At 42.2% G+C, this 72,089-nt stretch overlaps 2 protein-coding genes across 5 annotated transcripts in view; one reads left to right on the top strand and one right to left on the bottom strand.

The window, feature by feature from the left end:
• Positions 1-3,964, bottom strand: part of zeb1b (zinc finger E-box binding homeobox 1b) — a 47,565-nt gene extending 43,601 nt beyond the window's left edge. Inside the window, exon 1 of the mRNA XM_034234579.1 lies at positions 3,842-3,964. Coding sequence (XP_034090470.1) covers positions 3,842-3,899 — 58 coding nt within the window. The 5' untranslated portion in view covers positions 3,900-3,964. The remainder of the gene's footprint in view (positions 1-3,841) is intronic.
• Positions 3,965-18,077: 14,113 nt separating this feature from the next.
• Positions 18,078-65,526, top strand: znf438 (zinc finger protein 438). Of its 4 annotated transcripts, XM_034234540.1 has the most exons (5): positions 18,078-18,357; positions 36,759-36,849; positions 47,855-47,951; positions 60,970-62,739; positions 62,882-65,526. In XM_034234540.1, the coding sequence occupies exons 4-5, from the start codon at positions 60,998-61,000 to the stop codon at positions 63,477-63,479; spliced, it is 2,340 nt and encodes a 779-aa protein (XP_034090431.1). In that variant the 5' UTR covers positions 18,078-18,357; positions 36,759-36,849; positions 47,855-47,951; positions 60,970-60,997; the 3' UTR covers positions 63,480-65,526. The 4 variants fall into 4 exon arrangements, with proteins under 4 accessions (XP_034090431.1, XP_034090448.1, XP_034090441.1 ...); XM_034234557.1 differs by lacking the exon at positions 47,855-47,951; XM_034234550.1 differs by lacking the exon at positions 36,759-36,849 and having other exon boundaries at positions 18,227-18,357.
• Positions 65,527-72,089: the final 6,563 nt, after the last annotated feature.

Below are 72,089 nucleotides of genomic sequence, written 5' to 3'. Positions count from 1 at the left end.
GGGGTGAAGCTTAGAAACGTTCCCCTTCCGATGATGAATACAAAAACAAGCATGTGAAAAGTTTTTACCTGTTTGTGGTCTAGAATTAGCTTACTTCAGCTGATTTGAAAAACATTAATCTAGCTCTCCCGCAGGAGATCCAATATCTGTATGTCATGCTTTCCATCTGCCAGCAACAATCCCTCAGTTGTCACCTGTTGTAAAATTCTTTAGTCACCTCGGACACTTCTCACCAACTCTCTCCATCCCCCCTCTCGGCTCCACAGGGAACATGGGAGCCCACAGTTTAAGGGGTCAGGGAGGAATGGACAGAGAGAAGGGAGAAAAACCTGCAGCTCCGACAACCCCCCCTTCTCATCCTCCAACCCCTCCTCCTCCTCCTCTCTTCCCTTTTCATTGAACAGAGTTTAACACAAACACAATTGGACATGCTGGAAGCCTCACAATGGCACAGGGGGGGAAAGTGAAGTCATACTCTAGGCACGCATGGGTGCCTAGGTCAGGGGGCAATCAACAGCACCCCTGGCTACTGTGTCTTAACCCCCCGAAATAAAGGACAAGCTCTGGAAGGAGGAGTGAGAGGGGAGAGAGAGAGATAGAAAGAGAGTGCGGAGGCGGGGAGATTTTCTTCTTACTTGGCACTTTTAAATGAAGCTGCCGAGGAAGTTGGTGAAAAGCAGGGAGATAAATGAAAAATGTCCTCCTCTGCTCAACTCTTCACACAACAGGGGTGGACCTCTTAAATGTAAACAGATGTCTTTTAAACAACCGAAGTGGCATGCGGAGCTACAGAGCCAATCCGCACCTCCTCCGAAGCTTCACCACAGCCCCACTTGTTTCGTCTAACAAACTGTAGAGTATAGCTGAAGCATGTTTTATTGTCCTCCCACTAACTTACAGCATGTGCTTGTATTCAATAGCTTCTAGACAGGGTGAGGGAGTCCAGGGCACTAAGTATAGTTTAAGTATAGTTTTACCAGGCCAATAAACATGCTCCTCAACATTACATGAGTTGCCGAGTGCCAAGCCCACAAACTCATTTACTTCATTTGATGGATGATTCATCAAGGTGCCAGTGTGTGTTCAGAAATAGAAAAAGAGAGTGGGGGAAGACACGGAGACAGGTTAGGGGATGATACAAATGGCCCGTGTGATATAGCTAAATAAATAGAAATCCTAGCTACTTGTCCACTGTTCTTAAAACATCAGCTCGTGAACAAGGGTACAAAGCTGTCCCAGCACAGCACTGTTTATTTTTTGCAAAGAATGCTAACACCGGGTGCATTCCTCTATTCCCAAATTGCTGTGTTAAATTACCGTTGCAGGGAACGGCTGCTTTTCCTTAGGGGAGCTGAGTGGGGAGAAGCGACAAAGGAAGCTGTAGTATCCCGCCGATTGCAAACACCTGTCGTCCTGCAGGCTGTTAACACCTCTCTGTTTACAGCGGGGAATGGGGCTCACCTTGATCTCAGATCGCCCTGCTCGCCGGGGACCTGGCAGAGACACCGACTATAACAAGCCGGGCACAACTTTAGGACTTGCTTCATTAAAATAGCCCAAGCAATGGCTACAGAAACTTTTTTTTTATTATGAAAAAGTAGCCATTAGGCTGTAATTTGCTCCTTCAGAGAGCATTTAACAAACTTGCTATAACAAACTTATAAAATGACAACCAAATCAAGTGTATGACAACATGCAAAACAGGTCTTAAATAGTTACGTTTTCTGAGATGACAATTTACATGACAGATCACTCTCTTGTCAGGAGGTGGTAGGAAGTAAGGACTTAAAAGCAGACCTGCATGGCTCTTTGATACAAATGCAAATGAGGCAATGTAACAGGGAAACACATCTGTTGAGTTAAGGATGTGACTTTAAATATCAAAAGAGATGTGTCTTTATTTAAAATAACCCTGTTAAGGTAAAAGGGAAAAGCAACAAATGACAGAGATCCTGAAGTCTCTCCAGAGCAAATAACACAAGGCAGAGGAATATCCACACCTAGACAGCAGGACCGTTATTTAAGGTGTGTCCACACTTTGCACATATTAAACTGAACAAACGCTCCAGGGAGGGAATGCATAGCTGAACACACCCCATAAAAAACAAGATGACAGTAGAAAACATCGATAGTACCTATAAAAAGCCACTCTGCACACTAGGTATTAAGAGAAAATTCACAAAACAGCAATAACGCACATCGTTTGGTCGCTTTTCCTCCCCAAACGAATGCTTTTGACACAAAAAATAAACGGCTTTACGGTTATCCTGAATCTAATGATACAGGGTTGATTTGACAAAATAACGCTATGTCCTGTGTTACCCCAGTTCCTTTGAGCTACACTGGGTGGCACAACACATGACTTGTTGATAGACAACACATGTTGTGAAACCTGCGACAAAAAAGGCTTGCTTTCTCAATAAAATAGTTATAAAAAGCTAATTCCGTGGTAAAATATCGCTCTACGGATTCAAAAGAGCCCACGTAAATACATGGAAAGATGCAGCAGGAAAACAGACAACAACTCGAAAAAGTCCTTTAGTTTTCCCTTTAACAAAAATAAACGCAACTAGCAAACACATGTGTGATAAAACTAGGAGATAAATCTATTAAAAGAAACGGTATCCTTGAAGAGAGTCACGTTAGTTACTTTGTAACAATATAAACTATTTTCTCACGACAATAACCTGGGTGAAAACCGTTGGTCATCGCATACCGAAACACACATTATCCACTCGAATTGTTAGTAGGCTATACAGGCGCATTAAAATAAGAGAAAATGCTAACATATTACGTTAAAAAAACGAATTAGTGTAAAGGTTCGCTCGCGTCCCTGGTCGAACAAGAATCAGGATTCCCAGCGCGCGACAGGAGAGGATCCGCTCTCCTTATATGGGCTGCGCTCGCCCTGCTCACACAAACAGCGCGTGAGATATTCCTCTTTCTCCGGAACCTCGGTTACCCTCACCATGTTTCTACTGATCTTTCTGTCGTTAGTTTACTATCGAAGACCAGTGTGAAAGCATTTAACTTTAACGACATGAGCAGCACATAACTACAACAGCGAAGAAAAGAGACCTGCCCAAAGCGCGTTTCAACACAACAACACGTATTTCTTCACTTTTCTCTATTAAAACGTTGATATAATGCCGTCGGTAATATAGACTTAATTTGAAGCACATTGCAGACAGGATCAAATCCGTCGAATTGCGTTTTGTCAGCCCTTCTATTGCAGCAACAGTGTTCTATCGCTACCTGCTATGAGTGAGCAAAAGAAAGAAAGAACAAACTAAACAGTTGTGCTCCCTCTGTTTCAGCAAAATGAACCATATTAACATGGTTTTCAATAAAATCACCGCTAAATATGATGGTTTTTTTAACCAAAACTGTTCAAGATAACCCGTCTGTCGATCTCCGCAATAACAATCAGGTAGCCTGTTTCACACAGAAACAGGTCCGAGTTTCATGGTTGGCTCAAAAACTCGACAAAATGCAACAAATTCAATAAAAGCAGAGTCTGTAAAGAGGGTTAAAGTGTATTAAAATTAATAAAGAAGTATAAAGTGCAGACAAAAGCGGGTCCACTATTAACAGGGTGAGGTGCGTATAACGGTCTCCAGTGCAGCGGACCGCTAGGCGGAGGGAGAGACGCGACCCAGGTATAACGGTACACCACATAGGGCTGTAATACAGCGCTCACTTGCTACTTCCCAGCACTTTCAGTTACTAAAAACCGGACTTCTGGGGTCCCAAACTTTTCGCTGAAATTACTGGGAGACAGAACAGCCTCTGCACCGTCTCCCCGAAAGACAAGACCCGCGTTGGAAGTAGTTTAACTCACCGTTGTTCCTCCTCGGGTTCGCCTGCTTTCTGCGCTTACACCTGGGGCCATCCGCCATGATCCTTTCGTTGTGTCTAAATGCTGCCGGAGAGTCACCTCCTCTCTCACCCCCTCTCCCCCTCCTCCTTCTCCCTCCCCTTCACCTCCCCTTCTCCGCACCTGGTTTACGACACTAAGCTTTACGACATCACCTTCCCGCACCTCCCCGCACCTCCCCGACCCACGCTGCCAGTACCATTCATTGTAACCTACTGGAAGTGAGAGAGATGGCTGCATGCGCACCCTACCTGCAGCCTTTTAACATGTAATGTTTTAAAACACGATACAGAGATACAAGACTATGTCTTTTATAGGCTGTTAAAGGTACAGAAGGTAGAAATAGGTAATTTTGGATAGGGGTTGTAGAGAAGTTTGCATTGCTTACAACATTGAAATAAACCAAGTTACATAACTTTTTCACTTGTGTTTGTATGTTTTGCCAACAAAAAAGTGTTTTGACATTTTTTAAATATTGTGATGTATTTGTCAATTTAAGATAAGATAAGATAAGATGGACCTTTATTAATCCCCGTGGGGAAATTCAGGAGTTTAAGCAGCAAGAGAGCGAAAATCAGGACGGTATAGATTCACACAAGATTAATACAATTAAAGATAACATTACAATTAAAATGATATACAGGTAATTAAATGTCAAAACCAAAACAAAACAAACTAAACACACCCAAACACATGTCAAAGTAATTGATTGAAGAACAATTTAAAATACAATCAGTGTGCATCATGTGTTTAATAAGCAACTTTAGTTAAGTCATTTCGTGAATCAACTTTGATCTGACCTGTTGTGTGTGTGTGTGTGTGTGTGTGTGTGTGTGTGTGTGTGTGTGTGTGTGTGTGTGTGTGTGTGTGTGTGTGTGTGTGTGTGTGTGTGTGTGTGTGTGTGTGTGTGTGTGTGTGTGTGGTAGAAATGCAGCAGACAGAGCGTGTGTTTGTGCATGTGACAGGAAGAGGTCATGAGACTGTCATCAGTGATTCGATCCTCTACCTAAAGAAAAACCCTGCTGTTCTCCTGAGGGGAGCCCACTTCAGCAGACACACCTCCACACACACAAACACACACACACTACTGATCACAGTAGGCTCTGGGTAACTGGAAAGGAAAAAATAACTCACAATCACATGTTTGAGGTGAATTCTTCTGGAAAGTTATAGTGAAGGGAAGATGAAGTATAAAAACTGAGCACAGAATGAAATGATCCCATGACATGCAATTATAGGTCAGAGGAGCAGCAGTTGCTGCCAGGCTGCGGCTATTCTTGAGGCAGATGACTATAAGGTTTCTGGTGTCTGGACCTCTGGTATGTGAGATGTTGTCATCAGACAGTCTATTGTAGCAGACGTGTAACCCAGTTTTACCTCAAGCTGTGTGTCCTGTATTGACTGTTAAATGAGGCTATATTTTGTAATCGCTTCGGATGTTTATGGGAGCAAGCAGAAGTAACCAGTTTGACTTCTGTCTTTCTATGGGATACATTTGGATTACATTACCAATATTTCACCATCATAAACTTAACACTTACATTTGCTATATTTGTCACATTTTTCATGAGCACAACCCACATACTCAGCTCTGCTGCTCATCCCTCACATGCATGTTCCTCACAAATGTGGAAACATTTGAAAGGTAAATAAACAGGCTTTCCAACGGTATAAGATGTATTGCCAAGAAGCATTGTTACAATAAAACAATCTACCAAACACACATTTTCTTACTTTTTGTGTTAAAGGTGGGGTAGGTAATTTTGGAGAAACCAGCTCGAGTGTGCTAGAATTTGAAAATACACAACCGGAAAAAATCTGCCACTTCTTACAGAGCCCCTCCTCCAACACACACGAACGAGCACATGACCAATGAGAGCACAAGATAAGTTTGTGCACAGATGGAAGGCTGACAGGCAGGTAGGCCATCCAGTTATTTTAGCCGGCCCGGCTAAAATGATTGGTCATGCTTTTTACAGTACTATGGCTTCAACAGATGACATTTTTTAATGGATTTTTTGTCAAAGCACTTAATATATTCATTGCTATCGGGATGTTAAGAGCATTCCATGGAATATACCAAAAAGTGTATCTCGAGCCGGTTTCTCAAACTTACCTACCCCACCTTTAAGTTAGATATTATGTCACAAGCATGTAGCCTTAAGGTAAATCTACATATCAAGCATTTATACTCAAGGATACGGACCCCTCATTGTTGGAGAATCTCTTCATCATTCAACTACATTTGACAGCTTGTATTCATAGGATGGCAGATCTATTGGCTGAATAATTCAGTAGCAGACCAGCTCTCAGGGCAGTCTGCTCAGACAGAGAGTAATAGCTTTAGCATAAACAACACCTCCAAACTTGCTCCAGGTGGCCTCTTCCACCAATAGACAGCCTGCCTGAGAGGGATATGGTGAGGGGAGGGCTTCCAGACTTTGTCTCTGCCTTCCCCTGATGAAAAAGGCCCCAGAAACCGTCGACATCAGCAAAGATCAATGAGGAGACGCTCGGCTAACCGTGCAGTCGTATAGCGGTGTGCCCCGACACAGAGCCTGGAAAAATAGGATGCTTGTTATCCAATGGAAAGTCAGGGCTTTCCCATTTTCCTTGGATGCCCCGCTATTAGCATGAAGTCATTTTTCAGCGTCTGTGGAAAACAAAGAATAACAATTATACGACCACTACTCGTACGAAATAGCCTGAAGACATCTCTGCTGTGTTTCAGGAACTGGATTGAAACAGTGTGATTTATTTTCTCTGGCAAATCGCTGTGTATTTTGTACCAGAGCAAAGTCCAACAAATGAGAAATACATGGAGGTGGTGAGGTTGTTAGAAACGAGCAGGATTCCCGATGACCCCTCTATGATTTGAAAGAATGCGGGGTCAGATAAGTCAATTACAAGACATTGATCTCCAATCATAAAAATGGGTACCTCACTAAAACTGCTACTTCAGCTAATAAAGAGAGGCAGTTTTTATTATCGTGAAGGCCTGGAAAAGTCTCCCCCAAGAGGACGCACAGGTGCTATTCACCTGAATAACGACATTGGCAGTAAAATCAAGATATTGTCTTAAATAAAGTGGGCCATGAAATAGAATGAAAGGCTGACTCCTGCTCTTCCTATGGGGAGTTGAAACTGAGGCGCGGGAGGGGGGGAGAGAGTGAGGGATAAGCAGCCATCCTCCACTACATTAAGGGATCATGCTGCTCCCTGAAAATGAGTATTGATCCTCTTAGGTCCAGGATCGTTTAGGAGATTAATGTGAGTAGTGGTTGAGCCCTGTGGTGCTCCACGCAGGACCAGAGGTTTAGCTCAGTGGGACGGCCCGGCCAAAGCAGCCTATCGGTGAGTTGGGACAGAGAGGGGGGGGGTACATCCAACCACAAACACTAGCTTTGTGCCATCTGGGCTGTCGGTGGAGAGAATCAGCTGGATGTCTCGGGGTCAGAGGGTTGGGTAAGAGAAAAGGGAGAAGGGTGTAAAATAGAAACAGTCTGGCGGAAAGAGCTCAACAGGCAGGATGAATGGTAAAGAAAGCAAGTAAAGGAACAGAGGAAATGAGAGTAGAAGAGGGGAACAGAAAGTGCAAAAGCAGGATGACAGTAAAGGTACACTCCGAATAGAGAGGAGAAGCAGGAGGCGGTGGCAGTGATAGAGAGAGACACAGCAAAGACTAAACTGCTTAATCTCTCCCAAGGGACGGTAGCTAAATGTGAGGTCCTCCTCCTCCCCTTCCCACAGACCAGCAACCCCCACTATCACCCTCATGGCACTCAGCTGCAGCTGCAGTTATCCAGCTAAAAGATACACACACACCTACGCACACACACACACACACACACACACACACACACACACACACACACACACACACACACACACACACACACACACACACACACACACACACACACACACACACACACACGCACACGCACGCACACTTTAAAAGTGCTCAGGTGGAGCCTACATTGCAACTGATACTGTGTGGAAAAATCAATTTCAGCCTAGAAGTGGAGTGCACATAAAAAGCTGTGAGAATTGAGCGGAGTTTGTTAGGAAACCCTGTTTTTGATTTATAAATTCTGCTCCTTATAACAATCTGGCTCGCAGCAAAGAAACAGATCTTATTGCAGGCCTGAGCATTTTTCTCATGTCTCTCTAGGTCAAATCAGTCCCTGGGGGAAACTCCTGAAACAAATATCAGCTAAAGTATTCAGTAGTTGAATGCTTGCTGTCAGAGTCTGAGCCCAACAATGCAATGTTTTGAGGACTAGATGTCAATCTCTTTATTTTCCTCCACAAAGCTAGTCACTTCCGTCTTCTTCTATGGATTTTTCTCCAGACAGGAAGTAGCTGACACACTTGTCGGAGTGAGCCACACCTCAAACATCTTAGTCAGAGGAAAAGGTGAATAGGACAGAACCAAAACACTAGTTAGACATCCCAAAGTATTCAAATGTTCTGTCAAAGGGGAACTCCAGATTTGAAACAAATACGTTTATTGTCATGAGGAGTACTAATCAACTTAATAAAGCAGTTTAATAAGGCTTTTTATGGCTCTGCAGAGACTACACAGACTCAGAAAAATACCCTGCTGATGTTATCAGCCTAACTTACAAACGGTTAGCACGGAGGATCATTGTGGTGTAAAGCACATTTACTCAATTGCAGTACTTATTTTGAGGTCCTTTGCATTTCATGACACTCCATCATAATTCAGAGGATATATTGAATTTCTTTACTCCAAACATTTATATAACAGCTGTTTCTATTCACTTTATAAAATAAGATTTCACACTTATACGTAATTATTTTATGATGGCCAGCAATTCATTGAAATAACTTCTATATAATAATAATAATAATAATAAAATCGTCCACATTGAGTTTTTATGCATGAATCAAAATGGCCTTTCCCACAAACACAACAGCAATTTAGGTTCACACATTAGTAAGAATAGTTCAATTATTTACTGTAACTGGATATAGTTACATTATACTGCATTGACTAATTTTACTTTAGACACTTTAAGTACATTTTGCTTGTTGATTATTAAATGAAAGAGTTTTACTTATATTCCTACTTTCATTAGAGTAAAGGGTCTGAATATAGCATTTACCAGGGAGAGAAGGTCTAATGAAAGGGGTGTAGGATATTTTGTTCTTGACACATAGGGTATAAGTCACAATATTTTGGCTAATTCTGCTTTAATTCGACCAAATGTATCTTGTGAGTCTGTAGTGGAAGTACAAAGAAGGTGATTGGTTCGGGTTCCCCACAGAGCAACAAGCCAATCATAAACCAGGAGTTTGCCCTGCAGGCCTTAGAATCTCCGTAATACACAGCCATGTCTTTCAAATGTTGCAAGGCTTTGTGTTGAATTACAATTGTATGACCGAGACCATTATGGTGTGACGTTGTAAAAAATCTCAAGATCAACCCAAGACCACCCTCATGATATCCTCGGGGTTCTCATATTTGACAAAGCTTCTCCCAAACAACAGAAGACATTACAGAACTGTTATCACACGCTGACTACTCTGCATGAAAAATAAACAGGTTTTTCATTTGTAAATCACATCTTTAATTGAAGTGGAAGGAACAGATTTATTTTATTTTATTTCCTCTTTTCTCTTTCTTTCGTCACTCTATGACTTAAAAATCAAAGTTATATAATTCGTTTAAGAAAGGATTTGGCAACAAGGGGTGAAGAAGCTCCCTCTTTAATGCTCAGAGTTACACAAACAAACACAAACTCCCCCACTCCCATGATTCCACGGGGGTGGGTGGCCACGGGGCTGAGAGCTCCTGACCTGCGGGTGAACGTAACGCTGCCTGTCTCCACGGCAGGCCAAGATATATACTTATTTTGGCTAGCCAGACGTGTGTGGAGTTAGCCTAACACACGCACACACACACACACACACACACACACACACACACACACACACACACACACACACACACACACACACACACACACACACACACACACACACACACATGCACACGCACACGCACACGCACGCACGCACGCACGCACGCACGCACGCACACACACACACACACACACACATACACACATACACACACGCACACAACCTCTGTGCTCCAGACAGGCTTGCACTGGTCTTCTCCCTCCTCTTGTGACTGTCAAAAGGAGACAGCCATCCTCTGGAAAGCCCGATGTAAATTTATACTGTGTTCGTTGGAGAGCCTGGTGCATTTTACTGTTCATTTGTCCTTGCGTCTGGAACAGAATTTGTGCGCTCTGACTCAGGCTATATCAAGGCATTATTTCTGGAGACATCTTTTCTTACAGTTGAAACCAGAGCGTGGTGAAATGAAACGTGTGAATTGAGGTGTACTGAAGTGACAGGATGATGTTGTTTATCAGGGGATGCAGTAAAGATACATTTTAATACCTTTTTCCTGCTTCTATCTTGAAAAAGTAGGCCCATTTCCTAACCCGTATGGCACTTGAAAAAGAAGAAGAAGTTACATTTTGCAATTTCTTTTTTTTAAAAGACATAATTATTGACTGGTGAGCAAGAGGTTTTTGAACAATGTGCCTTGGTTTTGAGATTAATGTCTATCGGGCGGATGTGAAGGAACTTATTTTTCGGTGTTTAGCACAAAATAGTCTAGTAGTCTAAAATGGCCGTTTTAACCAGAAAGTGGCCATATTTATACTCAGTGGTCAGATTTAGACTACCTTGACTAATGTTGCGACCATTGGATATAGAGAGCATAAGATGAACATTATTTCCCTGTGGACAACTTTCCTCCAAATAAATAGGCAATCTGTCCAATCCAAATTATCCAGGATCCCCTAAATCTTAAAAATCGACCCAAAATGAATAAAAATCAGCCGACCAAGAGTACAAATATGGCCACTTCCTTGTTAAAACTACAAATGTTTTTCTTGAAAATGTCAGAAATGGACTCAGCATCCTCAATAACTCCCCAAATCACTCCAAAATTGTCTAAATTGGACATACCAGTTTTTGTTTTACTATTTTCCCTTTTAATGGTAATTCCTGCTTATGCAACGCAACTTATGCTTATTGTACAAATTGCCCAATATAAGCAAGTTAGCATCAGGCAGTTTCTATGTGCTGGGGACCTGTACTATACATTTCTATCATAAAACTTGGTATGCTCAACATTTCTGGGTTCGCATTAGGACTCTATATGAGCTGGCAACTAGACTAATACAACATGACCTCACTGTGAAATGTTTATTTGAAGTACTCCCTTTTTAAGAAATCCAAACAGTTCACAGCATGTAACGTAATAGGGAAACTGAATCTGTAAGAGTTTTTTTCTGTTGAGTTAAAAAAAAAAGCTGTATTCATTGATATTCTTTGCCATATACAGCAGAACAAGGTGAAATTAGGACACGGACATATTTTCCACATGCTCTAAAAACAATTAGGGGGCAGCATTTGACCTTTCCTGCCGGGCCCGTTACAATGTAAATTGACCTTAATTTACTTTGCTTCACATTTTCTTTATAACTCCCAAAATGATGAGCTTTTAGTGACGGACTAAATAACATTGCTATGTTATAATCCTCAATTGTGGAGTTGGTCTGTAGTTTGTGTTTGCCGTCTTCGCCTGTATGGTCTATGTACACTGATTTTTTTTAACTAAATCTTCCCCATGACGATGAGACACTACCACCATCCCGATATCCAACCCTTTGATGATCACCGGTGTAGTCTGGGATGTCTTCCAGTGGAGGTCTTTCACCATCTTCTTTGTTTTGCTGGGTGAACATTTAAACGTATTGATTTAAAGTTGTGCACACCGCAAACAAAATTCCATTCACCTCCATTGTATTGAAGTGGAGGCAGAGACCTCGGAAAAATAAATCGGCTTTACGACATCAAACTTCCATGTGGCGGCTTACAATATGATGGAACACACTTTTCATTGATGAATAATGTGACCTTTTAATACATATGAAAAGGTTATGTTCTCCTATGTGAGTGTATTTGTCTATACATCACATTTCCATTAGAAGGAAACACATCTGAAGTTTATGGCAGTATAGACTGGCTCTATAAGTGAGTAATGTGTGGGTGGTTTATGTTTGTGCGTTTTCATGTTTCAATCTGATAGGACACTGCTGTTTTCACTGGATGAATGTGACTACCACACACCTACTCTTTTCCCACACACACTTACAGAACATCAGAACATATTTTCAGTACACGAATAGCGGCGGAGTACTATAAATGAACATCCAAAATGCCAGCCAATTACTATGGTGTCCCTTTACTCAACCTCTCCATATTAAGCCCTGGTTGTCAAACAGATTGTCTCCGCCGCTCTGCGCAGCCTGCACTGTGAAACAGTTTTCATTAAGGAAGGATTGCCATGGGCCCAAAGCTGGCGGCTTAATGTAATTTCACAGCTCAGCGTCCGTGCAGCCACTTCAGGGTCCAACCACGGCCACCCACACCTTTACAAGAGCCAGCGAGAGGTGCTGAAAGGGTGACAGGCCGCTAGTAAGTTTTAGGAGCGAGAAGGGAGCCCCAAAATGAAATTCCAGCACAGGAAATTACTGCAATAATAACATAACAGCTAGTAAGGCTTTGGAAATAAACATGTACAGAGATAGTCCTGATTTAGTGTTTGTGATGTGTTCATGATGGGAAGCTCACTGGAGTGTTTAGTATCTGATTTACAAAAATAAAAACGAGTGGGATTCTTACACACATATTATGGAAATGATCAATGATGCATTCCAAGATTTGGTTCAAACACTGAATTCCACTAAAGCTTTTTCTGACTATATATGAAAGGACACTATTGTGTATAGAATATGGCCTAAAGCTCATAGTGTAGGCCTAAAAAGTTAAAGTGTGTTGGAAGAAAATGATATACAGATACCTAGAAAGATTTAGATAAAAGTGATAACTTAAATCAACTATTCAACATGTAAGTCCTAACTTATCAGGCCATATAGATACTTATGTGTGTGCATTTCCAGGTCTCTGGTATGCATTCGCAGATTTGTGCGTGTGTATTTTTTACTTTTATCTATCTTGATCACCTCTTGAGTATTTACCCCAATGATATAAGCCAAGCATGCACCAAAAGCCCCTATTAAAAACATGTGGAGAGCTTCACATTTTCATTGTGACATCTGGACAAAACTGAAAGTAAAATAGACTAGTGTTTCATTATTATGTTTTACAACTTTGGAAAGAGGGATTTGGCTTGAATTCATGACATTGTAAGTAGAAGAGTTTCAAATATACATTGACCGACAGCCCAAAACACTTAAATTAGGAGAAATCATGCGATCACATTGTTAACCTGTTAAGCCCCAAGGTCCCCCTCGGCGGGTACTTTTTTTTTTTTTCACGACACTGTGTCTCAGGGGATCTTAATATTTAAGAACCTATTAATGTGTTATACCAGATTAACGGGAATAATCTCAGCTAACTGACGATACACACCATTCTTACCAAAACAAAACACAAGTCTCATAAGAAGCATCTAAATTACCCCTGAGCGAAAAATGCTAACGCACTTTGGCACAGAACTCAAGATAAAAGATACCCTTATTACTTATCGTAGCTGCACATACAAGATATCCGATTAAAGCTGAGGTTCCACAGATTATTTAGGTATAGTGTCATCACTGAGTGATCCAAACTCGTGACAGGGGAAGCAAACACAGACATCACAACACGTACCTTTACGGGAGATCGTCTCACCTTAGCTGTCAATCTGATCAAAAGACTTGTTCAATGGCATTAAAACGAGAAAAAACGCGGATGAATCGGTTAATCCATAGGTTGATAATGTTTCTGTGGAATATTTTTTTTAATTTATAATCCATAATTCCATTTTTATGTAAAAATCGGAGAGTAAAAGTTAGCTGCTAATGGTAGCTACCAGAGTTATCACAGCTTCCGGTTTTGGCTATGCGTCAGTCTCACACACACACATTACCAAATAAGGAGTATGTGGGAGTTCCCCTCGATTCCATTGGCTCTGACGGTTAGAAAGAGATGTCAATCAGCAAAATCGAGCAAGGGGGGCCAGAGATAGGTCAAATCCACCCAAATGACCCCAGAAGTGTTTTTTTTGGTACTAAATCTCTCTAAAAAGGTCAAATTTCACTTGTTGTGCATCAATCTTGATACAGGGTACTTATTATATGTTGTAGTTTGGATTCCTAAAGCTTTTAGTCTACCATCCCATAATTCAAGGGTGGTTTTCACTATAAGTAATTTTTTGGACGGACACAATCATTTACATGTTTTTACTGTGTTCAATCTGAATTTACTTTAAAATAAAAACATCTATATTGATTCTGACACTTCTACATCCAACTCACAGGTGTAACCTTGCTTTGAGAAAAAATATTATTAATTTAACCCTTTTAGAAGATATGGTCATTTGTTCTGGGAATGTCATTTTCGAGCCTGAGACCTGAAAAACAGGCTCGGGGCTTAACAGTAAATAAGCCGATAAAATGTACATTTTAGCTTCTTTCATTATGAGTATTTCACAAAATGTTGACCTATTCCTTGGCCCCACCCCCAGCTTGACATGCTAAATCCTTACATGACCATAAAGCCACATATACAGGGATGTGACCTTCATAATGCTGGACAAATTACACCTAAGGCACCTCTACCATCTGCTCAGAATCCAGAGCACTGACTCATTATATCACTGATGGAATAAGGTTATGTAAAATAAAAGAACAAAGAGTACAGGTATATCCTTTGTCTTTATGACAAGAACAAAGTCTTGGTTAAAACACAACAGTAAATGAGGAAAAAAGCGACTATCAGCCCAACCTTCATATTATGAGTCATGAACAAGAGACGCTCATGCTTATTCAGTGTGTCCACTGAGGTGTGCAGTCTCTTCATTTAATATTTCCATAAGGTTGCATATGAGTGTACGCCAGGCAATCCCTGTAATAAGGAGGTAATGTATTCTGTGCCAATGGCAAAAAGGTACGCTTGAAACATCCCTCACAGGAGCAGCAGTTTTCAACTTGACAGTGGACACATACATAATTAAGCCAACTAAAAAAATGAATATTTCATCTCAAAGCATTTTCATCTCCAAACATCAAAACACCTCAACGTCTCACATAATGAGCAAGGTAAATTACTTCTATTCACAGAGGGAATAGGCAAGAAGGAATGCTCACTCAAGGTACTACGCTTACAAATATATCAGTTTGAGGAGAACTTACAACACTTCTTCTTTGTATTTTGCAAGAATTATTTAATGTCTGTGGAGGAAATGCAAATTCTTTCCTATGACTGTTGCCGAACCATTTATATAAGCTGCAATTGTGCTATTATGTTATATTATAGTGTCAGCTTCAATGCTTTGTAGCCTGATCTGATCATAACTTATGCTGACCTGTAATTCATGGCATGTCATCCATGCGTCGCCTACGGATTCTTGGGTTTACACATGCCAATTGAGAGGATGGATTATTCCATAACCTCGCAGTAGTTTGATTTTTACTAGTGTGGTCTATTTGAGTATAGCTTTTGCTAAAGATTCCTCTCCAATTCAATGATGGCATAGATGCTTTCATATGTCAGAGTTTCCAAAGAATAGGTTGTTTAATGATGGAGCTTAAAGGTCTCCTATCATGCAAAATACACTTTTTTATGTCTTTTATACATAAATATGTGTTCCCGCGGTGTGTCTGTAGACTCATAAAGTGTCAGAAAATAAAAGCCTCTATCTCTTTTCCTCCTTACCTACATCTCTAAAAACGGGAGTACAACGGAGCTGATCCAGATTTGCTGCCGATATTACGTAATATCGGAAATGTGGGCTGGCTTTACGCCCACGGCCCTATCAGAAACGTCGCTATCAGACGTGACGTGTTTTGGAAGAAATATGGTCTGTGTTTACATTAGCAAGCATCGCTCACACTCAGAGCTAACACTGTACTGTAGAGAGTATGTGTAAAGAAGCAGGATATAAAAAGGTATACTCACCTTGATTTTAAAAGCTACGGAACCAGAAACAGCACTTCTCTAACAGGCTGAAATAGAGGGGTATGAGGCATGGCTAGAATGGGTGATCTGTTTGGTAATTTGAGCAAAACACTTCATAGACATGTTTTTGATATATCTGAGACCTATAATATATGCCTAAAAATTGTATAATAGAAGACCTTTAAAATGCATAGGTGCATAGTGCACCACTGGAGAGAATTACTTTGACCGTCAAACCTGACTCAGACTGGCTCCCTGAACACCTTCATAGATGGGAATTAACCTGCCACCGCTTGAAACGCTTTACTGAGCGCTGGTCGATACTGTCATTATCCTAAAGCAATTCTTAATTCTATTTGGCCCTGAGCTAAAGATTCTTGTATTGATCACAAAGTAGGGAGGCCACAACTACTTTTTTCTCTGTATGTGCTGTTAAAAAAAGCTCCTAGCTAGCGAATTTTCTTTAAAAACATGTTTTAAAGGGATACCTGAGGAGTGTTACAGTTACAAGGCACACGGTTCAGTGAGTGATACCTCAGTGTTTCATCAAGGGTAACAGAGAAAGGCAACTCTCTTTCATATCCTGTTTTGGGGAGATGAGAAATATTGATATTACTCGCCGAGCACTATCAGTGTGAAACAGAGCCTTTCAGAAACGCAGCAGTGACAACACCTGTACTGAAGTTCCTGATTACATGTCTTTGTTCTCAATGCTTCTGTCACTGCTGCTGTGTGAAAGACACTCACAAGGAGACAGAAAAAGACGCAGAGGAATCCTGAGTAGCATGAATACATCTTATACTGCCTGTCTGTCATCCACAAACACAAACAAACAGTCAGAGGCAGAAAGCATCGCCACCTGACACACAGTCTGAACATGGAGGCCTGTGACAGTGGTTAACAGAAGAGGACATGTGTAGCCCCAGGTGACTCAAATTGCAAAACTAACAACACTATGCTTCATTGCACCAAGAACGTGGTGTGAAATACCAGTAGAAAGGGTGTATGTGTATGTGTGTGTGTGAATTCACATGCATGGCTAAAAAAATGTATGGTTATAATTGATAAGGACTTCATTAGAATTATAAAGGCTGACTGAACAGCAAAAACAAACAACAAGAAAATAAATCTTTGGAAATCTAAATGTGGTATTTATTTTTATTTTGTTATTGCAGTTAGAATAAAATATTAGTGGGACAATTGCAACAAGAACACTTTGTTGTGTTCATAGTTGGCTAAAGTAGCAATTAAAGTAGGAACAGAAGTCATGCTGCTGTTAGGCCCATTCAAACCCACATAAACACCTTCTTCACAATGTGTTATATGATATTCACAACTGTATTAACAGGAAGAATTTTAGCATAGCAGCATTCAATTAAATACGCTATTGAATAATTTAAATAAGTATGAGTATACTGTATGTGGGTGTAGACATGAATGTACATTATGTGTATAACAAAATGTTAAATGTATGTCTAAAGTGTGTCTGTAGCTTAAGCTTTTCATTCCAAATATATATTTTGTGTAAGTTATAAGTCAAATATTGATATTACAAACTAATTTGTAATAATTATAACTCACACATTTGGGCTTTAACTTAGCTTTGGGTAGTTTTTCTATATAGTCATTCCGTTCACAAACTTAGTTTTCATCCTTGTGATGCTTATATTTGACATGTACAGTGAAGTAGGCCACTCAGGTGTTGAATCTGTGCAAATAGAGATCAGTGATATTTGATTGCAACTTGTATTGAAATTAAATGCAGGAGTTCAAGTTTTGTCGGTGCATAAAAATGAACTCTACCCCTAACAGCACCTACAATAAAAGCATATCAACTCACCTTTTCTTAATAAAGTAGCCTAGTGGATACCTAGCCTACTTCTAGCCCCATTGCCTATTCTGTCATCAAAAGGGTGAGTATGAAGGTGTATGTGTTTCTGCACATTACGGCAAAGTTACCTTATTGTTAAAGCGTGCTATAGAAACCATTTATATCAAAGCTTTTTGATATTTCTACTGTCCTCTCAGCTGTCTGACAGTGACAGCACTGTGCTGTTCTGCTACAGGTTATACTACTACTGCACCGCTCATTGGCTGCATTGACGGAGCACAGCAAAGTAGGTCCCGGAATTTAACGAGCCGTACCATTTCTCTCTACACGGGGGTTCACAGTGAAAAGTGACCGCAGGAGGTTGCTTCCTCACACCTCTGAAACACACATTACTCACTCAAACACAAACTTTACGTATCTTTATATCTAGTCAATTATTTTGGTACGCATAAAATAAAGAAACATTTGAAAAATTACGCGGTTCTTTTCAATCACCCCGCTGGATCAAGTCAACGGTTCGGCTCAAAATGGCTGGAGAGAAACAGTTAGGAGGATCGACGGTTTTGCCTGGTATTTACGAAAAATGAGCCTATCGTAGCTTGAAGGCGCTTCCTCCACATAACTGGGGATCCAGGTGAGACATGTTTAAAGTTAATCCAACATTTACACCCAGCCCGCTGCTGTTGGAGAGAGAAAACGAAAGCAAACAGGGCTCGTTTGCAATGTTTTCACGCAGCATTTACATGCAGCATTGAGGACCTCTGGCTAAAGTCTCTAATTTACAGAATGAAAAACAGCTTCAAACTCAATTCACAGTCGTCACTAGTTGTAGAGTTTACTGAAGTTGCACGTGCAATAAACAGTGGAGAGATACACTTATACATTATTGTCATACATTGTTTATGTGTGTAGCTAATGCTCAGCAGGCCTGCGGCTAACCCTGCAGCTGTGCATCGCTGAAATACGTCATGAGGCTATTTCCCCGCAGTTTGATCCGTGCACATATATAATCGAGATCAGAGAAATGTGCAAACACACATTGCACGGAATTTTATTTTTGCACTGTGGGCTGCAACCCCCCTTCTGTCCTCAAGTCTCATGCTGAATGTCAGCTGTGGTGGAGGTGCACCTGTACTCTGACGTGATCAAGTTAGTTTGTGTGTAGAGTAGAACAATGAATTGGTTGCACTTCGATTGATTTTCTTTGATTAAAGAATATAAGATGAATTCAAACTACTGGTATGGACATAACTATTGTTGTTGACATAATAACAAAAGCTGAATCTAGTCAATCATCTGTTACATAGCATGAATGTAAATCAGCAAGACGTAATCTATTTAAACAGAAGCTGTGATGCAGTTTTTATTGACTGATTCGTATCTTATTGCACTTTATATAATTACATTTACAACTACATTATTGCAGATTGGACCCATGCTTGGGCCTTTTAATATACTGTTAGACTATTAGAGATACTAACAGTTTTGAACTTCTGTGTGCATTTCAATAGATGTGTCAATCTATTTTCTATGGATTTTTAAGGATTATTTGCATCAATGTGATAAAGGGCCTTCTTCTTTTAAAGTTTGTTTTATGCCAAAGACTGATCTTTCCATTTATTTGGATTCTAAATGGATATTTCAGAACTACAAGCTAAAACAGTGTGATAGAAGATTGTACTCTTATTTCCCACCAGTAAAGGCCCTTATCACCTTTTTAAATAAGTGCTTACAGTTATCAATTTCAAAGTTGTTATATAATATGGAGCACTGCATGATTTGTGGTGAATAACAATACAGGTGCTGCTTTCAGTTAAAGGCCCTGACACACCAAACTGACACCAAAGAACACGTCCCGACAGACCCGATTGTTGTGTCGCCTCACGTCTCCTGCGTCTTGGCCAACAGTCACACTGGAACACACCGCAAATACTTCAGTCAACGGCCAAGTAGCAGGTACGCACTGCGCATGCGTGAGTGGCAATAACTCTCCTTACCAGCAGGCGGCAGTAGTTTGTATTCATCATTCAAAAAAGGCAACCGGAAGAGTGAATGCGTGATATATACAAACAACAAATAGCGTGTGCATTCCATTTTCACTCTCGTCCATCACAGACTGTTTCACATAGCGACTTATAATCGTATAATTCTTGCGTCCAGGTGAGATGAAAATTAAAAATAATAGCCGTCTGTGTGTGCCTAATCGTTTATTTGCATACCTCACTTCCGTTTCGCTTTTCATGCACTGATTCTGATGGCTAAGCTGAACAGCCAATCAGAGTGATTTATTTTGCCGACAGCCTCTGCTGCAAGGTGTCGGCACAGCTGAAAAGACACGACGGTGCGGGACACACCAATCTGAGTAGGGCGACAGGACGCTAATCGACGGCCAGACATCTATCGACGGCCTAAATCGGCTTGGTGTGTCAGGGCCTTTAGCAGCACTTTGCACCTGTTATATGGCCGCTTTAGACCCCATTTACACGGGAACGTTTGCGTTCACGCACCGTATGCGTTTTCAAAAAAGTATTCCGTTCACACGCATTCGGCTCAATTAACGTGTACGTTCACACGAGACCGCTGGAAACGCTGTAGTACATATGCTGGGCTTGTAATTGGCGCTGCTGCCGCCACAAAATACACAAAAAGCAGCGAAGAAGACCCCGGAGCATGGTTGCCACCATGGTTGCCCTTCTGTTTATTCTCCGCGGTGGACGGCGTGTGCTCCTGCTGTAAATCTCTCCGGTAGTCCACCAGCAGATGAAAAACACCCACCTCTCCGCCTCTTCCAAGGGACGAGGAAACGATGCGGCAGAGTTTCCGTTAAAAAACAATTTCGCCGGTCAACATGTCCGTTAAAGTTGAAATCTTCCGGACAAAATTAGAAAAGTGCCGTTCAGAGGTCTTCTTTGTTATTTATTGAGCTTTAAAGCAAATTGATAACGACTCTATATAATAATATAAGAATAATAAACGGAGCCTATCTATTCCTCCCCCTCTTCCGACAGCCCAGCAGCTGATCTCTGTGCAGGAGACATGGGGAGAGGGAGGCGGGGCTATTTCATCGTTATCAAAAAATGATCGTATATAGAGGCTTACACACGGAGCCGTTTGCCCCCCCAGAGCGTTCCGTTTTCAGATCTATCTAAGGCAGGGATGGGCAACTTTGATGGTGGTGGGGGCCACATAATTGATGTACTGGCCACCAGGGGGCCGCAGATTCACTTGGAACACACACACAAATTCCATGTGTTGTATGTAATTATTAACAAATATACTAAGTCTGACATCTTCATTGACATTTTACAATCAAAGGGAACATCCCCAAAAAATGGGAACATCCTCTAATAAGCTCACTAAACAAATATCAGTTCACAGAAATGTTATTTCATTTTTACAAGTGGCATGTTTGTATTGAACAGGTTATTAAACAGTGGAATTAAACTATTGGAAAGCACGGAAAATGTGTGTGTATTGAGATTAACCATTAAGATGACATAAACATGAAGTCATGAACACTAACCCAGACATTAGTTGTCTAACTTGAACCTAAAACACTTGTAGCCAGTCTCTGCATTCCCCTTATTCCACAATAAGGGGAATGTCAACACAGACACCTGTCAGCCCGCACTCTGCTGTTCCTCAGCACCACTCCCCCTCCCTCCCGCTGAAATGATGAATGAAAAGCGTAGTAATCATAGATAACACGGCAGGGTCCGTGACAGTTTGTTTTTATCTGATTTCAAATAAACAAAGTCTTGGTTTTAAGAATATTAAACTTGTTTCGCCAAATTCAGATGATAAATACAGCTTTTAAGCTTGTAAAGGCATAATTACAAGCGGCAACTTAACGTCACAGCAGGCATAACAACAGCCGGTGTTTCTTGTGAGGGTTTTCCCCGGGAAACAAACACAATACACACAAATGCGTCACAGATTATTTTTGCCGTATTTGAAATCATGTACGCAGCTCGCGACGTAACTAGGAGTCTAGTGGACGGTATCAGTACTACAAGTAAAACAAATAAAACATTTTTTTATTTTATTTTTTCTTAATTACGTTGTTTATAAATTAATCTGAGGGCCGCAAAAAGAGGAGGTGGGGGCCGCATGCGGCCCGCGGGCCGCCATTTGCCCATCCCTGATCTAAGGCCTCGTGTAAACGAAAGGGCTATACGCAAGATAAACTATGCGGATACAACCCGTATCGTCATCGTGTAAACGGGGTCTTAGACATGCAGGTGCTTATGTTTTCTGCTTTTGACACGATTCCAGATAACTCTTGTAATGCACCAGCCAGGGCTAAAATGACTTTTTATCGACTACACCTGACATTACTTATTGACACTATTACGCACTGTACTTTCTGTCACTGTGAGAGTAAAAAAAAAATTACATTTAGGTATTGGATACTGTATTTGGAGAGAGAAGTGAAATTCCACCAATGGAGCAATGGAGCACTTGGGCAGGAAACAGGCGGCTTGTAATGCGTGGAGAAAAAAATCTCTATTTTTTTGTATTTATTTCTGATTTCTGGCCCTTCTCCACATGGAGGTCAACGGCAGCTCTCCTACAGCTAGCAAGCAACTGTTGTATTGCTCAAATGTTGTGGCTTTTGTAGCTAACTGACCATGTTGCTCCACATGAGCTACTCTTCAAAGTGTTGACAGAGACTGCTTGAGTTCCTTGCTACACGTACTGCTCCTTCCATCCATACTAGGATACACTCTGGGAACATGATTTTATGCAGCTTTATGAATTTGGAGTCTAAGTGTGACTTCTAGTCTGAGACAATTGATGGTCCTTGAGGGTGTTTGACCTGAGAACAGGCTGAACATTTAGATTAAGTATTCCGCTGCTTTCAGATCCATCTTATTGGAACTGAAAGTCTCTTTCACTGTGGGGTAAAGTATGTTCCAGAGAGTGTTCTTGGTTTTCCTTTCCAGATATAACAATTTATTATTTTCACTATCTGCAGCAGCCCCGTATTGGTCACATTTAAGATGTCGTAAAAGTCAGCAAACCCCACATGTCTTCGGTCTTTATGCAGGGAAAGTTGACTGAAACCAGTTTTCTTTCAACAATGGTTTTTCAACTTTTACACTAAGTAAGAACTGGGAGTTCCCTTGAAAAAGCAACGGGTTTTTTTTCTTGGCAATTCAGGCTTCAGTGATTTGCTCTAGGGGTTTAGCGTCCATCTGATGTAATACAGTTTTGTATTTTTACTGTAGAAGAGGTCCAACTCATGGTTAGGTAACATAATTAGGAAACATTTTCTAACTGTTGCACCTTTCTTTTTGTAGAAAAACTGCTGTCTCAGCAATCGTTTTATGCTGATGATGGAAAGCAGGTCACACCACACAAATCAGTAACACTCTTTCGCATTCGGTAAAACTTTCACACTCATAACAGAAACTCCCACGACACAACACCTACTTCGTACTGGCTCTTGGTTATTAGGCGTAGCAAACTTTCCCTCCTCCCCACGCTCCAGTTTTGATGAAGGTTGTTATCATAAGTGGAAAGTCATGCTTTCGGTTAGCCATGATTGGTTGGTTCACAAAAAAACAAAACTTTGGGTCCAGTTCAATCATTTTATTTGTCCAGGTTTTGATATATCGATTGCCTCCAAGGCAGGTACATATTGGTGAATGGTAATATATTTGTCATCCTCACAACTTACTTTTTTACATTTTAAAGTAAAATGTTTTTCCTATACAATGTCCAGGTGCATGTACAGTAAATCAAGACTGGACTCATGTAATCTTAAAATCTATATGCAACTATCTACAGAAAATGCTGTCAATAATTTCACTTTTGAAAACAATTTCGGGGCCGATCGCCGGAATCAGTATTGGCCGATACCGATCGCCGATCCGATCAAGTGGGCGGGGCCTAAATGGAAGATTTAAACATCACTTTAAATCTTCCATTTAAAGTGATGTTTAAAACTCAGTTAATGGGGCTCATTCACTGGAGCTTCCACAAACAACAATCAACTTAATTATTACATTCAAATGATGTACATTATTCAAATTTACATTCATTTTGGATAATAACACGGGAGAAATGAGCGGAAGCACTCTCTTTTCCTCTCTCCCTCTCTCTCTCCCCCCCTCTCCAGGGCTCGAGCTTAAGGACGTCCCGTCGTCGAAAAAAATAGTGTTTGAATTGGGACGAATTTGGGACGAGAGTTAAAATAAAAATACCCTGCTAACTCTACTACAAACGGCGATGACAATGAAACCGACTGCACGTTTTGTGTAGCACAGTTATTAAACCTCCTTGTCAACATAAACACACACGCACAAAACATTTAGCAACCCGCAAAATACACACACACACGTAGCTACAGCTGTGCCGCTGGCTGTGCCCGCGAATTCGCGGGTCTAGCAGAGTGTGTATTTCGCGGGTTGAGTGATGTACAATGACAATGGCATCCCGTGGAGGAATTCTGAAATGTTTTACCGTTACATCACAAAAACGCACAGCAGAACCAGACCCTGGAGCGCCGGCCTCTTTATTTACTTACTCCTCTTCATCCCCTATGGGTGATAAGGCTGAGAAGAGAACCCTCCATCGTATTTAGTCCTTAGCAATATGATGCGCCTCACCCTTATCTCCTAATTATTAAAGACAGTGGTAACGTTAAGCTCCGACGTTATCGGACTTTTTATCGGTACTGGAGACATTTAAAAAATATATTTCATATGTATTATTGCTACATACACATTATATCGCAGTTTTAGTTTCGCCAACTCCGTTTCTAATATGCAATAAGACTACAACATGCGTCTATGATGTATTTTCGAGCTTTCCAATCCAGATGAGATCTCTCTCTCTCTCCCGTCTGTGTGCGTGGGGGCGGGGCAGTTTGTAAAGGTCTCCTGACTGTGTTACAGACATAGGTTACAGACTGTCATCCTGGTTAGTGGTTACTCTGGGTTCTGTCTTCAGGACAGTGTTGGATTTTTTTGTTAATTGGATGGGACTTGATTGGATTCAATATTAGAGTAATTTTCTCTTTTGTGTGTTTGTTTAAATATATTTGGCCTTTGTTTATGTGATTGAATGATTTACTCAAATAAAAAGGTTGATGAATTATCATCTACTGATTTGTATGATGTTTTATTTATGTTAAAGGTCACTTTGAATGATTTTAACTAATGATAATGTAGAAAAACTAACATTTTAAATTCGGGACGGTCCACATTAATTTCGGGACGGCTTAGATTGTATTTCGGGACGGTTCCGGGAGGATGGAGAAAAAAGTTAGTCGAGAGCCCTGCCCCTCTCTCCCTCCTGACAGCCTGTCAGTATCTCATGCAGCTCACTGATCCAGTAATGAGTGACCCGACAGTGAAGAATACATATATTTATAATAACTAGTTTAGCTTGTTCCAGTCTGTTCCTCTGCGATGTAGATTGTTTTTCTTTCCTATGTTGATACAATAGCTAAGTATCTAACTCTTGTGTGTTTCGCTCCGCTCACCGGTCCGTCTCAGCGGGCGGAGCTGCAGGATTTCTGCTTCACACACGTTGCATTCCGCTATTTTACTGTCTTTTTCGGACACCTTGAAATACTGCCAGACCGGTGAAGCCATTTTGGCGAGCTTGTTTTGCCGCACACAGAGAAAAGTGTGATGTATTTTACGTCATGCGATCGGCTCTCGCGATCGGCATGTTTAGAGAGCACCGATCGATCGGTAGAGAGTGAGTATCGGCCGATCTCGATCGGTGACCGATCGATCGGAGCATCCCTCATAATCACACATTGATCAGCTTTCATTCTGGCTCAAACTCATCTGATTAATTACATTGTGTTTACATCTATCGTTCCTTACAGATCAGATTGCTGCTGAGTTGGCAAATCGGGTAGCCTTGACATTTTTGCTAAGATTTGTTTTGCAAACTCAGGGCAGCTCTCTGCCTTATAGATGAGTCAGTGTGAGAAGCACCCCCCTTCTCACACACACACACACACACACACACACACACACACACACACACACACACACACACACACACACACACACACACACACACACACACACACACACACACCACACACACACATACTAGGACAGCTTCCTTTATCTCACAGCTCAATGTGGAAAATGTCTCACACTTTAAGGTTCATTGTATACATGATTATGAAAGAAGAATTACACTGTGTGATATCGTTTATCACCAGAATATGAGTAAGGGGTTGGCATGTAAACCCGGCACCCAGAGTAAACACAGGCCATGTGACCGACTGGAGCGTTTACTTTGGCCGGCCTGCAGTTCCATGTGGTTTCACATGTGGCTAGATGAGGAGGGTGGAAGCAGGCAAAGGAAACTTAGATGCTTGTCTAACATTTCCGCTCAATCATATCCAAGATCATGTTACCATAACACACACAAGATTATTTTACACGGGCGCCACTCATTGAAGTTACATTCTAAGTAGAAGGTAATAACAAAAAGGTGGAGAGCGTTACCAAATCTTGTTGACATTTTGCATGAGGGATATGATAATACAGCATACAATTCAGCCAGACACTGCATGGATTGGCTTGCAGGGTTTTGTTTTTCTAGGAGAAGTTTTGCTTTCAGGCTTGGCCTACTTTTCCAATTATGGCATCTCTATATTATGGGCAAAATAAAAGCACTGCAAGACTGGATTAAAATGCAGCTCTTCCCAAAGAACTTGCATATACGTGCTAATTCAGTGTGAAAGATTCCTGACTACTACTACTACTGACACTGTACCTCAGCCACACCATAGACTATGCACAATATCTTGTTTTTTATTACTGCACATATTTTATTCAAATTCTATTCCAATGTAAATATTGCTATATTTTACTATATTTTTTAATGTTATTATAGTTTTCTATCTGTGTTTAACCTTTTTTCTTTTACTTTTATGTATGCACCACAACGCAGTCAAATTCCTCGTACTTGTCAACCTACCTGGTAATAAACCTGATTCTGATTTCGGATTCAGATTCCTCTCTCGTACAGAAGAAAAGTTTCTGCTTCAAAATTAGATGGTGCCTTTTTAGCTAAATAGATTTTTTTTAAAAAGTGGTCTTTTCACATTTTATTGTACTTATACCTGAATTGTAAGCAGCTGATATGTATCCCGTCTGTTAAGTGCTGCCCAAAGATGTCATGAGTGAAGAGTTGAAGAACAAGGAAAGTGCATCTCTACTCTGAATAATGAATGGAGACCATATTGTGGGATGGAAAAGAGGAGGATGTGGTTCAGTAATAGTCTGGTGAACATTTATTTCTCCGAGAAAATTGTCGGTCTAGCTAGACTCTTGTTTCCAAGAAAAGTTAATGAAAATTACATGTGAAGCCTAATGACTGACTTTTACTGGATTTGGAGGCTGCAGGCAGCAAAGGCATATTATTATATTAGGCTGCTCCTTTGAGCATTAGCATAGTTCCTGGCTATGCTCCACTTCCAGCAAACCGTTTTGTTTGGCGTTGTGTGGTAACAGCTTAAGAGGTGGATGAGAATAGACTGCAGCATCAGACCTGTGTGGTCAGTGGAACTGGCTGCTAGCTTTCAGATCTGTCATTTCACTTAGGGCAATACTGCCTTTACGATACATCATAAGTTTCCTCTAAAGTCAGACGGTTTTTAAAATTGGAGTTCAGAAAAGGCCGTCTTTTTTTAAACTCTGGGTAGAGAAGTGAGAGAACAGCCCCTCCCTGCAGAGGTGCCCTTGAGCAACGGCCTCAAGCCCCAACTGTTCCCCCGGCCGTCAGCAAATGGTAGAGACCATTTTCAAGAAAGTGTAGAGCGTAAAGCATTTGTGCTCAGTTAATAAGGGATTAAAAAAGGGAAGTTGAGATCACCCAAAAAGTGAGGAAGTGGCTTCGTTGCAAAGGTATTGCAATCAGGCTTTGACATTCTATTCTTGTTTACGTATTTTAAAATACATATGTAGTGATCGTATGATTGTGGTTTTGGCAGGGACTTTCTTTGAAGGTCTATTTTCTGCTTAAGAGTTATTAACTTTGTTATAAAGAAAAAAAACGCTGAACATTATTTTTCATTGTGTGCATAAATAAGCAAAAAATGTTTTGCCTTTTTAGTTATTTTATCTCTCACCTCGGTTTAAATTCTTCCATCTACTTTTTTATGGACCCAAATAAAACAGCTTTTTACAATCCATTAATCCTTTATTTAAGCAAAAACGTAAATAATAAATGAGCATTGCCATTTAGTTATTATGGTTTTAAGCCTGACTTGAAAAAAAGTTCGAACCAAACCTTTTAAATATTTGTTTACTTCTATCCAAGTTTACAACACCAATAATCCCTCAAGTTAATGTTTTATTATTTATTCTATATGTATTTCTCACTTATTAGTTATTGAGAAAGACAAGTAAAAAAAGACAGATGAAATAAATCATAAGAAATTGGCTCTAAATGTAATAAGTGGATTCTCGGTTGCTGTCGTGACAGGCTAATTCCTGTTTAAATGGCTTGGCCTATATGTAGCGGTATACATTTATTTATGTCTACCAGCCTTAATTTCTCAATTAGCTTCAGACATTAGGGAAAATCTAAGTCATTTTGGGCCTACGCGTGTTTATTCTGTCTGAGACAGGCTTGTGAATTTGAAACCCAAGCCCACGCCGTGTCATTCCTCTGTGGTCCCTCCTACCCCACCGGTGGGTGCAGCACGTGCATTAAAGGCAGCAGAGAGGCGTTCACTTTCATCCCCCTGTCATTTGGCCGCTTTCCAAATATATTGTCTAACCACGGCTCATTTCTCAGCTCGTCCCACCCACTGTCTCCTCAGCCTCTCAGCCCCCTGCGTATCTTTCTTGCAAACACATTTGTGTGTCTCCCTCTCTCCATCCCACAGCTATGATTTTGGCGTCAGGGTTGCTCCCACTCCCTCCCAGCCCTGGATCGAGTTACCCTGCCATTACTCAGTCGTTCCCCCTGCGAGGGTGCTCCATGTCAGGCGTAGCGGAGCCTGCCTGCTCGCTGCCTTCCTCTCCGGACCTGCGGAGTAGCTCAGTTCAACCACAGACGCCCCTGGTCAGTGGAGTCTCTCCAGCTATGGCACAGACTCCCTGGAAAATTATGCAGAGGAGCGAGTGGTTTGGAGCTGCAGATTTAGAGCTGTAGATTACATTTCATGCTGCTTTTCTCCCTATGGTTTATATTATAAATCGTATTGTTGTTGTTTCTACCCTTACACCCACAAACACAAGAGTGTTTACTGCCAGTACACAACCAGCCCATCCCTAGCATGCGTCACAAGTCCACTGTTGATTTGTGGAGCTCATCGTTTTATGGTTATGTAATGTCGGTTCCCTTGACGAGTAAAACCTCTTGTTAAACCCCACGCAGCCCTATTCCCATAAAAGTGAGTGATGCAGGCAGTGGTACGAGGGCCCTCGCTATGCTGTATCCTACACTACGTTGGACTGGGTGGGATCAGTACAGGTGGCTTAGCCAAAGCATGACACTGCAGAAATTTCACTGACTTGGCTTTATCGCTTGATTAATGCACGCTGAGTAAATCTATTGAAGAATTGTGGGATCCTATAGGTCTAATTTACGAGCGTCAGTGAGGGAAGGTGTATACCTGTGTCTCTGCCCATGCCCTTTCATAGGGTGTCAACTTTTATAGAGGCCTCAGCATCCTCCTCCTATTAAGCCTGTTGTGGAGCCATAACTCCCTCTCTGCTCCTGCCAAGCTCTCAGTAATTTATTTAGGTCCAACATATGGCTGTCCTGTGCGATCCAATGCAACATATCGCATCACAGGAAGGCCTGCTCAGGCTGGGCTAATCCTCCCTAATTGAAAGGGAGCCAGCGTTTTGGGCCAGTGGCTTGTACGTCGCTCATCTCCCCGCTTGTTTTACAGTAATGAGACATCTGGGGCTGGAGAGCAGAGCTGTTTGTAGAGGGAGAAACGCTACTGAGCTCCAGGGTCTGTAGGACTGTCACAGACTGAACAACAGAGCTGACTGCATGTTTACTCCTGTCTGTATTTGGCTATTTTATTCCGCAGTGTGCCGGCACAGTCTCATTTGCCATGCTAATGTTAGATTAGATTTACATCATCGGAAATAATAATACATTTAGGCCAAGGCTACAGCTATTAAGGGTAAGGGAGGACATTCCTTCGCCCAGAACAGAGTCTGCTAATATTAGGCTCACATTCCCTCCATCTACAGAGTCTGTAATGTTTTTTCTGTGAAACTATTATTACTTAGGATAGGGGTTGTTTTTTTTCTCCTTTTGTGCGACAGCGTTAATCACACTTGAGGTAAATAAAAACGTATGTTTGAATGGAACTCAAGTCGTATATCTCGGCACATTTATGGGATGCTCAGGAGCACCTCAGCAGAGTAAACATAAGCCTTGTAAATACAGCGTGTATACACCAGGCAGGGTGGGGGTCAGAGGTCAACCTGTTGTAATTCCACAGTAGTCTTGTACAGCTGTTCAAAGTATAAAAAAAAAATATAATATTACTCATCCTAGGGCTGTGCAATTAATCGTATTTTAATCGCGATTACGATTATGGCTTGCGACGATTATGAAAACAGCATAATTGACAAAATACGATTATTTTTGCCGGGTGCGCTTTTGCCCCTCCCTAAAAAAAAAAAAGCCCACTCGGCCACGTGTGTTGTGAGTGTTCAGCGCGAGCGAAGATGTCGGAGCAGCAACTCGTCAAAAAGAAGGGTAAAACAATTTCCACTATTTGGAAGTACTTTGGCTTTCAGGAGTCCGACGTGGAGCAAAATAAAGTACAGTGCATGATTTGTTACCAGGTTGTGTTGGCACCACACGCTAACACAACTAATCTATTTAATCATCTAAAATACAACCACAAAGTGCAATACGACCGGGCAATAATTCAACAAAAAGCAGATGCCCGCTCGACTTCATCCACCACATCATCACAGTCTTCAATTCAGGACGCATTGTCCAGAGCAACGGCCTAAGCGACGAGCTCGCAGAGACACAAAGATATTACAGGTGCAATTACATTTCACATCGCGAAAGATATGTGCCCAGTTAGCACTGTTAGCAACGAGGGCTTTAAGCAACTTGTCAACACGTTGGACAAGCGTTACGCGATGCCGTCTCGGTATTATTTCAGCAGGTCTGCGCTGCCTGCGCTATATGACAAATGCCGTGGGGAAGTTGAGAGAGATGTGGCTTCAGCTGACTACTTTGCCACCACAACAGACCTGTGGTCTAGCCGCACCATGGAGCCATACATGAGCCTCACAGTTCATTATATCGATGCCGATTTCAATTTGAAGACAAAGTGTCTCCAAACCGCATTTTCCCCTGAAGAACACACAGGGCTTGGACTACTTGGCTTGGACTACTTTGGGGATGAGACTCATCCCCAAAGTAATGCCATATGTCTGCCTAGTTTAGATTGGTTTTAGGGGTACAAAAACTCATATTCAGTTTTCATACCAAGGTACCTAAAATGATTGTCTTTCAACACAACTAGTTTTGTGGATTATCATAAGCCTAACATTCTTTTTGGAAAGAGATGCACTGAACATTTCATATATAGCCTTTTTCTTTGGTATGATATGTATACAAGATGTGTACTTGGAAGTACTCCAACTGGTATCTTCAAACATCAGTAAGTCATATCAAAATACTAGATGTGTTTGAACCTTGGTTGGAGGAAAAACACAGTTAAATGTTTTATGGTAGAATGACCTCACCAATCACATTACTATTATGCTACTACTACTACCCCTAATCGTGTCAGCATCGGCTGTTCAATGTACTTTCAATGCTTCTTCTTCTTTCACAGTTCAACAGTTTTCCACAGAAACATGTCTTTTTATTTATGGCTGCACTCTGACGTTCTTTTATAGGACTCAGGTATAGATAAGTATCTTACCACTGGGGGTCCTGGCTGAACACAGTGGTACAAGCACTCAGGGCAGTGGCAGTAAGAAAATAGTGGATTTTCTTTGGTCCGCCACCTTGTTTATTTGCCCAAAGCTACAAGCATCCACACTGGCCTTGTATTGCTATTTCCACACAGTAACGGTGACCTGGCAGTGCATTAAGGCAGGTCTGCAGCTACACTCCAGATCCAGTTGGACATGCTAAGCCCTCTACTGCTCACCGGAGATCTCTAAATTACTGCCTTTCACAAGCAAGAAAAGCATCTCACATTCTTTTTTTGTGTTTTGCCGTTATGTTTTCTGTTCCGTCTCAGTACAGTACACACAAAGAGACATGGTTTGTACATCGGATACTGTAAGTGCTAGTGCGTGCAAAAAAAAATCGCTTTCACATATCAAGTTGATGTACTCCCAACACCCATATTACTTCATGTTTTATCCTAAATAACCACTCACACTCTGAAAGGTATGAAGCTGACTAACATTGGCAAATATATTTGAGAGGCTTAAGGTTAATACTAAACTGCTGTAATCCATTATTTGGTTGGTTTCAGAGTAGAGATAGCAATGGTTCAGCATGTACCTGTCAGTACTAACTGATTGCTTATTTCCTGCCAGAGGGTGGGTGTGTGTGTGTGGGGGGGGGTTGTGGGTGTAATAACAAGCAGCTGCCTCAGCTGGACCTTACCTTTCCTTTCTGTCAGCCTGCTGTTCTCTCAAGCTAGCGTGCTGCATGCCAAAACACCTACTTGTGCTCAAGTTCTGCACTGCCTGTTCAAGAGAGCAACTGCCGTAGGTAGCGTGTAATCAGGACGGAGTACAAGAAAAAAGCTTGATCCACGTTGATGAGTGGTTACTTCCTGTGAGGCAGTGTTGGAGGAAGCAGTACGCACAAATGAAAAGCATCATTCTATGTCCAGAGGCTCTCTCAACGCCTACTGCTTATGACAATCCTTTTTATTCTTCCTACTGTGGCTTTCCTTTTGTGATTAGCTAAATGCTCCATCGATCCGCCCAAGTCGAGGCACCCGGAGCGAGGTAGCCATATTTATCACACAGCGAAGGGAGCATGCAGGATGTTGCACCGGCTGTCCCTCTTTCATTGGAAAACGATAAACATAAATCTGTGGAATGCATCCGTGTGATGTAAGTCTACAGCCGACTGGGGGTGGGGGGGGGGGAGGCCTGATCTGCACCGCTTTCCTCAGGCCCTAGAATTAGAGAGCCGCAGCTCTATGGGGTTTGCTGACATTTGAGGAAAAAAAAGCCCACCTTCAGCAAAGGCAGACTTGCAAATCAGTGTCACAAGTGCAGGATTGTTGCTCTAAAATGGGAGCGAGGATGTGAAGGCTTCTGAGGAGCCCCCTCAGCAATGCAGAGGGACCGTGGATAGGGCAAGGCTTCTCCCTTTGAATCACAGCTAATTAACGAAGTAATTAAGATCCGAATCTCTGCTCGGAGAAGGCCTCTAAATTGTCTATACATTCAAATAGGCCATCAAAAGGAAATCCCTTGCATTCAGGGAAAAGGTAAATTAAAGCGTTCAGACCCTTTCCTCTCTATTATCCTCGCCGTGTGTCACACAAGGGACATCTGTTGAAAAGAGTCAGTGTTACGGTGAGTTAAAGCCCTCTCTGCTCCATCAGAAGCACTGTTCATAATGCATTCGCTATACATATTTCAGCTCGAGTGAATTTATTTCAATAAATAATGTCACTCCAAGGACACACTTCGATCTTTCCACGGCCACACTATATTGTTATCTCATTCCTCTTGTGGCAAATGACACATTAACAAACAGTTTATAAACAGGGCACTTAGCAAGTCCACAGTTTTATCATCACTGCACACTGCCAGAGTAACCTCTCTTCATGATGGATGTGTATTACATATTCTGCTGCTGCAAGGATATCTATGGCCATAATGTTAAGGCTTACAGAGAATTTCATATAGTGGGCGCAAAGTGAATGCGGTTTATGGCTGGGATTAAGAAAAGTGGGCTTTTTCAGTAGATGGTTCATCTACTGTGTTGGCTTTTTTAAAATGCTGCATCCTTCAACTGAACTGCTTCTTGAGTAGAATGCTTCATGGCATTCAGGAAGTGCCTTAGTTTTCTCTGTCAACAGTCAATTAGACCCTCCAGAAAAACCGCGGGCAAAAACCCTTGATTATGTTGGCTAAAATCCTTGATTATGCAATTAAACATGCAGGGTTTTTATGTGATTTTATGTGGTGAAATTGCGGGAAGTTGAGAAATATGTGGAAAGTTGCGAAATATGCTAAATATAATTTTTAAATATTGGGCTGTCTTATTTATTCTCTCTCACACACAACCTGCCACTAACGTTAAACCCCTTTACTATTAAATTAAACACATTCAATGTTTATTTATTGTAAAAGCAATTGGGCTATTTTAATCTCACACACACACACACACACACACACACACACACACACACACACACACACACACACACACACACACACACACACACACACACACACACACACACACACACACACTTCTCCGCCTCATTCTGTTTTCATTTACTTGTTCGTTATCTGACCAGCTTCAATCTTGTTTGACTTTCACAAAGACACCACATTTTGTCTTCCGTCACTTTTACTTACTACATCAATCAGTGAGACCATTACGAAGGACCGGTACTGCCCCTGTTGACATCCATTGGATGGATTACCATGACATAACATGATACATTCTCAGACATTCATGGTCCCCAGATGATGAATCCTTATGATCCTCTGACCTTTTCTCCGCCAACAGCATGTCAAAGGTGTCCATTATTGACCAACATGTTGACCATGTTGAGGAAAATAGACAGGCATGGAATATTGTTTAGAAATGAATGGTCCCCAGGACTAACCCTGATCCTAAAATCTCATCATTGTTTGGATGGATTGTCATTATGTGATACGTACAGGCCTAATGTAACTTTGCTGATAGTGACAGTGCCGTTGCGACTTTTCCAGGAAGCTAAATAAGCTAACTATTAAGTTTAAAAAAAGTTGGTGATTTTATCAACATGTGTTTGTGTGTGTTAATCCTTTTCCCCAGCTGGGTCGTAGGACAGCGCAGGAATAGGCCTTTTACAGTTGGACTTACTGGTTGATAAGTGTTCCCTGCTCAGGGTACAAAGCAAACTCCTGTTTCCTGAGCTGTCTTGTGCAATTTGTGCTGAGCTCAGTGTAGTGCCAGAACATTTCCACTTATGTTTCACCTCAGTCTATATACTCTGCAGAAAGACACACTTGGTCGAGACCGTGATGGTGAAATTCAAGCGCAGTCCATGTTGAGTTTAGAGGCCACTACCTTTTTTTTTTAACAGTGCTTTTCATGTATATCGTCGGAGCCCTGGGTCTTCACACATTACCTTTCTGAACGCTGATGTAGGTAGAGATCAGGCTCACAAAGCCTAAAGTGTTGCTTTCAAGAGAAGTGAAACTGTTTCTTGTCAGGCTCTTAAAAAGTCTTGATGTTAACTGCCTACAATTAGCATTTGTAAAAATCGAGCATACCTATAAATGCCAACAGGCTCCCCTTTTAGGTTACAGTTGAAATTCACATAACCCAAATCACTTCCTCCTCTTTTCTTTCCTCTCAGGCAGGAAGGGTTACTCTCCATGTTTCCTGTCCAATTCCCAGAGCTCCGGCTATGTTCTGATTGCTTTCTTGATGTTAAACATTCCCAGGCTCCTATAACCTTCTAGCTTGCCTCCACCGTCCAAAAGCCGTCCCAGGTGAACGAGTGGGCGAACCTCCTGTTTTTAAGGATAAAATCTCCACACTTTTTTTTTTTCTTTCACAGGGGGTGGGAGATATGGGGACTGGAGCGGCAGGGATCCGTGTGGTGGGAAAGCATTCTTTCTTTGCATTCCGTTTAGTTAGCGTAAGGCTGTGGGAAAGCATATTTTCCCAACCATGGTTCGCTGGAGTCAGTTTTTCTTGTGAAATATGGCTGCACATGGTATGAAGGTTGGAATAAAGCAGGGCACAGCATGTTGACCTTTTCAAAGTGTGATGGAGTAATAAATATGTGTCAAGTCAACTTAAGGAACATGCCCTACCAACTCATATTTTCTGAATACCGAGGTTAACATGCTTCCCTTTCAAACGTCATCCCTTTATTTATTTATTCCGCAACTCCTTCCCACACACTTCCTCCCTCCCGAGACACCTGATCGACAGCTGAGTTATGTTATCTCGTCTGAGTCAGTGAAACCTTCACATCAGTCATAAAACAAACGGCATCCAGATTGAACTAACATGCATGGATGCTGCAGTGTGGATATGACCCAGGAGCAGAGCTGGCCAAGCCAGACTATATTTAGCCCAGCGTTGCTCAGGCTAATTGCCCTCCCAGGCCTAATCATTTCCAGGCTCTGCAGCTCACAAACGACTGGAGGGGAGGCCAAACACCCACTAACCTCATGTTAAAGAGATGTCGGCATCAATGGGCCTGTCATAGCACTCCGCAGACAAGACAAAATTAGCACAATATCCTTCCTCTTCACATGCTATTAGACGTTCTATAAGAGGATTGAATTGGAGAGTTCGGTATTACTGTCTGCTGTGTTTTTTAAATTTAATATGTTTTCCTGGTACGATGTCAGTCATTTGAAGTGTCTTTGCGACATTGGGAGGGTGTCCTCGGTTCATCCCGGCTCTTGAGGCCTTCTTGAGAAATCCCTTGTGAATGAGAAATCCCTCCACTGCTGTTGCCTACAGCCAGCTTAGCTTCTCTATGCCTCTACGAAAAAGAGAAAAGCACCAGTCCCATTGCCACGCTAAATTTGAATTAGCTGTAATGCAGCATTGGTGGAAAAGTTTACTTTATAGTATTTTTTTCCCTCTTGGTGTCCAGTTTCACCTTTCCTGTGTGGTTCCTGCCCCGAGACTTGCCCAGGTTAAACAGCGGGCACATGATGGCCCGGGGTCAGGGGGTGAGGGCTTTGTGATGAGGGGATGGTAGGATGAAAAGGTTTGGTTGCCTCTATGTCTCCTAATCAACCCCAAGCTTCCTTCCTGTTCTGTTCCCAAAGGCATGCTGGGAAACCAACTTTTTTTTCTTACCACGGTTCCTTTGTTTAACACCTGTAGTTGGACCAGATGGACTGCCAATTGATGAAAGGAATGAAGGAATCGGAGCGCACTTTTGATGACAAAGCCATCATCAAACCGCTCAAAACAAGTGAGATAATCAAATTGGTAAACAATGGTTTACTGCTGTACCATTCCCTTTCTCTCATATAAGTTAGTCACGAAACATGTTAGGTAGAGTAGTTGTTGCTGCTGTCAAGCCATATTTAGCATGAAAGTTTCTTATTCCTAATAAACTGAGATCTTCTCTACATGAATACTGTCTCTGACGTGTGCAAAATGGAGTTGCTCAAATTTGGAACCAAGGCGGATCAGGTCACAGATTTAGTTCTGTTGATGACAGGCTTGCTAGGATTATCGAGATACACACATTATGCATTGTTTGGTTCTTGAGGCTGCTTATAAAAAAGAGACGAATCACAAAGTATACCAAGCATCAGCTATTGGTTATTCTAATCCATTAGGTGCAAATGCATTACCTATTTATATCAGAAACTAGTAAGAAGTTTGCCAAAAATCATGACTGGTTGAATAGACCATAACTAGGCTTGCCATAGGAAAAAGTATCTTTGAAGGTTTAAATATGAGCTTTCCTCTTTACAAATCGTACCCCCATATCTGTTGGTAGCAGGCCTTTTAGTCAAAAGGTGAGCTGAGAGCCAGAGGCAAGAGAGGGAGGGAGAGGAAGCAAAAGTGAACTGTGTTTGTCAGCTTTTTAAACCCTGAAATTGATTCTTTCTTCTTCGCTCTTTATTCTAATGGCAAGCTAATCCCCTCTCCCGTTTCCTCCGTTATAAATAGAGCCTCTTATTTCCCCGCTCCGCCGTGCGCTGACTGTTCGGGAAAATTAGCACTCATGATGAGGTCTGCGCTCTCGACAATCAATTTGCCACACTAAGTCCCTCCAAAAGGTTACCTGTGGCAACTGAGTCCCGGTCACGTAAGTTTTGAATTCGGCCCTCTCCTGCCAATTACAATTCAGATAGTTTAAATAAATGGCTCCGTTGGAGAGTCAGCTGAACGAATGTCAAATATTGATGTGCGTGATATTTATGGCGTTGTCACAGCGAGGAGAGGAGGGTGCTTGGTGCAGTTGGTGCATGGGATAAGGGGGGCGTGTCTGCCCTAGGCCTACTATAATGATATTAGTAGAGATCTGCTTATTTATGAGGCTGTAAGTATTCATGCTCCGAGCTGATATCCATCACAGCTAGGTGTGGCTAATTGTAGCCTCAACAATCATAGAGTATCTGATAATCAAACTCTTTGTTCACCTTAATGTCTAGTATTTGAATCTTAATGCAGGATTAAAAATGCTGTTGATATGCCTGCCAGTTCCACTTTTGAAAGTTCTGCGAAGGCAAAAGGAATGTTTTTTTATTCTTTTCTTCACTCGCCTTGTCTCTTACTCTGAGGTGTGGGGGAAACACTGCGTACTGTTTTTGATGTAGTAGTTCTCTCTGATTTCACCACCCAACCATAACCTACTCTGCTGACTATGTCTAGTAGGTGAATGGTTTGTTTTAAATGTCCAAAGTAAATGCGCTGCAAAAATCCTCCCGTCACAGCGTCCCCAATCTCTCTCAGAAAACCCCGGGTTATGGTGTGTCTTTGTAGTTTCAAAGCAACGGTGGCACAGAAAACTCAAAACAGAACTGCTTGTTAGAAGTTCCCTCACAACTTTGTGGAGTCAAAATTAGGCTGGGATGTTTCCATTTAATTACTGAACATTTCCAAAACAGACAATATGACATTCCCACATTTACAATACTACTCACATCTCACCCCCTCTGTGAAGCCTGGCTGTACCCCTGAAATGGTCAAAGGACACCATCATATGAACTTGTTCTTTTCAAGTCTACCCTGAGCTTAAGGGCCCCCACTTGTATGCAGACCTCATCTTCAAAGAAATTCATGGGTGTGTACTTGGTTGTAAACAGAAAAATAACCCCTATGCTATGTCATCAGGCCATGTGGTTGTCTTTTACTATTTTTATATGCCGTGCTCCTTTTCGGTCTGCATGGCTATTTTTTGCCCAGACTTTCACATGTTTGAACAGTCTTACCCAATATAGACTTTCAATGACTCTTACTGTGAAACATATAAATGCCGTGAGGGAAAACCAAACTTAATGTCATATTAAAGTGTATTTTACAAAGAAAACATCATTATTACTTTCTGAAATTCTTGTCACGAAGAAGTCCCTTTGCAGATATACAAAAAATAACACACTACATGTTCTGCTAATTGAATTAGCCTATTATGTTTTTCAACGATCCTGCATACAATTTGTTGTCACAACTCAAAGGTAATAGAATCTAGGCTGTTTACTCCTTTAGCACGTTCTGAGAATACAAACAACATCAACAGACCAGAGGAAAATCAAATGTTGAGGTCATGCAAATCTTTCAATCCTGTTTTGAAAAGTCATGAGAAAGCTTTGTAGTAAGGTAAACTCGATTGAAGTGAAATAATGTACACATTTAATTTGCATATGATATTTTTCTCTTCTCTGGTCTTGACATTTGACAGCACAAGTGAATTTGTTGTTGAATGTTCCTCTGATTAATGTGAAGCGCCGGTGTTACAAATCAAACCACAAAATACATCCATGTAATTGTATCGGGCGCACACACACCACCTTATTGTGTGTGTTTGTCCACTCCTGTGGGTGCCAGGGCAGGTCTGCGATGTGTCTGGCAGGCCGAGGGGATCTCTTGGGTTGCTCTGATAGTGCTTGTTCCTTTGAGGCCTCTAACATGCTGTGGATAACGACACCAGCCTCGTCCAGAGTCTGATCTCAGGCCAGGGAGACACCATCCAACGTTACAGCTGCCAGGACCCTAAGCAGAATAAAGATGTTTGATTGGGTGAGCACATGTAACACAGGTTTGATAGCTGATAGCACTAGTCCTCCCTGATCTGGCTCTCTGCTGGCACATAACGATGCCTGGATGCACCCTCGGAGAATCAGCCCACCCCCTCTTGTCTCCCTCGTCTCCCTTGATCTACCTCAACTGGCTCCTCTCCCCCCACGGTTCTCCTCTGTTCTTTCTGTGCCTCTCCCCCTGAAACAGTCTTTTCTTCTTTGCCTTCTCCCCTCCCAGTTCCTCGTCAGATCCACAGGGCCAGATTTTTATCGCTTTTCTGCGAGTCCTACAAGGGGAACCTTGAGGGTCTCAGTGGGATCAATTTAAAAGGGAAGCGCTTGTCTCTCCTCCTCTCCTTGGCCCTCTCGGCTTGATTGGGTCCTCTCGCCAGGAACTTGTAGGCTTTTGATCTCAAAGCCGCCCCCCACCCACCCCTGCCTGAAGTTTTAGTCGGAGCTTGGCTCTAAAAAAAAAATCTGTTCCACTTTCTGTAAAATCCCCTTTTCTCTGCACCTGTGAGAGACCGAGGAAAAGTTGTGTAAACCCACTGGGTGGTACTAACAATCTATGGCGTGATTGACTTCTCTTTGAAGATGTGAGAGCGATCCGTCTCTTCAGGTGGAGGTACACCAAAGAGGACTTGTGCTCCTCGGGCAGCTTGCTTGTGAGAAAACTGGTGAGAAAGTTTCTGGGATGCATAATTCACCACCGTGTGGGGAACGGCTCTCTCTGCTAAAAGGGGGAAGAAAGGTACAAGGTGGTGCCTGGGAGCGTTCCCATGCTGAGCTCTGTTGAAGTCGCTCCTTCCTTTTGTGCAACATCAGTAACAGTGACCTGCAGTAAAAAGGGGACAACATTATAAAAAACAATCAGGAAGCACTGTGTCCAGCTTGTTTTTGAAAACCGAGGACCCCTTTTAAGGATTATCAAGGTTCATTAAAATCTGAGTCTTATTTTATTAGTTTAAGCTTTAGTATTAAGAGGTTATGATGACGTTGTATTTTAAGTAAATGCTGAGAACTGGTAACACGGTAACACTATGACAGTTTTTCGGGAGAAGAAGAAACATATGCACGCAAATTCTGAATGTTAGGGCTACACAATATATCGTTGCAGCATCAACATTGCAATTTTTATATACAATATTATCATTTGTGTATATACCCTTAATCGTCCCACAGAGGGGACATTTATATTCTGCATTTGACCCATCCTAGTGTTAGGAGCAGTGGGCTACCATTATGTACAGTGCCCGGGAGCAGTGTAGGGTACGGTGCCTTGCTCAGTGATACCTCGGTAGCACTGGATATTTGGGGTTAAACTGGGGACCTTCCGGTTCCCAAGCCAATTCCCTCTCGCTCACAGCTCAGGACGATATGCGATGTCAGCATATTAACCAGTCATGCTTAAACCTTTTGCTGCGTCCTACAGTCTAGGTAGGCCCACATTGTTGGGCCCGAGTTTATTCAGAGTTTATTCAACTTCGAACAGTTGGCCAGTAAGGGACAGAGTCCTGCACAGGTCTGATTTTCAAGACGCGCTCCCGCGACGTGCAATACCGAACCCGCCCCGCCACCCGCACATATTGCCAATTAGTTCCGCAAACCGACCCTATGAGCAGTGAAAACATGCAATTATTAACACACGCAGTTGCATATTTGGTTCAAAAAGCGTGGGATGTTGGTTATTTTCTCCATCTAGGATGACACCAAAAGTCTCCCAGACGTTGGATTTCGCTCTTGAGGAAGAGTTATTGACAATGCTGTATTCTCCGCTAGAGAGCTTCACCTCAGCCATTTTGAATGTGGCGCGCTCAGCAGCAGATTGATGCGCTGCAAAGGTTATGATTTTGCGCGGTCCCGAAGGGGAGAGGTCTGAGGATTCAAATATTAAATTAAATTATTATTATTTTAATAATATTTATTATGCAACACCCGCGACCCGCATCTTCTTTGTTTTGTTTTTTAAATACCACCCGCGAATCACTCTTTTTGCGGGTCACCCGTCGGGTACCCGCAGAGGTTGCGACGTTTTGCCGCAACCTCTGTTAGCTGGGAAAAGGCCCAGAATGAAAAATGGCTGGTGAATTTAACCGCACCTTCTCCCGGATCGAACCGCTTCCTAGGACGGAGGACTTGGGATCGCTTTGCCCTCTGTCCTTGAAAGAAGGGATGAGTTTCACGGCATGACTGTCACCTGGGGACACAAGGCTTACCTCAATGTCTACCAAAACTTCCTGAGGCCTTTGATTACGTAAATATGTTGTATAATAAAACTGGTTTTCTAAGGATTAGGCAGTGGAAACACTCTTTCAGTGTTTGGACAGGAGCCAGACCACTCTACCTCCTCTCCCTTCTATGTCTCCTGCCAGGTCACTGGAGGTCAAATAAGAGTTTTTCTTGTCCTACCTTACTGACCTCTTGTCTCCTGGGAAAACTCTAGTCACGACTACGGATTAAAATTCTTGGTAAACTTAGCCAAACCTGTCCACAGGTTTTGTGCTTTTGTTTTTCCAGTCCATCAAAATAACATCTCCTTATTGCTTGCCAGCTCGATAGAATAAACAACTTTTTTTCACTACTGAGCTGATCAGAGAGGACCTGAAAGTTTGAGGTGGTTTGGTTTCATGCATCTTCTTGCTATAAAGCAAAGCACCCCTTATTTTCAGGGCTCTTGGGTCCCTAGGTGCTGACATCATCGGTGTAGTTGTGCACTAATTGAGGTTTAATGCTAGAGTAGAGCGAGCAGGGCTGTAATTTTCCCGCCCCGGCCTGGAATAGAGACGACAGCTTTTCATGTGGTCCGGGCTAATTTAGGTTGCAGTGCTGCAGCTGTGGGACACCTCACACTTTTGTCCTTCTTAGTCTGCTTAGAAATAACAAAATATATGGAAAAAACAGCTTGTTAAGAAAGTAATTTAAAGGACTTTTGCCATGCCCAAAGCCATATGGTTGCTAGACATTAGAAAGATTCTGTACATCAAAACACTGACCTGGCAGTTGGACTTAAAAATGTTTTGGTAATATTTTTTCCAGTACCTTCCTATTGCAAAACCACCAACATTCCTAAAGTAGGCCTAAGCTTTCAGGAAAGAAATCCATCCCCGCCACCTCTGCCTTGAAACTTCACTCATGTGAATGTAAAGCAACACAATGTGGTTTATATAGGCTTACGTAGGTGGAGGAGGAGCATGAGGTAGAAGCAGCTGTAATATGCAGATGGAATTCTACGTGTCATTATGATTGTATGTCCACAGAGCCTGGGCGTAATGACATTCATCCTCCCATCTAGGCAAACAAACAAACAAGCACGCATGCACACCGACGCAAGCACAGAGCTCTACCTGCTCTTTATCCCATCCGCCTTATCAGGGCCTGTGTAAACATCAGTTCTGTTTGAAGTGGAAAGCTTTAATCACAATTGTAATCATTGACATTGCTTTGTGGTTACTGGACTCGAAGAGGCGGGGGGATACCATCACGTCATAAACATATACCTGATACTTTTATAACCGCTTTATGTGACTGCTAATACTGAAACCGACATATGAAGACATTTGAATTCCCCATCCCTCGTCTTAAATATTGCAGGGGAAGGCAAAAGTGAGTAATATGTGAGTGAAACTTTTTAGGGTTGAGAAAGTCAAAACTGTCAAAAAAAAAGCGTTCATAGATCAATTAAGCTTCGCTCTGTGGGAGGACTCATCAAACACTCAAGTAGTAGATAACGTTTAAACTTGACTGCCTTAAGTTTGCGATTATCTAGAATTCTAGATGATAACATCATTCGTGCTATGATTACTTAAGAGATATTATAGGTATTGCAGAAGGCTTTTCAAATTCTTTAAAAACTACCCTGTGATTTATCTGCAAACAATAAATATAAACATGCAAGTTAGTTAGTTAATGAGATGTTTTTTGACATAGAGATGTCCCAGCATATGCAAAATCAAATTGCATCATGAGGATTACCTAGTACATGGTTGTAAAGGTATTTGTGTTCATCATTTTAAACCACTGAATTGTCCAACGTGCGAACCCTTGGAGCTAATCCCACTGAGAAATGTGATGAAACAGCGCACAGTGGCACATGCACAAATTCAAACAGAAGCTTTTTGACAGCAGGATGCTGTGATCCGCCCTCATACGGAGGAGTTTGCGAGGGGAAAATGAAAATAAGCAGTAGATGTCATTGTACATTTTGTATCAGTGCTTCGGTAATGTACAGTGGCCTCGGGTGTGATTTGGAAATGAAGGAGCGTTTTGCGATTAACTCTCAGCACATGTGCACACACACCAACACACCAACACACACACACACACACACACACACACACACACACACACACACACACACACACACACACACACACACACACACACACACACCAACACACACACCAACACACACCACCACACACACACACCCACACACACACACACCACACACACACACACACACACACACACACACACACCAACACACACACCAACACACACACAACACACACACACACACACACACACACACACACCACACACACACACCACACACACACTGATCCCATTGTCCCAGTCAGGTCTAGCTAGCCTCTGCTTGGGCCAAAGCCTGTTAACTCCAATTCAGAGCGTGGAGGCTGGTAATGAGCACTGTCAGAGTTGACATAACAACCTCCCGCTCTGGGGTGAAACACTGGAGTCAGACTTGGACAGAGAAAGAGAGAGAGAAAGCTAGCAGGTTCTGTTTGTGCTATAGGTTGATCCTGGGAAATCTGCAAATTAACCGTTTGAGTTCCCACTCATATTCAGCTTTGTTTTGGTACTTGTTTGGTATTGGAACGTTTCGGTTGGCGGTCAGGAGCCATGGACTTTTAAGTATAAATGCCCTTTCCTTACAATATACCTTCACTGTAATGAGTTAACAAAGGAGAAGTTGGAGGTAAATCATGTTAAAGATCCCCTATTAAAAAAAACAATGGTGCTTTAGGAGGAGATTCAGGTGATAAGGTTGGTTATCGGCTAATGGTTACACAACCCCAAAAACATTATGACATCACAACGTGGCCAAAAATTTGATCAGCTCATTTTCAGACAGGTTTTTTATATAAATGAATCAGGACATAAGGTGAGAGAGAATATTTTTTATTAACCTTTCAGAGTCTCTTTACACAGAGGGGACACATGTTTATGTATAAAAGACATGAAAAAGTGGATTTTGCATAATAGATGACCTTTAACTCAGACTTATAGTGGATAGTTTTCCTTTAATTCCCCGGCAGTATCTCAGTCTGTAGGACTTGACTTCTAGTCCCACAATAATCTAAATACGGCGTGTAGTCTGATACCTGGATTGCGACCAATTCCCTTTTGTCACCTGCCGAGGTGCCCTTGATCACTGCTCCCTATACCAAGATGTGTGTTTGGTGCAATGTGTGTCAATCAAAAGTCAATTTAATTCCTCCATTTCCATTCTGTACTTTGAAGCTTAATACTTAAGCACCATCATAGTTTTCAATTAGGAATTAGGGTATAATAATGCAGTTTGGTTTCTCACTTTGCTTGGTTGAAAGCAACGCATTGCTCAGCTTGCCCTTAATCTGTGATCTTTAATATTTAAATGGAGGTTGTGTGCATAACTTCAGAATAATTTAAATAATTGTACACCCTATTCACCTTGAATAAATGTTTTCTTCGCCGTTCCATGAATAATAGAGATAGGAAAATAATACAGTTACATCCCAGGAGCATGGAATACGTCATTATACACACTTTAAGTGCTCTGTGTTTTTGTCATCAAGGTTAATATCCAGAACAGTTGTTTTCCTCATGATAAGCATTTTTCTATTTGTCCCCATCCCTGCTCATTAGAATCTGCTTGTTTAGGGTGGATGACTTGCTGTGTTGTCTGATTTGAGTTCAGGCAGCACAAAGAAAAGCTCCTGCTTTCCAGCATGGCGTGTCCCGGCCTCCCATTTCTCAATAATTCATCCAGACAACTAGAATGATTATTCTATGAATATGCACTAAAAATCCCTTTCTTGTGCTCCTTCTCTCAAAGTTTGTGCATGTCAGTGTGTGCTCAAGTGTGTGTACATGTGGGCAAATGAGTAGCTGTGTGTATGCAGCTCCTTTCTGCCTGAAACAAAGGAGGTGTCAGGGCGAATTAAGCCCCCTACCACTGAACGCCCAGAGAGCTTAGAGATGCACCACAGGTTCTGCTGAGTCGCACATGAGCCATGGTGTCTGCCTCTTCCCCCCGCTTTGCCCCCCGACCTCGCCCCCTCTCCACTCCTGAGTTGCTCTAACAAGGTTGTTGGAAGAGGATAAGGCGTGTTAAATGAATAATTTACACAGAAGAGCGCTCCTTATTTATTTAATACGGCTGGATCTGACTGAGTGGGCAGCCCGGGTCCCAAACTGCCAAGACACTGGCTAAATGAACGCTTCGTTCGGCTTAATGGAGGGCCAAAGCGACAGGCATTTAGAGAGAGCTAGGGGGAGCATGATAGACTTTGTAAGTTGTGTGTGTATGTGCTTGTTAAACAGGCCATGCAGAGCTGCGCTAGTGTGCAAATCTTGTCCCTGCTGTATGTACTCTGTCGTCGCACCATGTTACTCTTTATACCTTGATGCAGACAGATCACATGAGACCCTTCACCCATTTCAAAATGCTTCCAGGAATGTATGGAATACTGACGTATGCCTCAGAGTTCCCGTTAGCCGGTAATTACCGGACTACAACCGGTAAAATATGCTGAAGACCGGCAAATCTAAATCTCTCCGTTCAAAGTGTCCGTTCAAAAATAATTTCCGTTTAGTGCAATACCGCATCAGTTGCGCCACTTATGTGACAGAAAAGAAGAGTATGTGACAGACAAGAATAGTCCATTCTAATGTCTAACACGTAATGTAGAGAAAGAGATGTCCTGTGTGGGTTGATTGTGCGTTGATCTGTTGGTAATGCCTCGGGGTTCCGGTGGGCATGTAAACAAATGCATAATGCTGCGCTATACTTTGTGGCCTCACCCGGTTGCATAGCGACGCTTATTGTTTAGGTGTCTTTTAATAAGCAGGTAGTCATATCATTAGCTAGAACTAGCTGGATCTGATCGATTTGGACATAAACGCGAGTCTAATCTGACGGGAGAGAGAGATCAGCTGCTGCTGACCAGTCGACACGCAGCTCTGCATGATCACATGCAACGGTGAGCGGAATAAAACACACACTTCAGGTTAGATAGCTATTTTAATTACCTCTCAAACTACCTAAACTAGTTCTAGATAAGTTTAGTTTTACTGTCGGGTCACTCATTACTGATCCGCGAGCTGCATGATACTGACGGGCTGTCAGGAGAAGGAGAGAGCGCTCCGTTTATTATTCCCGTGTTATTATTCCCGTGTTATTATAAATTACTGTACACGTTTGAATAGTTAATCTACTATGATTAGTTTGTTTAATATCGAATCATATCAATTTGTTTTAAAGCACAATAAATAACAAAGAAGACCTTTGACCGGCACTTTTCTCATTTTGTCCGGAAGATTTAAATTTTAACGGACATGTTGACCGGCGAAAAAATATTCTAACGGGAACTCTGGTATGCCTGGAAGAAATACTTACAAAGCATGTTTTTTGTGCTAGTTTAGTGACCCCCACATAGACGCTAAATCATATAAACTGATACATTATTAAATACGATCATATCATTAACTTTATCATACTAAGTTTAATATATTGAAAAACCAATAAATTATTCAATTATTGTATAAATTATTCAAACATTTATTAACCTATCAATTTTGAAATCATTTTAAGAAATATGTTTTTATTTAATAATTGTATATTTCACCTAGACATGGCACAATGTGCCCGCCCCTATAGCTTTCAGCAAATCATTTTGGCCCTAAATAATTGATATCATTCTAGATTAATGTGTATACAACCAGAGAAAAATATGTGTGTACTGTGTTTTGTTTGTTTAAAGCAGTAGCTTCTAATTTTTGGATTCAGATATACTTATGCATTGCTGTTGCTAGATCTAAAAACTAAAATGACGCGGGCGGGCCCGAGTTACAACACCACTAATGAAAAGTGACATTATGATTTGTCTTACTCGGAAAGAATAAGGTTTTTTTTAAAATATGTTTTGAAATTTACATAAGAGTTGCCCTTTTCATCTATTTTCTACTACTTATTTTAAATGATAATTGTCTATGTTTTTACAGGGGGAGTGTGGAGAGGGGGGGACAGGACCATTACCCGGGCACCACCCAGAAAGAGAAGGAGCGAGGGAGCAGCTGAGGAAGGAGGATCATCCAATCGGTAAACATTTCTTGTTTTGATATCGGATACAATGGGGTGCTCGTAGTAGCACTGTTTTCTGTCATGATGTTTGCACTATTTACAGGATGCAAGACAAGGAGGGAGAAAATAAAACGGCTCAGACAAAATCAGGCTATGATCAAAATCCTTTAAATCCTCTCTGACATCTGGGTTTGTCTGTTCTCGCCTAGTCCTCATCATATTCCTCTTCTTATTCCTCCTGTAGACGGAGGCAGTCCCACTCAGCAGGACACAGTTCTCTGTGTGTGTGTGTGTGTGTGTGTGTGTGTGTGTGTGTGTGTGTGTGTGTGTGTGTGTGTGTGTGTGTGTGTGGTGTGTGTGTGTGTGTGTGTGTGTGTGTGTGTGTGTGTGTGTGTGTGTGTGTGTGTTGTGTGTGTGTGTGTGTGTGTTGTGTGTTGTGTGTGTGTGTGTGTGTGTGTGTGTGTGTGTGTGTGTGTGTGTGGTGTGTGTGTGTGTGTGTGTGTGTGTGTGTGTGTGTGTGTGTGTGTGTGTGTGTGTGTGTGTGTGTGTGTGTGTGTGTCTGTGTGTGTGTGTGTGTGTCTTTCCCACGAGCATGAAATCCCACAGCTCACACTGACCCTCATTTATAGAAATAGCTCATCTATCCAGCCATCACATTTCCCCTCTCCTCCACAATCTCTTAGATATATATCGTGACCCTCTCTACCTTCCACTCTATGTCTCTCCATCAGTGTTTGCGCTCGCTGGATTTAATGTGAGATTAAAAGCTTTACGCAAGACTTTGTAACGGCAAGGTTCCCCCCTGCACCTGTCATTACCAATCTGGCCATAATCTGGGATCAGAAGATGTCTTTTAATCATGAAACATCTCAGAGTAACATTAAAGGCGGTGTTTACACAATCTGTTAATGTTGTCTCTTGCTAAGGTAGACATTTTCCTCTCTTGTTCCGGGTCCACTACCCCTCTTCACCTTCTCTCCCAGCGGTGCGAGATCACCTCCCATTAGACTGAACAGCGCTCAGCTCTGGTTAATTTAACAGTAGCATCAGTGATCATTACGATCCAAAGCTGGCTTTGATCCTGCCAGACTGCATTTCCTACGGTTTTAATAACCCCACAAAGACACCTTAGCAGATGCTCAATTCTAGGCATCTAGACAAAGACGGAGACAGGCCGAAATGAAGGATTCACCAAATGGGAATTTCTTTGAAAGATTGAAAACAAACTCGATTCTGAGGACTTGGTTAAGGTAGAAAAAGGTGATGGAGCTAGCATGCTGTTTCTCAGTAAAGCCCTGTTTTACATTCACAGCTAAACACACAGTCACCCCTGGGAGCTGTTTATACAAGCGAAGCACTGTTGGCCACTGAGCCACTCCGCTGGAGCAGCTCGGGGTACTGAAGATCTGCCGAAATAATAATTAGAATGCAGATGATTATAAATAACAGTAATTGTTTCACAGTTCCATGAGTTTAAAGTGTGCAACTATAGTGATTGCAAAGGAGGGGAGTGTGTAGAAGGAAACATTGACTTATAAGTCAGGGGGACATGGAACCAAGATTGTTCACATCATTCTTAGGACAGTGTTACTACATAACCTGTCTGAGTATTATGGCTTTAATTGAATTTGATAATTGAATTGTCTTTCAATTTAGTTTTTTCAAGAGGAAGTCATATTTTGAGATGTTGTCTACATTTCTAATAATTACAAGCACTTTCAAACTGAAATTTCTCAGAAAATCTGCTTTCATTATAAATATAATTTCAAGATAGCATCAAACGTAAATGTACAATGTCCTTTTATAAACTAGAATTATGTTTATTAAAACAATTCTTACAGTTACCTTGAAATTATTCATTAGCACTACAACTATAAATTCAATGAGAAAATATGCATTACTTTTTATTTGTTCAGTATTTAATTCACAGATAAGACTGGCTTTATGACGTGGTTGTTTCATATACAGTTTTTGGAATTTCAAGAAAACATGCTATATTTTGTCTCGGTATACATTACATTACATGTTACTTGTTAGACGCTTTTATCCAAAGCAACTTACATACTCAGTACTGTGGACAATCCCCACAGGAGCAATTTGGGGTGAAGTGTCTTGCCCGGGGACACAACGACATGCTGACTGCAGTGGGGTTTGAACCTGTGCTCCCCTGATCTGAACACCAACGCACTAGTCCACTGCCACACAGTATACAGTTATATATGAAAATAACTACATTAAGATAGAAGATTTTGTGTATTTTGCCCAGACTTGGTGAGTATCATTAGCTGCTGCATACTCATATGTACAACCACTACAAGTTATTGGGTCTATTAAATGGACCTGGATCTGTCATCAAGTCTTTTGGAGAAAGTCTAGGTCAAGTCTTTGAGGGCAGCTTCAAGTTTCAAGTCAGCAAAGGATATTCCAAGTCTCATGTTTGCACTTCTGTTATGTCACATAAGGTGTAGCTCATGATTTACTTCAAAAGCATTGAGGTGCAACTGATCTCAATAGAAGTTCTATTTTTGCTTTGACAGTGTAGAGTTACAACAAGCTACCCCCAAGTGTCAGCACTTGTTTGTGTTCACCTCTCCTTTGTAACATTACCTTCTCACCTGCATATCCAGCAGCTTATTCCCCCCGGAAAGGCCAGCTTATGTTAAATAAGAACAAGCTGCCTCACATTGACCTGCTTTTAGAAGCCCAGGCTCACCTCAACAGGAGAAGAAACCGTTGGGATCATCTGCATATTCTTTTGATCTCTTACCAGGAGCAGCCGTCATTAAGGAAGTTTGCACGACTTTCCCTCTTCCCCTCATCGTGGCTGAAGCTCCATCACGTGCCCCTTTTTCGCTTCTAGTGCCCTTCACTCCATCGCAACCCCTTCAAAGTTCTCTACCCTTCGCTTCAAAGCCGCCCTAACTTGGCTTGAAAGCCAAAACCACTCTTGTCTGTCCTTCACCGCTAAGCTGATGTGTTTGTGTCTGTTGTGTTGCCCTTGGGGTGGGTTACCTCCACCCCCACCCCCTGCATCTCATCTCTTCTCCTCCCCACCTTGCTGTTTATCTGTCTCTGGGCTCGTCACGTCCCTGAACCTGCTCTAATTAGCATCCCACACAACACTGTTTATTTACTCAGGTACCGGCAGAAGGGAAGGGAGGTGAGAATGAAAGAGCGAGTCGGGAAAAGGAGAGAAAGAGACGGAGAAAGCCAGTGAAGAGCAAGAGAGGGAGGAAGGCCTGGGAACAGGAAGAGAGGGAGAGATGATTCAGAGAATCAAAGAGCTGTGAGACTCTCTCGTAGCGGATGCAGGGGGTAATGATAGTTAGAAAGACATGAGGCAGAAAGTCGAGAAAGTGAGAGACAGAGAACTTTCCCGCCTCTCCACGCCTCCTCTCTGCCTTTTCCAGCGTTTCATCTGAGATGCAGAGTGCCTAAAATTAGCAAGCTGGCAGCTTCCTTCCTTCCAGGGCCCCCATTAAAGTTCTCCCATTGCGTTGAGTGATCATTAAGGTGGGACCGGGAACGCAGGTGTTATCTTAGTGTCCCAGTCGAGGTTGCGGTGGCATCACTTTTCTTCGACAGTGTGTACATGAACAAAAAATATTTGCAGTCCTTATCTGGGGAGTTTTGAAGGTTTACTTGTGAGTATATGTTTATCACACTGCATGTCTGTCAGTAGGGATGGAAGAGCAGATTAATAAATCAGGGAAGTAGCAAGAAAGAAAGAAGGGTGTTGGATAGAAATGGACAGGTCAGGTTGTTTGCTTCCGCACTGGATGTAACATCTTTGATTTCTTTAGATGTTATCTGATTAATAAGGGCAAGATATATCAAATAAGTGTTGTGTGCAGTGTTTACCTGTTGTGTTGACGCTTCGTAATTAAAGCCCCATGTCCTACTTTATGTGCAGTGTTTCCCCTAGGATGGAGTCATAGCAGCGGTGCTAAGGCACGTGGGCCCAGCATAATGTGAGCGCGGACCGCGTGGAATTTGTTAGTGTGTCCACGTGCGAAGTGCGCCCCGCCAATTTGTTTCTATGTGTCTGCCAGCACAAGAAAGGCTCGTCTTGAGGCCTAGTACCAGGGCCGGTTCTAGACAATTTGCTGCTCTAGGCGAGATTTTATATATCAAGAATAAATGAAAAATCTCTACTAAAGACAATACACTACAAAAACAGAAACGTATTGACATAGGTAATATACGTAAAAATTGCTTCAAATGTATTCAGTATTGTATGAACATATTTGAATTGGGGTTGGACGTCACATCCTCTAGGGGGGTCAGGGGGTATGCCCCCCCCGGAAAGATTTTTTTGATCATTTTAAAGTAAAATGCTTCAATCTGGTGCACTTTGAGCAGACAATTACTAGAGACCTGACCTACTGTAGGGGGTACAACTCTAAACACCCATATGAAAAAGATCAGTTTGCATTTTAATAATCAAATAAGGATATGAACATAACCAATAACCTACCATAGCCAATAACAAATAAATGTAACTTATTTTATTTTTGTTGTTCATTCATATCTTATTTTACCTAGTTAACATTTATTTATTAAATGCATATTTTTGAATCTCTCCAACTTTAAACTATATTTTTGTTTACTGTCCTACATATATACATGCTGAGTATATATATTTATATTTATATATATATATATATATATATATATATATATATATATACTGCTGAGTATACATTGGAATGATTTCAAACCTGTTTTTATTTATCCTAATAATTATAAAGGAGTGTCTTGGAAATATGTGTTTACATAATTTGTGGTCAAAACGTTTAAGACCCACTGAGATGACTTAGACAAAAATTAACTATCTAAACACTCAAGAGTCCTTTACCTCACTGAGCCTCTCAGTCTGACATGAGAGCTCTCCTCCACCCTGGTTGTAGAAACATCTACTTCTTATATCCGTTAGCGCAGCTAGCACCAGATTCTAATAACAACAGCGCCGGTACCGGTGCGGCCTCTCTCGCTCCCACGCTCGCACTTTGGCTGTGAGATGCGGGCGCCTGATAAGCCAACATCCCCCACTTTCATCACTTGCAGCGCCCATCGTACAGGGCAAATGAAAAGTGTAACCGGGGTGAAAAGGGTGTTACATTGACTTAATTATGAATGTTGTTACATCAAGGCCGAAAATTAGGATGAGCCGCCAACGGTCAAAATGTTTTTTCCCCCTCCCAGAGCTACCAGCGCAGCGCCCCCCAGATCTGGCGACCGCCTATGCCAAAAATCAGCCCTGCCTAGTACATACAGTGGCAATGTCTCAAGATTTAGCAAAAATACACCTTTATTGAACATACAGTAACACAAATACTACAAATCCACATAACAAACAATCAAAATGAAAAAGGGTCGCCACTTATTATTATTTTAATAAAAAAAAAACCTGGCTGGTGCCCCCTAGCGCGCATATTCCAGCAGCGGCGCTGCGCCGCCACTATTTGTATTTAGGGGAAACACTGATGTGTTTTATGTCCAATTTCAAGCAGTTTTGATGACCATTCCAGTTTTAAGGTTGTATTATGCTTTAAGAGAATGTTCAAACAGTTTTTTTTGTTTGTGTAATCACATCTAAAGGCAGAGGTCTTTACTTCCTGCTTTCATGAAAAGCTGTATAACTGGGCTGCCTTTTTGACAGTCTTTCCTCAAAGGCATCCATTGTGTTGCATCTGTTCGCACAAATAGTGATGGATGTAGTTTTGTGAAGAATTAAACTGCGTTCATACATCTGTGACTCTGTTCGATTTTTAGATCTCTTTTGAAAAGTCACACATCTTGTCAGATGACTTTCTTACTTTCTAGATAGAAATGGAGGATAGGCTCTGTTACATGATTGCATATCCCCCCAATTATGAATTTTGTCAATAACCAAAGACCTATTGAGTGCCTCTTGCAAGTTTGTCCGTTTTGATGATTTGTTGCTTGTCTTTGTAACCAAAACTCATACTCACCTGGTGGTCAAACTGAATTTCTATTTGGTATTCTCTTGTCCAGCTGGAATGGGAACATGGCTTCGATGTTTAGGGTCATGCTTTTAGAAGGGTGACCAGTGAACACTGTAAATCTGCTGCTTAAACCAGGTTAATTATTTGTCTATAGAAATGCCATTCTACACCATGTCAAGATACTGTATGTGTATCCTATATTTAACGGGAAATCTGTCTACTGGTAAGTAACTAACAAACCAGGACAAATAGTTGTTTTTCCTGTTCCACTCTACATCTACAGTACATCAGACTGAGGTCACCATGTTTTTATCTGCTTTGGCATTGGAACACAAACCTTGTATGTCATGCATCCACCAGTTTCCGCTTTTGCACTTCTGTAGCAATCTTACCAGCATATCGTCATTTCCTGCCTTGTTCCTGTTGGTCACTCAGCAAAATGTACTTGCAGCAACTTCCTGTTATCAGTGACTCTGCACATTTCTGAAACTAAATATTTCACTCCGCCAGTGCTTTTTCACGGATATTAATTCAGCAGCATTTTAAACTGCTATTTTTCTCTTGCTCTCACACTGAGTGATGGGATAGTAAAAGGTTCCGAAATATCCCTTCAGCACGACAGTTTGATTGTGGGAATTCTCAGCAGTTGATATTTGTCTTTCCTACATATTCCCAAGCACATCAGTTGTCACCTCCCTCCACTGACAGCCCTCATTCCTCTCCTCTTTCAATTTGTTTCTCCTGCAACTCCCTTGCCTTTTTCCACCACTCTTTAGTCCTGTTTGACCTATTCAGAAGGTTCCAAATGTCACGGCAGAGGGAAAGGTCAGGTAAAAGGTTTTATGTTGAGCATGGCTAACACAGTGCTGGCTGCCTGAGGTGGGGGGAGCCCGTTAACACTTGAGACCTTGAACACACACGTCTGCACGCACTTGGACACACTGCTGTCACCTCGGCTCCACGCCGACGCCACTCAACTCCGAGCCGGCAGCCATGTCATCTGTGCGCATGTGACTGCGAGTGTCTTATGCTCATTTGGTTCATCTGTGAGCATGGATGATTGAAGACGTTACAGCTTCCCGGGGATGACACATGGCCTTGTTGGACATCGGGTCAAAGGTCATTGGTTTCAGGGGTTTACAGCATCCTGCCTTCAAAGCACATTGCCTTGTTTTTATTGAGGGTCTAGCCTGTCTGTAGTGACCACTTATTCTGAATTCTTTAAACCGTGGAGGGATGTAGTTTCTGCCTTACTTTTGAACATTTCTACCAGCTTAGATACAAAAATAAGTGATGAGTGAATTCATTTGCTCATTTCTAAGATGCAAGTCGATGAAAGTAAAATCATCTGGAGTCTCAGTAAAGCGTATTCTCTTAGAGGAACGGCAGGTTAGCGGTGGGATTTCTATATCGATTAATCTACATCCACATGCAGGGCAGAGCAGCGGGATCCTAATTGGAATGGATTTCTCCGTTGCATTGATTTGCTCAGGTGACAGTGGATGACATAGTGTGTGTGTGTGTGTGTGTGTGTGTGTGTGTGTGTGTGTGTGTGTGTGTGTGTGTGTGTGTGTGTGTGTGTGTGTGTGTGTGTGTGTGTGTGTGTGTGTGTGTGTGTGTGTGTGTGTGTGTGTGTGTGTGTGTGTGTTGTGTGTGTGTGTGTGTGTGTGTGTGTGTGTGTGTGTGTGTGTGTGTGTGTGTGTGTGTGTGTGTGTGTGTGTGTGTGTGTGTGTGTGTGTGTGTGTGTGTGTGTGTGTGTGTATGATGCTGTAATGTTTGTTTTTTGCAAACCTTTCACTGCTGGTTTTCGGGTGAAAAGGCAATAGGAGCAGCTACCAAAAAGTCATTGTGTGTGTTTCTGCATGGTGTGTATTCACCTTTTGTCCGACTCCTTGGCCTTCTCATTCAGCAGAGCTCTCGGATGAAACAAGGACCTCTGCAAACACTGATTTCATTTTCTCCATGACTGCCTTTGCTTCAGACCCTGCTCTCTCACACACGTACACACACACACACACACACACACACACACACACGTACACACACACACACACACACACACACACACACACACACACACACACACACACACACGTACACACACACGTACACCTTAGGCTGGGGAGCAAAGATGAGCAGTTAGCATGCATGCAGGAAAAAGCAATTGAGCACAGATAACGCATAAGTTCACTCAGGAGGAAAAAACAAATGGAATTATCTAATTTCCATTTGGACTGCATCATTCACAGATTGCGCCTTTATTGTTTATTTTTTATAATTGTTTAAAGAAAGAAATGTATTTTTTAACTACCTTTCTCAGGGTCACTAATCCTGCATACTGTGTTTGTGTGTGTGTGAGAGAGAGGGAGGAGGTTGGTTAAAGATGGCCGCTGGACATGGCTTCGCACAGCCGGCTGGCCCCGACCCCCCGTGATCTGCCCTCTTATCTAGCCCAGATCCTGGCCTTTCATCTGGGCTAAAACCTGGGGGAGCTTGGCCTCCGCTGGGTCTGCACACACACACACACACACACACACACACACACACACACACACACACACACACACACACACACACACACACACACACCCCTACTTCATTCCAGACCCCCTCCATCTCCAGGCTCTATCTCAGAGTCCCAGATGAGCATTGCTCTCACCTACCAGGGAGATAACAAACCTCACACTACTCTGCTCCCCGCTCTGCTTTCCTCAAAACACTTCACATTTGATTTTTTTTCAAACCAACCACAAGAGAAACTACTTCCCTTTCCCTATTGTGGGAGAAAAATGCAGCCACTGCAGTTTAAACAGTAGCTGGCCATAAGCAAGACAAAACAGAGTCAGATAAAGCAGCAGGGATGCTACCAAAACACAGCACTCTCCATGTTTTGACATTTCACACAGTACTGCTTTCCCCTCTCAATAAATTGCATTACTGGTGAACAATAAGCAGGTTGTTTTGTTGGTTAGCTCATCAGTTTGGGCTGGACATGTGACTCAGGCCCAGGTTTTGTGACATGTGTGTGTAGCTTGTGGAGTTCACTTCATACCATTCCATTCCAGGTGGATGCCTGGCCTGTCCCAACACTGCCCTCCTGCTCAACCCTGACCTGTTTCCAGCATAAACAGCAGATCCTCACCTCTCACCCCTGTGGCTTTACCTGATAATCTGTCTCTGTGGATCACCCCCACCGTTGTTTCTTCTTCTCTTTTTCTCTCAGCCTCAAATTCTCCCCGCAAACCAGGTTTTTGCGTCACCCTAGCCCCGACCTCTGACCCCAGTCAGATTAGAGTGGTTGGCGTTTCAAATCCAGCGGCAGATTGAGTAGCATCTGTGACCTCCCTGTGCTTTTCTTCCCTTGCCCCACTGTGTTATACCCTTTAGGAGACACAGGCCCATCAGATCCCAGTACCAATTAGTTAGACACAGGTTTGCAATGGAGGGCACTTTCAGGCAATGAAACAGTAACTTGGTTAATGCTAGTGACCTCTGAGACATGTAGGACAATGTACTATTGATAAATTGCAATGGCTGTGTATTTGAAACCCTTTGCTTCTAAAATAATTACCCCTACATTTTTTAGTATATGCATAATGACTCTAGGTTGAATTATAACCTTTGTTTTGTCTCTGCCTTTACACACTTTGTCACTGCTGTTCTCCCTGCTGAGTCTGGATCAGATGCATATTTACAGTTCTGGCTTTTAAGCATCTGTCGCGCTCTGGCTGTCTTCCAGACAGTTTCTGTCTTTCCTCCGCACCTCACTGTGCACAAGGACCACCTCAGGAGAACAGAGAATGATGATGACAGTCACTGGTCTATCCACAATTGAAAAAAGGCTTCCCTTCTTCTACTCTCTCCTTTATTTTGTTCCCTTTTTCACGCAATCCTCTCCCATGTGCCTGAACTGAAGAAGGAGAGCTGTTAACATACTGATTATGCAGATAGAGCCACACTGAGAGGCATCCTAAAAGGGGAAGCAAAGTATGAAAAGAGAGGACTCTCATAGAGAGGAATAATGGAAATAGAAGGTGGAAGGTATCCTTTTCAAATTGTAATATTTGGCAGCATAGACCTGTCATGACCGAAAGAACGTTATCGCGGATACAAGCGGCCGAGATGGGTTTTCTCCGCAGGGTGGCTGGTGTCTCCCTTAGGGATAAGGTGAGAAGTTCAGTCATCCGGGAGGGACTCGGAGTTGAACCGCTCGTCCTTCGCGTCGAAAGGAGCCAGTTGAGGTGGTTCGGGCACCTAGTAAGGATGCCACCTGGGCGCCTCCCTAGGGAGGTGTTCCAGGCACGTCCAGCTGGGAAGAGACCAAGGGGTAGACCTAGGACCAGGTGGAGGGATTATATCTCTTCGCTGGCCTGGGAGCGCCTTGGGATCCCCCAGTCAGAGCTGGTTGATGTCGCCAGGGAAAATAAGTTTGGGGCTCTCTGCTGGAACTGCTACCCCCGCGACCCGACCATAGATAAGCGGGAGAAGATGGATGGATGGATGGATGGCAGTGAAGGAGACTTTGTCCATGCCTCATGCTGTATATTAAAGAAAACTGTGTGTTGCCTGAGGCTGTGTCTTCATCACAGACTCTCGCCTGTTGTATCAGCGTATTTCTAATAGTAGATCTCAGTGTGAGTGCATGTTAAATCAGTTGCTTCAGGGCCTCTGGAAATCAGTGCTAGGGTCAGAATCAGTGACAGATGCAGTGGAAAGCAGCCTTTTCTTACCCCTTTCCATCTCTCCTATACACATTTGACCATCTAGCTTGCAACTCCATGAGCGATGGGATGAAATGATCACCACTCCATGTCGCTCACATGCTGTAGTAAAAGTATGGTCAAATAGTTCCCAGTAAATATTGATTAGGATTCAATTCTTTTAAAGGCATATTTTAATCATCCAAATGTCCTCCAGATCCCTAGTGCCACCAGCATATCAAAGTTAATTCAGTGCAGACATAATGAATACCTACAATATCAGCTGTATTTTGTGTTTATTAGCTAGTATAGCATGCTAGAAGATGATAAATAAATCATATCCTGCCCATCATTATGTTCTGTTGTTGCATATTCCTTCTTCTGTATCTTTCTGTTTCTACTCCCTCCTGCCACATGCTCGTCATGATGGCATCCGTCATTCTGTGCAAACACATCTGTGTACAGAAGCTTGTAGACACAACAGCGCAAGAGATACGATAGAAACATCAGTTTACATGATCAGATTAGATGTTGGATAACCTTGCTGAAAAAATGTGCCTCGTAATGAGAAAGATTGTTGGGACAGACTGTTTCCGTATCTTCTTTCTTCTTAGCATAATGAGGATCAAAGTTAAATGGTCTTATTGTGTAGTATCAAATGGTTTGATTTTTGTAGAATGTTTGATGCCCTGAAGAAATAAAGTTATCCGACCCTCCACTTCTATTTATATAATTTTCCAGTTGGAATGCGACAATGGGATATATTAAAGCTGATCTTGTTTTTGTGTGGAGTTACTTGGTGTCAGGTGGCGTCTGCTGGATCATCTGTGACAAAAGGATTATAGGCCTACTGGCTGCTTCTCCAGCTGTTGATACACACCTTTTCCCCCCCCTCATGTCCAACTGAAAACGTCCACATGGTAGAATGAATCTCCTACTTTTCTATAGCCACATAAAATGCCCAGCAGAACATGCATCCCAGGGTTTTATTCCACTCGGTGTTCAGCCAAAGTCACAGTCAAACTGGAGTCAACTATCCACACAGAGAAGGAATATCTCCAGTTTTATGGAGTCGTAATGCGGTAGGGGTACTGTATAAATAATCTCTCCGCACTGAAACACTTCCAGCTGTTAAACAATATGCCCTTTGCAGTTTTTATTTTCTTTCCTTCTTTTTGAATGTATAAAGTGTCTTGCCCAGACTTCTTTGAAAATGAATACAATGTTTTTTTTAATATTGAGACATTCTGTTGTTGAATATTGCCTTTTGTGACACTTCCAGATTGTTGCACTTTATGCTGAGTATTATTACAGAGAGGAGTTGGAACGCCTGTATCAAATGCTGCTATTGAAAGTCGGGCCTTAATGTGAAATTTAAACCTCAGTCTGTTTACAATTAGGCCCTTTGAAGCACTTCTCTGTAATCTCTCCCTCCTTTTGATATAAAGATACAGTATTGATATAAATAAAGGGAATGTTGCCTTTGTTTTTAAAGCAATACCTGTGGCTTTTGATTGATGGATGGAAACTGTACGTACGGTAGATTTATATAATATAGTCTTGTTTAAAACCTCACTATGAGGTTATAGTTTCCCCTTAAACTTCAGCGGTATTTTTGTATCAACACAGTCATAATGGCGATCCACAGAGTGGAAAAGCCTCATCCCCGTTGGATAACCATGAAATGTTGTTTGTGAACAAGGGATGATAAAGTAAATTCAGGGCTTTTTTCAGGGGCATCCTCATAGCCTTCGGCCAGGTTGCAGTGCTGGTCAGTGGAGGGGGAGATGAGATGAGACCCCTCTTCATCTTGTAAAGATCCTGCCGATGGGCAGCTTTCACGGTCCACTGGCTTATCCTTCCAGGAAGTGAGGGGGGGTATGAGGAGCCCCCCCGCAGAGCCCCAGCATGTACCTTGGCTACATGCTGAGCCGAAATCAAAGGGGGCAGTCTGTCCTTAGCCCGGGGGAGAGTGAGTGTGCTGTGTGTGACCAGGGAGACATGGGTAATAGGACAGCTTGTCACACTTGTGCAGATGCTTGTATTGACGACAGTATGTTTATACAATGTTGGCTTCTCTCCTGTTAGGTTGAACAGCAATGACATCATCAAAACACTAAGGCCTTGTGCAGTGAGGTTACATTCTCTCTCATGATCTTGCCATCTTTCAGAAGTAACCTTCTGAATTATTCCTATTTAGTATGTTAGAACAAATACATTTAAAACAGCAATCATACTGTATTCCCATTTGAGCAGTAGCTGTGGAATCTTGAGGTTAGAAGTCAAGGGTTATAAATGTTTGGAGCAAAAATGGCTATCTTGTCTCAGAGTTGTATCTAACAACATTCTGTTTCTTTTGTCTTCCAGTTGGTAGCCAGTGAGTCCAGCCCTTCAGATGAAGAGCCTTCAGTTCAGGAGCATCGCCCCTAAGGCCCCGGCGCCCTCCCCCTCCCCTGCGGTCCTGTCCTGCCAGCCTCCCTCTGCCCTCCCTGAGGCTGCCACCGCCACTAGCCCCAAGTCCATCATTGTGCCCACTCAAAACTATGCACTGATGCAAATAGCAGGTCAGGATGGCACTTTTTCTCTGGTGGCACTTCCCCCTTCTGTCTCCTCTCAGACACCACAGCAACAACAGCAGCAAACTCAAACAAACCCAAAATTGCCTATTCCCAGATACCAGCCAATGAGAAGCAAGGGGACCACAGATAAGGTCAAGTCACCACCACTGGCTGCCAGGGCAAAAACTGTCCCCAAGGTTGCGGCCTCAGCACAATCCATGTCAGCTTCCTGTGGGCCAACAGTTATGAAGATAAAGCAACATGAGCAAACAAAGGATATCGTAGTGCCCAAAGAAGAGCCTTCAGAGCAGGTGATTCTGATTGACCCAGCCTCCTCTGATATCTCCGTCACTGCTCTTCTCCCAGACAATGCAGTCCTGTACCCGGGTTCTCAGTTAGAGCGAGCACCAGATTGCTCTGAACGACCTGCTACATCTAATCTTATTCAGAACCTCCAGTACCCCCCTACTGCTGTCAAAGGCTCCCCAAGTAAGTCCCTTGAGGAAAGCAAGACTACAATGAGGCTGTGCCAATCTAATTCTGCTGTTGCCCAACCCCAGAGCAGTATCACTGTCCTGTCCTCAGCCATCTTCAGCAAAGCAGTCCAGATAATCCCGTCCCCACCAAAGGGTAAACTGCCCATTCTGCCCTACTCTAAGATCAAGAATACCCTCATCCCAGCTGCCCAGCTCAGCAATTTGTCTCCAGAGAAGAAAGGTTTCTCTAGCCAGACAGGACTCACCAGCCCCGTAGATCCTACATCCAAGACCCTCGAGACATCTGAAGCCTTGGTTCAGAACCAGGTCCCAAACTCCACTCTTCAGCCCAACTCAAAGACCACACTCATGCCTGTGTTGGGATCCCTGCAGAACCCACCTGGTAAGAAGAGGGGGAGGAAGAGAAAGACAATGGAGGACATCTTGGCATTTGAAGCCAGAAAGAAGAGGTCTTTGTCTTTTTTCCGTGGAAGAGTCCCAGAGAAACCGCCAGCAGTTGTTCTAGGCTCTAAACAAAAAGAAGTTGATATTTCAAAGAAGTACCGCAGCATAAGACCCAAGCCCATGTTGGTCATGGAGACACTTCCCCAACTGGTTAGTTTGCCTGCGGTTACTCCAGATGCCCAAGAACAGGAGCTTATACTCGATCATCAACTCCCTACCACTACAACAACCAAGGCCCTGGACAGTCCTCCCCCAACAGCCCCAGTGACCCTACAACTGAAAGGTGCTTCGCATACAAGAGTGTTCGTAAGCAGCCGTCCGCTTCACCGTTGCCCTACCTGCAGCCGCTGTTTCCAGTTCAAGCATCACCTCCAGAGCCACATGAACAGTCACACCAACAGCCGGCCCTACGCCTGCCCAGTCTGCCGCAAGGCGTACGCTCACTCTGGAAGCCTGAGCACCCACATGAAGCTTCACCACTCTGAGGTACGCCCACGTCGGTCTCTGTGCTGTGAGTTCTGCGAGAAGTCCTTTGGATATGTCGGGGTTTACTTCAGTCACCTGAGAGAGGTTCACAAGGTGGTGCTGACCGTGGAGCCGTCCATCAGCCATCACGAGGATGACCTGTCAGTAGAGGGGTAAGATTAATATTGATTGAGCACTTACTTAATTGTTGCAGGTTTTATGCAGTGATGGCACAATTTATAGTGGCTGAATAAACATATTGATTACCTGACTTCTTTTAAACTGTCGTACTAACGTTTTAAATCGTCTTCCCAGGGCCAACTCAGAGCCATCAGATGATCAGGATCGGGAAGACCCTGTGGAGCTGCAGATAAAATGTGGCCGCTGCCAAGCCATCACTCCCACCTTTGCAGACATGAAGATGCATTTACTGTATGTGCATGGGGAGGAGATCCAGGTTCCACTTCATGATGGTCAACAACTGCGCGGTGGCCGGGAGGCTGAAAACGAGCTGGTGAAGCACGCTGCCCACTACTGGCGTCAACTCAATGAGAAGCGCAACCTGGTCAAGTGCGGCAGCTGCAACGAGGAGTTTGTCTCCTTCTCCAAACTTAAGAGGCACATCATGTCCCACCACCATGGCCAAGAGGGGGAGGATAGTGTGACCCTCTCTTCACCAGAAGGCAGCGGAGGAAGACTTGGCGTCCTTGCAGCAGGTGCGGCCTTCAACTGCGTGCTTTGCAGCGAGGTGTTGGACACTAAAGACGGAGTTATGGAGCACTGGAGGAGTCGCCACCACTGTGAGCAGCCAAGCCTTCTGTGGGATGCACTGAGCTCCTACTCCGTCCTGGAAGAAGGTGAGGCTGAGGGGGATCTAGACACTCCTGCTCCAAGCCCACACTATCCAGCCTAGTCCTGGATGGGCATGGAGCCCTTTACTGTTACTTCTCACACATACAATATTTGCTATACAGGGATGGAGAGTTTCTCTTATGACTTTTATCACTAGTTTCATATTTCACCAGTTGGCACATTTGTCTTGGTCCAGGAGCAAAGAAAATATCTTTGTGATACAATTCATAAGGTACATTCTCTCAAGGAAAGATAATCCAATGTTTAAACAATATTGTTTTTCATGTTATTTAGATTGCACTGTTTGGTTTTTTGTTTGGAGATGTGTGTATTTAGTGTCCCGTTGGATTATTTTTTCTACTTCTTATTTAAATCGTAATAAAAGGGTAATTATAACCTAGCTGACACAGTAATACTGTTAAAGGGTCAACTCACTTAATCTCTATGGTATCTAGACATTCAGAAATATATATATACAGTATGGTTTTATGTGCTCAGTTTTTGATTTTTCTATCTCCAAACAAAGAATAATTTACATTTTTTTAATTATAAAACAACATCTCATTGCAGAAACTGTGTCCGCGTTAATCTGTGGATTATCCAGAGGAAAATAAGCGTTGTATAGTACTCTGAGTAGCACAAACAAAATCCCATGTACCTACATTTTATAATCTGATACTACCAAATTTGCTATGTTAGATTCCACTATGAGAAAATGTGTTTGGATGCACTGACCCTTTGCAAAATAATAAGAAATGTAAATCTCGTAACAGGGGCACACTATCTAATGTCACAATGGCTGACAATTATCTATTGGCCTTGGGTTAAAAATAAAACAGTAAGTGTACACAATGCCTAAATGTAATATTTCTCCTGTAACAGGAAAATAATATTTAGTTATGACTTAAACTTGTACAGCCCGATTTAAGATCAGTATTAGGGTCCTCTGTCAACCCAGACCCATAAAGGAACACTTTCCTAACCAGCACCCAAGTGACATCCTTGTGGCCTTCTGAAAAAACAATGTTCATGCATAGTAGGGCTTACTGTCAACATGGTCCTCCGTAGGCCAAATTCAACCCCCTGACTTGTAGAGTATTGCCTTTTTGTGTATTCTGTGATATGCCAAGGTCTATTCACACTAGTGATTGTAGAAGTGAGTTTTGCATTCAAGCTTTTTAACCACTAACAGAATATTTTTTGTTGACTTACGCAAAGGAAACCATCAAATTGCCTACCTGTTGTTGCCAGCTCTTGTACACCTGTGGAATTGTGTGCACACAGACTCTATTAGAGTTATTATAAACTGTTGTCAAGTCCAGATAATATGCTATTTTATACTCTAGATTAATACAGAGGTCTTTTAGTATATTTATGCTTGTTGTTGGTCCTTAAAGAACCAGCACTGAGACATTTTGTTATGTTTTTTCTTCTAAGTTTGGGGATGCTTAATGTCTTGTTTTTCTTGGTGGGAGGCCATTACTACATGGCAAGTATCTCTGCTTACTATATCTGTGTTTATCTTTCATATGACGAAAAAAAACATCACAGGGTCAAGTGAATGTACCTGAATGTTTTCAGAACCCTACCAAAAGTATATATATATATATGCGATATAGACTTATTCCATAGATAGAATATATAGATATATTGAGACAAAATATATATATTTACATAGAGTAACTAGTGAATCAGCTGCTGTGTTCTGTCATATGGGAGGAGGGTAACAAGAGATGAATATATCATTGCCTACTGGCAACAAAAGCCATGAAGAGTTGTCCTTATGTGTCCGACACAAAACGTGGGACTGTGAATGAAGGGAAAAGCACTGATGTGTGTCACACTTAGTGGGTCATCTACAGTTTCTGAATGCTGTGTTTGAGTGTTCATCAATGAACTGTTCTTTGTTTTCAAGCCCTCAACACAAACCAGGAAGTGACAGAATTAAGGGTCAGACTCTTATTTCCTCAGCACAAGTCGGAAAGTGAAAAGCCCCACGTTAGGTTATGTGATGTGTTTGACTCACTAAATATGTTGAGTGTGTTGACTGTTTGTGTACCTGAAGAATCTGATGTTTGTGAAAATAAAGATGTGCTTTGTTCAAGACATTTCAAGTCTTAGAGGTCCTTGCCAAGTATCCAGTGTCATGCATTTAATGCAATTCAGAACTGTTTACACAAAAAGCATTTCGCCCAGCTAGGATTTATTTGTAAAACGTTTGGTGTCATACAGTTTGTTTCACTTGGGTAAAATGTTGAGCACTGTTAAGATTGCTAACTGCGGCTACAAGCCTTTGAAAGATAACTTCTGAGGTGATGTGTCTATTAGCTCGTATATTATCTATTTTAACTGAGCATGGAAAATAAGAAAATAAATGTAATACTTACTTTGCCACTCACAATTATTTATTACTTTTAGTTATTCATCTTTTTTTGTACAATATATCGGCTAAAGGCAGAAAAAATGCCCAACACTATTTCTTAATCCATGAAAACATTTTCAATTTGTGTTTTATTTATGATGAATAATTGCCAGTCAATTGTATCTCAACAGATGAATTAACTAATATTTTCAACCTAAGTAAAAAGAAGAAATAGCTACATAAATTGACCCTCAAACACACTTAATACCCTGCCGATGTGAATGTCTCGTCTATTGTAGCATAAAGGGCAGATTGAGTGCTGGGCCTAGGCAGACAGGAGCATGGGTCACTGTGTATTCATTGGAATTAATTGATAATTCACTCTGAAAAGGTGTGTGCAGGATGTAAGGGTCAAGCAAAGTGGGTTAGCTTTTAATAGCCTACATATGCCTTACCTCTGCTCCTCCCCTCCTAACAGCCCTTCCATCAGTCTTCTTTAGCATCAAAACCCTATCAAACGTGCGTGCCAATGTGTTTCTACCTTTTGGTTTTAATGCACACCTCTCTTTTAGTAGCTAGACCATGCAATCTCCAAATTAGTTTTGAGATGCAACATGACATTTTTGAAGACTGCCGGTTCAGAGAAAGGTTTCCATGTTCCAAAAAAAACATAAAAACAATGGCTGCCTGCTTTGTGATGGCTTCATATTTAATGAATGAAGATGACATTAGTTCTGATCTCAATTTTCCCTTTGTGTATCTTTTATTCTGCCTGACATGATGGATTTAGAGCAACAAGAAACCACCCTTTTTCTAATCCACTACCATAAATTAGAGAATGCACTTTCTATTTGTTTCCTATGCTGTCATGACCAAATACTCGCCATGCCCTGGAAGTCATTGCCACACCAGTGTGGAATGCCGGTCCTATAGGCTCTAATTGATTTGGAGGCACATGACCTTGTAACAAAGGTCAAAGGCTGTGATTTCTGCCGCTACTCAAACAAGCCACAGCACAAGAGAAACGGCAACTTCCCGACACAAAACAACCTCAGCAACTCAACTTCTTCAAACTACTTTACCCGGACTCAAAAGGTTTCAAATCAGAGGGACTCAACTTCAGGTGGCTTTCAGCTCCGGCTGAACACAGATAAAGCTGCGACATCAGAACATATCAGGACCCAATCTAGCGTCGCCATCGCACCATATCGCAGGCACAGATAAAAAGGAAAGCGCTATACGGTGATGCATATTTCCCTTTAATCAGAGCTAACGTGTACCACAGCCGTCACACCGCACTCCCACCTCACTGTGGCTCTCAGGGGGACATGGGAGATCAAAGCCACCCCCCTTCCCCCGCTTGTACATGATCAGTGGGAAAGAAGGAGAACTGCTCTCTTTCTTTCTCTTGTTTTTTTTCTTTGAGCTACACCCCCTTCAGCACTACCTGGAAGTGTTAGGTGGAAGGTGAGTTTATGAAAACAGCAGTATATACTGCGTACCTGTTTTGCTATTTCATTTGACACTGATTTTGCAGGAAGGAAACATGACCGCTAAACAACATTTCAGGGAGATGGAGAATAACAAAACTGGCGTCACTGGGAGAACGCCAAGGGAGATTTATGGCACAGTAAAAATGTGACCCACACTGACCACAGATGTTCTCGAGAACAACCTAGGTGGGGTGTAATGTGAGTGCAGTATGCAATCTTTTGGCTAATGGAGGCTTCACTCCCACCTTCTCACTTCTCACTGTTCATGCTCTGTTGCCAGTCTGTCTTAATACACTAACGTCCGTGAAGCCTTCATAGGCACGTGCAATATGTTGGTGATACGTGTGCACATTCATCAAAGTGATTCTATGGTTTCATCAAAGATTTATAAACCCTCCTGGATGTCAGGATTTAGATGTACAAATCGGTAATCCCACATCTATGAACTCTGCCTCCATCTCTCTGGATCTGGAGATGTGATCCGCCCTTCCCTTCCCTGCTGCCTCTCGGTCTCAGGTTTCAAAGCGTTCCGACTCTCCTCACCCTCCCAGATTAGTCATCTAATGAGCAGCAGGGCTGATCAGGTGAATAATTGATGACGAGCGGCTGGAGAAAGGCATCGATCCGATTCCGAGCTGCGGCTCTAAATGGAGCAGGGATGGATACACCTCAGGAGGATAAGCAGGCGCAGGTACATTACTGCAACACTCTGTTCTGTATGAGCTGTATGACTTTTTGATGTGCCTCTCCAAAGGTGTCACACGCTCAAATTGCTATAAATATTAGTTTCATAAAACATTTGTACATGACATTGTGACAAAGTGTCCCTCAGTGATGACCCTAAAGGATGATCTCCTTATTGGACATCACTAACGAGGGATGGATGGTGGTCAATATTCCTCTACTCCTCTGTATTGGTAAGCCACGCCCACTTTTGAGCGTTAATCTGAATTTATTTGAAGTCTCATAATTACACCTTGCAATATATTAAAGGGGACCTATCATGCCAATTGCACTTGTGTACGTCTTTTATACATGAATATGTGTCCCCGGTGTGTCAGGGAACTCACCAAGTGTCAGAAAACACAACCCTCTCTCTTTTCCTCCATACCCAAATCTCTAAAAACGGGGCTGCAACGGATCTGATACAGACTGATACAGATTTGAAATTGTTCTGATGTCAGAAATGGGGAGCTCCGCCTATATGGGCAACTCTCCACCTATCAGGGGAATGAGAAGTTGCCGTGGCATGGTAACAGCATGGTAACAGCATGGTAACATGACGCTCGTGCCTCGCCCCCCTCCTTTGCAGGGGGGCGTGGTCAGCTGCAGCTCATTTGCCACAGAATCAGCCCTTGTGAAGACAGGGCTGAAATAGAGCAAATAGAGCGAAATGAGGCATGGCTAAAATGCATGATCTGTTTGGTATTTTGAAAAAAACCTTCACAGACATGTTTTATATAGGTGTGGCCCTACAATATATTATTCAAATATAGCATGATAGGTCCACTTTAAATTAAGTGTATGTCAGTTACATCAGATTACAGAAAGCGTTCTAAGTCCTATTTCCTGTAACATTACAATGTATATCCACTAGGGGGAGATTGAATCCAACAATCATTGATTTACAACCAAATATCTACTTGAAGTTTTTTTCATTAGGTTCTTTGCAAAACGTTCTGCTTCTTCTGTTGTTGATCATTCACAGTCTGCTTCTGGCATTGCTTATGTGTATTTAAATCATTTGAACGTATGTACAAGCATGAGTGCAGGGTATTTTCCATAGTGTGGTATCATCCAAACTTTGGCATGTTGTGTGTGTGTCATAATTCATAACATATGACAAAGTCTAATAATACTTAATAATGTTCATAAACTGTTTTTTCTACCAGAATGCAGAGAACATTAATACACACAGACAAAGTATTAATGATCTGCATGACAAGACTTGAGAAATTATTTATATATATATATTTTTTATATATATAAATCGGTCTGACAACACTTTCTACATTTAATGTCAGGCTAGATAACATAAATGGATGGATGGATTGAGTAAGCCCCCCTTAAGAATAAAACTTTCATATGAAGATCAGACTTTTGTGTGCAACTCAGTCTCTGGTTTACATTAACTACCTTCAATAAATATATATATATATATATATATATATATATATATATATATATATATATATATCTCCTGTTCCGACTGGATCCAATCTGTCGTGCTCTCTTCAGCAATTACAGGCGACTGGACAGCTAACCGCGCCAAAACAAGAATATGCTTTTGATTTGTTGGAGACATTATTTCTGCCAAAGGAGCTAGCTTAACCAACTGCTCCAACTTCATACGTTCCAGTAAGTTCCTACATGAATAGACAGATCGATGAGTACTGAGAGATCTCCTTGCATCTATCATATAAAATATTTTATGGGGGGATTTGGCATGGGACAACATGGTCTTCAAGACAAACTGTATCTGTGTATGATGTGCCAGGAAGAATCAGCAGTTAAACGATTTAAACCTCCAACCCAGCGTGCCCTTCATTCCTGTAAATCTGATCATTCAACATGAGTGCATGTGGTACACCTTATTCTGACATGAAGCTGATGGACATCATGTTGGTGACATTGTACCCAGTGTGCACGCCTCTTCTTTTCCATGTCACTTGGATGGGGAATCCGCTACAGGGTGCTGCTCATTGCCTTTTGGTCCAGATGGTCAAGGGCTCCCAGCGTTCAGCGGGGTAGGCGCCATTCGCCCAGGGGGACTCCTGCCATCTGTTCCAATCCTCTCCGTTCTTCTCATATAACTCTCTGAGCCTCAATCCACTCAATGTAAAGTCTGTCAGGATAAAGGGCTGATTCTGCCCCGTCCCATGTTTCTCCATGATTGATGTGTAAACAAAATCAGCTCAGATCAAAACATCTGGCTGATGAAAAGGTGCGATTGTCTTTATTCTGTCAGGATGGGCCTATTTTACTCCTGTCCTCATTCTTTGCTCTGACATCCGCTTCTTTTTTTGTTACCTGTGTGTGTGCGTTTGTGTGTGTGTGTGTGTAGTAGCTTACTGTATGATTGTGTGTCCAGAAAAATTCATACGAGACAGAGAGCATCTTTCTGGAGTCATCTTAGCTCCAGGGAATGTGGCGAGATAACGGCATGCTAATGCCTCTCTTCGCCTTCAGGGAATTATGTCAGCCTGAGCAGTAACCTACATTCACTGAGCAGTCTTACACAAGGTTAATGAATGAGGCCTGCTGGAAGAGAAATGGACCCTTAATATGAGCATACACACGGATATAACAGTAGTCAATACAATCAAACCAGACACTCACACACACACGCACACAAACAAGGAGGTTTCTGTTTGCTGTAGCGCAAAAGCTAACAAGGTTAGCAAGTAAGCAGGCATCTGAATCAGTAATTTATTTATTTAGTCTGGCTCCATGGAGCCGTGGGCGTGGACTAATAAGAGGAAGAAGGTTCCTCTGCACAGAATTGTGTGTGTAAGAGAAAGTGAAGTTTTGATTTGAGAGCTGAAACCCATTATCCAACCATTGTTTCTCCTCACTCCCACCTGCAATTAAGACAAGAAAAGAAACAAGTGAGGAGATTCCCATCACTGATTTGATAGGTCAATTAACTCATGCATATGTAATGCGGTTAACTAAAAATTGAATCGAGTAAAGAGGGTGGCCTGGATTCAGTGCATTTTGTTCAAAGCATGACAGGAAGGTGATGTGTTTTATGGAAGCAAACAAGAGACAGAAGTATTCGAATTGTATTAGACACCGAATTTATAGCATTGAAAATAATTACTTTGAAAATCATGTATCTGAATGTTTTTGCTCCGAATTTACCTATGTGAAATAAAAATGTAAAAATTCAAGTGAAAAAAATTCGAATGTTCAAATTCAGATCCCAAAAATTCGACGTCAAAAAATTCGATGTCAAAAAATTCGGTGTATAAAATTCGATGTCAAAAATTGCGTTGCAGCATCATCCGGGCTACTCAGACAGGATAAGCAATCGAGCCCTAATGCAATCAAACTGACTTGGCCTATCAGAGCACGGCTTTGTCAGTCATGTGATCACAACAACCCGGGAGAAAAATGACGGAGAACAGCGGGGCTCGCCGCTCGGGTAAGTAGTCAGTTTGTGCTCTTTATCTTACAAGCAGTGAGGGCTCGACAGCATTTGTATCTTACATTAGCTAAATGAGTGAAGTAGCCTTGTGCCTTGCTGTTAGCAAGCTCCGTAGTTATCATTAATTGAAGTGAATCACAACGTTACCGTGTCCTTTTGTGTGTGTGGGGGGGGGGGGGGGGGGGGGGTGACGGTTTGCAAAGTAACGTAACGATCACTTCGGTTAGATAAGTCAAGTAGACCATGCTACACTATACGAAATACTCTCTTACAAAAGCCCTGCATTTAAACATGTTAATGTTACTTTAGTAAAAGTATGCTAGTATAATTAGCAACAAGTGTTGTTAGAGTATTTAAAGTAGACACAAGTTATTCTATTATATTATATTATTTGATTTATTGTTATTACCGATGCACGAGTTGACTTAACTGTTGTAGTTGGAGCTCATTTTGAACAATGAGCTAACTAATGATTACTTTCATAATGGTGTAATGTGCCGACTATTTTCTACATTAATAGATGAAGGTCTGGTTTGTTCAAAGTCTCAAAATAGTAGGACCAGAGCCCTAGAGACTCTAGGGCTGAGTAGGACATGCTGTCATAATTACCCAGAGTCCGAAGTGACACCTTTACAATGTTAAAGCTGTTAGATAAATGTAGTGACG

This window comes from Gymnodraco acuticeps, unplaced genomic scaffold (assembly GCF_902827175.1).
Source record: "Gymnodraco acuticeps unplaced genomic scaffold, fGymAcu1.1, whole genome shotgun sequence".
NCBI classification, from domain to species: Eukaryota; Metazoa; Chordata; class Actinopteri; order Perciformes; family Bathydraconidae; genus Gymnodraco; species Gymnodraco acuticeps.
This window is presented reverse-complemented; position numbering and strand designations above follow the sequence as displayed.

What these genes read in the sequence shown, in the direction of transcription:
- znf438 (XM_034234557.1), top strand. Translation starts at nt 60,998, where the DNA reads ATGAAGAGCCTTCAGTTCAGGAGCATCGCCCCTAAGGCCCCGGCGCCC. An exon ending in GATGACCTGTCAGTAGAGGG is followed by an intron (nt 62,740 to 62,881) that starts GTAAGATTAATA and finishes TCGTCTTCCCAG; the next exon opens with GGCCAACTCAGAGCCATCAG.